The sequence below is a fragment of the Strix uralensis genome, chromosome 8, assembly GCF_047716275.1.
Source record: "Strix uralensis isolate ZFMK-TIS-50842 chromosome 8, bStrUra1, whole genome shotgun sequence".
NCBI lineage: Eukaryota > Metazoa > Chordata > Aves > Strigiformes > Strigidae > Strix > Strix uralensis.
Window position 1 is genome coordinate 20,496,831 of NC_133979.1, and position 72,089 is coordinate 20,568,919.

At 37.1% G+C, this 72,089-nt stretch overlaps 1 protein-coding gene across 6 annotated transcripts; it reads left to right on the top strand.

Moving 5' to 3' along the window:
* Positions 1 to 930: 930 nt before the first annotated feature.
* PTBP2 (polypyrimidine tract binding protein 2) lies at positions 931 to 54,207 on the top strand. 6 transcript variants are annotated; one of them, XM_074876571.1, is made up of 15 exons: positions 1,012 to 1,096; positions 2,757 to 2,787; positions 14,572 to 14,667; positions 15,543 to 15,618; positions 28,174 to 28,346; positions 28,800 to 28,943; positions 32,580 to 32,744; positions 32,821 to 32,931; positions 41,974 to 42,169; positions 49,528 to 49,682; positions 51,138 to 51,171; positions 51,601 to 51,693; positions 52,078 to 52,294; positions 52,397 to 52,474; positions 52,623 to 54,207. In XM_074876571.1, exons 4-15 carry the CDS (start codon positions 15,597 to 15,599, stop codon positions 52,753 to 52,755), a joined length of 1,521 nt encoding a protein of 506 aa, XP_074732672.1. In that variant the 5' UTR covers positions 1,012 to 1,096; positions 2,757 to 2,787; positions 14,572 to 14,667; positions 15,543 to 15,596; the 3' UTR covers positions 52,756 to 54,207. The 6 variants fall into 6 exon arrangements, with proteins under 6 accessions (XP_074732668.1, XP_074732669.1, XP_074732670.1 ...); XM_074876567.1 differs by lacking the exon at positions 14,572 to 14,667 and having other exon boundaries at positions 931 to 1,096; positions 49,543 to 49,682; XM_074876568.1 differs by lacking the exon at positions 14,572 to 14,667 and having other exon boundaries at positions 965 to 1,096.
* Positions 54,208 to 72,089: the final 17,882 nt, after the last annotated feature.

The window sequence follows — 72,089 nt, forward strand, 5'->3', positions numbered from 1 at the left end:
TAGAACATTTGGATCACATTTTCAAGTTTTCCTTCATAGGTATAAAATCTCTAGTTTGACTTTGAATGCAATCCAGGATTGTCCCATGAACAGCACTTTCTCGAAACTCTGTATCAAACATTGTGAGATTTGTGATGAAATCTCAAATCCAGGCAAGGACAATGGGGAAAAAAGCCTATTTCCTAACTGCCATGTAAAGCAAATGGTTTGTATCCTGATATGGTAGTTTACAGAGAATCTCAGCTACGTCAATTTCTGTGAAGAAACAACTCACTGCAATAGTTAATTTGTACATTCATCTTAATTATTTTTGTAAATAGTATTAGTGGTCAGCTATACAGTCAACAGGTTGCTTCTTTATAAATGACTGTATCCGAAGGCACCGAGTGATGAGGACAGGGCTCCCTGTGCGGGCTGGGCCCTCTGAGGGGACGGGCTGCGCGGGGGTGCCTGGGCCTGGCGCGGCCTCTCTGAACGTCTTCCATGACGAGCAGGGACAGGCTCCCGGCACTGGGAAGGGCTGGCGCCAAGTGCGGGAAGCCTCTCCATGCAACAAGTGCGGTGCGGCGGGTCAGCTGCGGCCCCGGGCGGTGCGGCAGCGGCCGCCGATGGACTGAGGAGCCCGCGGAGCGGGCCCGTCCCCACCGGCCTCGGGCGCTCTCCTCGGGCGCGACCGGCAGCCGACCTCTCTCCCTCGCACACACGCAAACGCCCCTACGGCGGTGCGCGGGCGAAGCAGAAGCAGGAGCCCCCGCCCCTCCCCGCGCCGCGTCCGGGGTGCGGGGTGAAGAACCCGCGGCCGCACCCGGCCGCGCCCCGCTGCCGGCCCCAGGCGGGGCAGGCTCGCGCCGCCTCACGAGCCGACTCGGCCCGGGCAGATAATGGCAAAAGCTTCAGCGGCGCCGAGGGCGCATGCCCGGGCGGTTGGCGCATGCTCTGTAGCGGCGGGGGACGAGGAGCGGAATCCGGCGCTCGGCAACGTTCGGCGGTTTTCGTGCAGGCCAGGCCGCCATTTTCTCACAGCCTCCTCGTACGCGTTGCCTGCGCGGCTGTCTGTCCCGCTTGTCCGCGCTTTGTCCTGCTCGGCGATGGACGGGTGAGTAACGGCAGTGGGAGCGAAGGCAGTGCCGCCGTTCTGCCGCCGGCCGGTGGTGGGACGTGTCCCAGTGCTGGGGGCTCGCTCCCTGCCGCGGCTGGCTGTCGGCGGGCGGGCGGCTCCAAGGGTGTGGGGAGCGGCCGCTGCCCTGGCGGCGGTGGGGACAGGCGGGCTTCCCGCTGCGGGACAGCTGAAGCCCGAGGCCCGGTGCGGGGTTGGGGGGGGGGAAGAGGGGGCTCAGCCTCTCCCTACGCGGGCCCCTCGGTAGGGTCTTCTGTTTAAATTGTCGAGGGCTTTGAAGGCCGCCCCCTACTTAGTGGTGTGCCCGAGACGCTGGATCTCCTGTGAAGAGGGAGCGCGATCTACCCCCATCTGTCCCCTCCAGAGCCTCTTGTTCTCGCCTTCTCTCCCGCCTTTGCCTTCTCTGCTTCCCCGCTTCCCCCCCCCCCCCGCCCCTCGCCCCGAGCTGTGGGGTTAGGAGGGGCGCTCTGTAGGGCTCGGGTTTGTTTTGGAGCTGGCTGGAGAGGAGGAGCAATACCAGCAAGAGCCAGATGTCGAGCTCTTTTGTTTTCAGAAACTGCCTAATAAGCCCTCTGGCTTTCCCTCCTCCCCAGGTAGAAAGACGCCTTTGTGTATGCCGGAGACTGGCTGTAAAAGCCAAAGAAGGGCAGGTTTTGAAGGAGTCAGCCATACGGGATGGCAAGGGCCCTCGGTCCTGGCAGGGAGCTGGGGTGGGCAGTCGCTGTACACAAGGCCTTCTTACTGTTGGACCTGGAAAATGAAGCTGGTGGTTGTAGCCTTCGTCAGTGTAAATACAACATCTTCCACCTTCCAAATTTCCTATTAAGTTGTTTACTCTGCTTCAAATAGAGAAGCAATCTCTTTGGTATGCTTTAAGCATATAACCTCTCAACTGTAAGAGTTTTTAAAGGCCTTTTATGGTTAGTGGAGTTTATAATGTTGCGAGTTCCAAATCCTCTTTGAGAAGTCTTGTCAATAATGAGTATTGTGGAATGCTTTCACATATTAATGTTTTGCCTTTTTGGGGTTTTTTTGGTATGGACTTAGGTTTCTTTTGGGATTGTGTTGCACACTGTGAATTATGATGTCATAACCTCTAAGAAAAAGATGTACCTTGACATAACTGTTGCAGAGTTTTGTATAGGTGTATCTGATCAAATGTCATTAAATTCAAATAGGTGTACCTGCCAGTGTGTTCTTTTTTTCAAGCTAATTTAAAAAGATTTCTGCTGTAAGAAGGTCTGTAGGGTAAGCTATGTTGCTGAACTAGCTGTGTAGTTAGTAGGGGTGTGTGAGAAAAGTTCTTGCTTACTTTTTAATTCTTTTATTTTCACCCTATGATCTCATGTAGTCCAGAAACCCAAGTTTCCTAAATACATTTCCTGGCAGTGCTGCTTGGAGTAATGTTTAGTTGAAACTTTGGACTCTCTTGGAGAAGCTGGGGGAGCTCAATGGCTATTGTAGGTTTCTTCTGTACTTCCCCTCAGTCCTGCTGTGTTCTTTGAACATAATTTCTCGATTGGGGAAGTTCTTGGCTATTTTGATTCCTTATTATGTTGGCATTGCAGTACATTGAAACGTTGGTTTTATGAGGATAAATTGATTGACTTGTGTTCTTGTTTTTTTTCTTTTTTTACAGCATTGTCACTGATGTTGCAGTTGGTGTGAAGGTAGGATGTACACTTAGCAAATAAGGGGGCAAATTGTTGATACAGAATGAACTACTTTGAACATCAGTAATTGCAAGTTGTAAGATTTTAACTAGTCATTGTCAGCTGATACTTAGTCAGCAGTACATGCTTTATTAACCAAAAATCCCTAGAGGTAAACTGGAACCCTTACACAAAAGACTTTTCTAGGCACTGAACTGTAAACAGTGGTTCTAGATTAATGTAGTGGTATCAGCTTCTTATTTTAAAGCTGAATTTTGCAGATCTTTTTTTCAAAACACCACTTTCTCATTGTTGCATGGTGACTGTAAAAGACATGTTTTCTTCTTCCCCACCCCCCATCTTTTTTTCAAAACAGTTACCACTGAAGTTAATAAAGAAAGAAGTGACTGTCTGTAATAGGACACAGAAATATTGGAGGTAGAATTTGTTACATAGACAGAGAAGTGGACATGTGCTTTGCTTTACTTTTTATTAAGTTCAGTTATGAATTTATCATATTTGTTAGATCAAGGAAAGAGCTTCCACGTGGTTGTTAATTTAGTGTTTATTTCACTTTTATATTCAAATCTGGTTCAGGAATTATATCAGTACTTTGTAGAAGCAGACTGAGACATGAGAATACAAAGATATATGGGACAATGGAATTTTATTATGTTAATGAATGCATGCAAGCAATCCTGTTTCAGTGGTAGAAACAAGTTTTGTAGTGCATACAGCTAAGTCTCTGCATTTGTCCAGGGACTTTGTAGCTGTACCACGTAGCTGCCTTTTCACGTGAAGCTGATCTGTGTTAACTGCATGGTAAGCCAGGTTTTGTCTAGTAGAGCTCTTTGGCTCAGATTCAGTATTGGTCTCACGCTGGATGTCGACTAGTTCTTAGGTAATACAGCTAGTCTGTAGATACAGTAGCTATTCTGTCAGATGTACCTGTATTATGTTTCTGAGCAAGCTTGCTTCTAGGAGTAGCTGTAAGAAGTCACAGATTCTGGACCCATCTGGCTCCACATGTTGTGCAGTATTGGAGACAAGCTTAAAATCACTCTCTGAATCAAGAGGAAAGTGTAGTTATTAAAGTATTTCTGTGGGAGCTAATCCCAATCAGAAATACGAACTGGCATGGTTGTATCTCTGTTGCCTGGGAGGACAAAGTGTTAACTGATTAAAATTTTGGGAATGTATTTAATAATTTGGAGGAATACCTAAGGAAGGTCAAGTCTTTCAGAAGTAACTGTCCCATGTGAATAGCTTTGGGGCAAAACAATTTATAAATTGCCCTCAATCATGTCTAATGAAGGAGCAATTTCAGGTAGACCATGTATTGCTGGAACCGTAAATTCTGACATTCTCACTTCAGGAGAGGTAAATGGATTCAGTATCCTTTCATTCTTAACTGTGACTTAAAATCTTACGGTAACTTGAGAGTTCATGAAATATGTTGTAAGCTTGTAGTGTGACTTTTGGAACCATATTCTCAGGTGCTAGACAGACAATGAATTAAAGACACTTTAGATGACATAACTGCTTCTTTTTGTTGACTGTAGAAGTTATATTATGAATATAATTTAAGAAAGAAGGCAAAACAGGTGTATCAGAGGTAGTGATTAAAATAAACACAAGGAAAGGCACAAAAGTGTCAAAAAGGTGTGCTCTTTGCCTTGTAAAAAGGGACTTACCTGGATTTTAAAAGGACGAAATCCATTTGTGCGTGGAATTAGTGGAAAGAAAAAGAATAATGGTTTTCTGAAGAAAGCTGTTAAATATGGGAGGAGTAAACTGGATAGTATTTTGAAACCTCTGTAATTATCTTAAGATACTAATAAGAATGGAAAATGGAATTTCTCACTAATTGAATATGCAGTTTGGGTAGCAGTCTAATGCTAGCTTCACTCATGTTTTGTGGAAGACCATGTGAAACATTTGTCCTTTTATGTTCTCCAGTGGCTGTTCATTGCTCTTGATGAGCTGATGTTTTAAAGTTGAGGAATACTTTACCTATAGCTGGTATATAAACAACTGGGAACATGCATTTGGCTTTTCCTTGGCTGTTATCTGTGCTTTGGGAATGTGTAGGGAGGAAGTTCTGAGTCCAAGGAGTTGCATTAGCAGTCTTAATGCTCTTTTGACACTGCTTTTATTGTGACTGGATAGCTGTTGGAAGTGGACAGTGATTTACCTGTGTGAAATCAGCTTGCCCAGGATATTTGTTTGACCTGATGCTTTCTGGCAATTTTTTGCCTACTGTATATATGCTGATCAGTTATACAGCATGTTTGTGATATATTGAATTACAGTTGGAGAAAGGGATTGTGATGTATGACCCATCTGTTTGGAAAACTTGCTTTATTTTATCATCAGTCATGTCAATACAAATTTGAAAATTTTATTAATTATTGTCTGGCTGGTTTGTCTCTTCAACAGAAAAGTGAATATGTAAGTTACCTTTTTAAACTCATTCATAAAATAGTAATAGTAGAAGTTAACTACTGCAGTTTGGGAATTGTCTTTGAATTAAAAAATGGCTTTTGAGCTTTGGGGACTGTATGTGGGCAAGGCAAGTATAAAGTAAAAGAAATACTTGTTTACAATGTTTTATTAGCGGTTTTATATTCCGAGTTACCTGCTGATGAGGCTGCTGAATTTGAAGCTATTGCCACTTGTTCTGTACACTTTCATTTGATTTAAAACATTTTTGTTTGTCAAACCGTCGAATGTTCAATCTTGATTTTGTGTTAAGTTGCCAGAAATTAAAGCTGAGGAAAACCTAAAACTCAGAATGGAGGTGGAAAAAAATGACAAATACTATTTGAGAACTTGGCTTACATAGAGTAAATATGGGGATTTGTGCAACTGGAAATACAAAGTGGGAGCATGCTTCCCAGCTAAAATCTGTCAGAGGAGCAGTGTGCTTTATTTTCTGAAAGCGTTAGAACATGTACAAACCTAATCATCTTGTAAGTACATATGAAATAGTTCATATTTGATTTGGTCTGTAATGTCTTGTTTTGCTTACCTAGAATTCATGGAGGCAGGGAAATGTCACTCTGCACACAGTTCACCCCTTATGTTACAATTTACAAAATAGTGCAAAAAGAATGAGTTCAGCACTGTCTCTAATGTTATGTTGTGAACTCTCTATATAAGCAGTTTGTGTAAAGTATTTTTGACTAGCACAGAGCTAAAGATTCCAGTAATGGTAGTATATTATATAGTTCATAGATGTTTTTAAAATTTTGCGTTTCTTGAAGAAATTCTATACATCCTAAATTTACGGATTTCTTCATGCATAGTTTTAAAAATTGCCATATTATATAAAATGTTTGCTTTTTTATTTTAAAGAGGTAAACAGTTGCTCTGTTTATTACATGAGGTCCTTAGTCACTAAAAATGAAATGGCCTGCTAGTTTTAGCTTCTAGCCTCAGACTTCTCATTGCTTACTCTATATGGGTTTGAGTATCAGAATCTAATAACTGTAGTTTGATTTGCTGTCTTGTGTTTTCTTTACAGTTACGGTGCTTTAATCTGGATAAGTAAACTGATTTGGCACTTGGAGTGATAGAGCCTTTTTCAACTTGAAGTAAATGTATGAAGTATATAGTGTATCTTTTCTCGAGAGTAATTAAAAGACTCTTTGGAGAGGTATAAAAAGTGATGTAAAGAATTTACATTGCACAGGTGCAGGGAGTAACTTAGGTGTATATTGAAGATGATAGTTCTCTTTTACTGTATTTCAGTGTGTGCAACTTCAGTCTAATGCATCATTCTCCTGGATGGCGTGCGTAGCTGTGCAGTAAATGGGGCCTGAACAATTGAGTGACTCATCCTGTGTACGTGCATTGCACATTTTAGAATGGCTGAGGTATATTTCTACCTGACAGGAGAAAAGCAGTCATTCCTTCATGGATGCAGTATTTGGTACATAGCATTTGGGAATTTGTGACGTTGACACTGCTTTGGGCTACACTGGCCAAAAACTGAGCTTCAGCTGCCAAGTGTGGACAGTCCCAGTTGTACCTAGGGAGGAAAACTCGTATATTCCTGTAAACATAGTTTTGTAATGTTTAAAGTTGTGGGAATAGCCTTTTTCCTCAAAAGTCAGGGCATCAGCCTTTGCAGTATGCTTAAGAAAAGAGGGAATTCTTGGTGTCTGTGTAGTTGGTTGTGTTAGGGTTGGGTAGAAGATGCTGAGAAGCACTGTCCTAGTACTTTCTAGTAGTTTTCCAAACAGCAATGTGTCACAAAGTTCACCTTTTTCCCTGGTTGCTGAAATTTGACATGGGGGAATACAGTAGTATGGGGGAAGGGCAGTAGGTAAAACCAGAAGAGAGAAGCTCATGGAGAAAAGAAAGGGACCATAAAGAAGCAGTGTCTGTAAGTACTTTTGAAGCATTGTCCACTTTTTTTTAACTCAAGTTCTGAGGGGTAATCTCTTCTCTTACAAAATTATAGAACGCTGACGCTTCTTTGCTACTGAGAGTCTCCTTGTGGTGGAAACAAATATTGTGCATATATTGTGACTTTTTATTTGAACTGTACACTGTATAATGAAAATGTATAGAAAAATGTCAGTTAGAAATTCGAGCAAGTTGTCAGAAGATAAGTTTAGACTAAACTGAAGAAATGAGAAAATGTATTTAAATAGCTTTTTCCTTACAGTTTCTTCTTTTTCTGAAATCTATTTTGCCTTCACTGTTGTCGTTCTGGATACCTAAATAAAAGGGAGTAGTAGGATAAGAAACTTTGACTCATTCATACAGACAAATGCCATTTGATGATCTGTTTTATTGTATTTACAATATTAGAATGATAGTTTTGAGCGGTCCTTGTGTGTCCGATATAATTGCTAGTAGATTAGACAGAGTCTGCTGAGGGCAGTGATTTGAGAAAAAGGGGTTGTTTCTGAATTGGAGGAGCTTTTAATTTTGTGTTAGCTAGGATAATGTTTTACAATCCACTTTTGTGTTCAATACTTAGTCGTAGCAACAGTAGACAGCAAAAAATGTGGAACATTCTAGTAGTGAAGAAAGAATGAAGTGTGACCATGTTCAGAAGTTCAGAACTGGCATCTGGATTTGTCTGTTCAGCAGTGGTATGGGGAGCATGTCCTTGGTGACAAAAAATAACTTCTTACAATGAAAGACGTCTGCTCTCTTTTTAACAGTAACTTCTGTAAATTGACCCTGTTTGAAATGACTTTCATATTTATTCCCAGAACAGTCTACTCCAATTCTTTTTTCTTTGTAACTTGGTGGCTTTTTTTCACTTAGTGTTCGTTCTGCCACCATAATATATGTAGAAAAATAAGGAGAGCTGAAAATGGAGAGAAAGGAAAAATGTTGAAAATTAGTTTATGCTCTGTAGCAAGTATGCATCAGTGTAAGGAGGGCTTAGTATACCTACTTGATATGTTTTGATGTCTTTCACTAATTGGAAATCACTTTTCATTTGTAACAGAACACCTATATTTGCATCTTAATTGAGGGGGTTGTAGAAAGAGAAATGTGATCGCTTGCACCATCTGAAAAATATGAGCCAATACCAGCATGAAAATACCCTTCCCATTTCTTGGAGCTTTGGGCCGTGCTTTCATAAGCAAATCAAGCTGCATTCCAGTTTTCTCTGTCACTGTAATACTTGGGCAACAAATGTTTGGGTAGCCGCTTCACAAACCTCTCTTGGGAACTTAACCAGGATCAAGCTGAGATGACACAACAGTGAGTTACATCTTTTTAGTCAGATTTGTACCAAAGTGTGTGTGTGTGGTTGCATAAATGCTTGTAGCAGTATAGAACTGGGGAGGACAGAATAGGAACAAGTTGCTGGGGCCAGGGAGAGGGTAGGACTGTTGCTTTTGGTGGTAGATGGTTCAGCTGAGGTTGTGGTTTCACAAGCTGTTCATGGGACTGTGATGTTTGATTTAGGGGGTTGGGTGTTTTTTATAGCTGCAAGTACTTACAGCTGGTTTTAGCTTTTCATAAAATCAGTTTTTCTGTGAATGCATAACATGAGTATTGAGTTACAGACAAAATAGCACTAGTGCTTTTAATTTGTTATTTTGAAATAGCAGAGAATCAAGTGGAAAATACCTTTCTTGTGGATTGTATTTTGAGATGTAGAAACTGCTACTGAAGGACCAAATCTGTACATCTAGGTGCCATGATTCTCTAACCAGAAAGCCAAGAACACATCCAGGTGGTAGCTCTAGTGAGTTGTTCTCACCTGTTTTAATTTACTACCAGTTACGTATAGCTGCTTCAGAGTAACAGTTGCTTTCCTGGTAAAAGTGGAATAGAAAGTCTGACATGCTGAAATAAATCTTATTGTTTGTGTAATTCCGCCTGGTTGTTTGAAGCGTCAACTGATACTGGACTAGACTCTTGCCTGCAGTCTTTCATTACAATTGAAAGTGAGAAGGTTTCTGGATGAGGCTGGGTGGCATGGTTTAAGTGCAGATTTGATTCTTTACTCTGGTTTAATAGTCCATCTTGGTCTTGAGATGGAAGAGGATTTGAGAAATTTGGCTCCTTTTTCCACATAGTATTTTGAGAACCTGGAGGATTTTCAGAGGATTTGAGACTTGTCTCTTTTCAGTCTTAAAGACTTTTCAGATTCCTTTGATTGCTCTCCCTCCATTTCTGTAAATTTTGTATGTTTTCATGAATAAGGTACATGGCATATACTATGTGTATAGTTGCAAGAAAAAATAATAAAAGCTTAATTTTCCCCTAGATACTTCCTTACTGAAAAAAACCATGAGTGTAAAAATGGTGAAGTTAGTTGTTAAGATATATAAACAATGTATAGTTGGTTGAGGACAGCATGAAGAATTGAAGTGGGGAAAAAAGAATACAGAGAGTGAATGTGGAATGTATCCAGTTAACTCCATACTGAATTAGAAGCAAGTGATGTTATCAGTGAGTTATTAAGCACTCATGGAGTCCATGGCCTTATTTGATAAGATTTCATGCTAGTATAGTTAAATAGTATAGTCTTTAAAAAAAAAAAAGTAGACATACTCCTTGTATGTAAGGTTCTGATGAAGTGATAACAAGCTTATAGTTTAAACTGTATGCTTTGTAAAATACCTATGAACCTGCAGGGAATTGCTTTTGGATTATATATTTAGGCTTGGCTTGTCCTGTCCTGAATGAGTCCTCTGTGATCCTATATGTATGAGAGGTGTAACAGTCTATTCGTTAGGTAATTGGATTATGTGTTTTGATAGTAGTGCATATAGTCAGAGCATAAGGTGGATCAAGTATTTCTTCACTAAAGAGTATGTGAGGGTGTATTTATGCAGCGTTTAATTTAAAATGTATCCTGTTAAAAATGAAGCATTCATTAAATTCTGATCCATCACATGTAAGCTGAACAAAGTGTATAAATGCTGTGTTTGACGGTTTAAAGTGTGTTGTCGTGGTGTTTCCAACATCCAGTCCCCAAAGTTAATTCAGACATTGAATATTGAGGCAGTGTGTTTACAAGTGTGTATCTGTTAGAGGGGAATGTTTAATGTCTGGAATTCTCATATGCTTTTATTCCTCTCTCATGCCATCAGGTTTCTGGCTTTTTCTTTTACATTGTTCCCAGATGTTGTTAGAAATGAACTGTTTTACAATGCTGTTAGATTTCTTTAAATCATGAGATCTGTCTCCTGGCATGTCATACCCCTTGGGAAATTCATGCCTGTAGGCTGAGAATGACAGTAGTAAATGCACAGTGCAGCTAAAGTTCTCCTTTTTTCTTTCATCTGGGGGAGGAGGAGGGATGAGAAGGGGGGGGGGGGAGGGCAAAAGCATCCTGTTCTTGAGGGGTTTGTAAAATCAGCAAATTCGAATACCACAAATAAGAGGATTTATTAGAAAATGCATTTTTCGGTATCTTTAAGTCTACACTTTAATGGTATTTTAAGAAATTATTTTAGATGATACTGTTGACTTTTTAACAAAGTGTAGTTTTGTCACTTATTTACTGTTCCTAGTAGTATTGGTTTAGTGTTCTTGTAGTATTGTAGTGCATCTACACGTGCTTCTAATAAGCCTTCTGTAGTACACTCAGTTTGTTACGTTAGGTTCAGCCATAATGTCTGATAAGGAGTCTCCGTAGCACTGAACTATTGGGAAAAGAGCTGATAATCCTTCTCTTTCATAAACAGTTGTCAAAAAGTACTTTGATGATTAAAAGACTAAACCTCTTTGGTAACTCTCAAGCCAAAGTTGTTACTATTTGTTTTGGTTTTTTTACCTTGGATATAATAAAATCTGGGGAATGTTTGAAATATTTAAAGCCCTGTCTGGAAAGTGAGGAAAATAGTTGGCAAAGACTTCTAAATAGCATTTTTTTGATTAGCCTAGAAGGTTAGTCTGACTGTAATGACTTCCTGAAATTACATAGCTACTTAATATAACCTGTGATAGCATGAAGCTTTATAGTACGTCTGTTATGTGGGGGGAAAAATATCTGAAATCCTGCTATGTAAATCCGGTTTGTATAGTGAGGGATTTTGAGTTAACTATGACTGTTAAGGCAAGGAGCTAGGAGATTAATTTACTAACCTGGGGGCTTTTTCTTTCTCTATGTATAATTGATTTTGTAAATTGTAGAAGAGACAAAGTACATACAATAACTGTATTATCAGTTACAGAAATTAAGTGAAATATCAAAGTGGTATCATCAATTTACAGCATATAAAATCATTTTTGTATATATGATTTTTAAGTTTCTCTGAAATATGTATTCAAATTTTTATCTCTTTCTGAAAGTGATCCTACATGTCAGTTTTATGTAATTCCATTGGTTGAAGCCATACATTAATAAGCTGTTTTCTCACCATGGATGGAAATGCCTTAATGGGTGCAAGGGTGTGGTAACATGGGCTTCATTGAAAGGACACTGTTGATTCTACAACACATTTAAGGTTCACTCACTGCAAGAAGCTAGTTTGGCAATTCCCTTGTTTATTTTGTGTAATAGTATTTTGGTAGATGTGGGTTTAATGAAGAAGTGTTCTAGATACCTCTGATCTGAATAGTTAGTGGTTTAGCTTCTGTGGAGAATTAGTATAGATTAATGTACTCGACATTGGTAGGAATAGAAATACAGCATTTAAAACTTGTGCTGTTGAGGACTAGCTGTCAGAAGATGGCCTATTAATAGTATAATAGGAGTTTGTACTTCTTATTTTATACTTTATCATCTCTTTCCCTCATGCTAAAATGGGTATTTAATTAGTCTCTGCCATGTTGCTATTATAGAAACTTTCCTTTGCACTCTGTGATGAAATAGAATCATTGTGGTGTTTTTTTGTTCGTGTTTTATTTTAACTTAGATTTGGACATTTCTGTGATCTGTGTGTTTGTGATTTTCAGTCTTGCTATACAACCTCAAACTTGCTTTGATTCTTTAGAACATAGTAGTTTGCACAGATGAGGAAAAAAGTGAACGCTGCTCTTGGATCTTCCACTCTTCATCAAATCTGATTTGCAATGTTCTTCAAAGATCTGGGTTTAGTTTCCTTATCTCTGAAACACTTGATAAAATTCACCTGAATTAAAGGTTTTTTTGCTTTGCATGATTTGACTAGCAGAACTGGCATGCTTAAGAATAAAACTAACATGCTCAAGATGCTTGGAAAATGGGTCGTAATTCTGAAATTCGTGTGTGAGATAGCGGAGTGATGAGGAGCTTTGCCCTTTGAGCAAGATGCCAGTCCTTTTTGGTTTAGCATCCTCTAAAAGAAGATGCACATAAAACCAAAGCCAAGCACCCCAAACCGCAAACTGAATAAAAGTCTTATCTCTGCTGAATAAATGTAAGTAAAATAAGTATTTATGTCTGTGTTGTAATTCAGGAGGTGCTTGTGTCACATAGTAGTGCCAGTCTAAGAGTAACCATTGGCTTGCTTGAAATGCTTATGTTAAATTGCTTCACTAGATAACTGTCATCTTAAGATAACCCTTCTGAAGTAAATGACAATTACCAGACAGCTACTGCTTTTGATTTTGTAATTTAACCGTGCTGTGTCCAAGTACATCGTGTGTCTTTTGCTGCATAGGTGGTTTTAAAGTTACATACTGAATGAAGTGCAGAGGTGTCTAGGCTGCTTAAGAACTGATAAGGAAAAATAACCATGTATATCTAATAAGATGATTACTCACACAGTAAGAGACACCTTTGTCTTTTACCAAAAGCTTTGCAAATATGTATGGGAGTGAGTTAGCAGAGGTTTGCTATACGTCTGTGATTTCATGGTGAACTGAAAGAACGTTCCACATACAAACTTGTACATCTGTGAATTAGACTTGTGAACATTGATTTATGAGAATAAAACAAATGTAGAATTTATGATACATGCCAGTGTAAGGAATTCACATTTACTTGTTCTTCTGAAGCAAAACTGTTAAAAATTTTTCAAGTGTAATGACAAAATCTTGTGATTGACTCTGAATGTATTCATGAAATGCAAAATGATATGTTTCAAAATGAAGAGAAAACTCTTTTTAACTGTTCATGACACACAAATACAGTAACTGAATATCCACTCTATTGAGTAATTTGTGCTCCTTTTGGATTTTTCTGCTGTGGATTAAGAAATTAACAGCTTTTTGAAAGCCTGATTTACTAGGAACCAGAAGTTTATGTAATCACTCTTGTGTTCTGCTAGTCAGCAGTTGCTGATGTAAGTAACTTTTTGAAGCTGAAAACAGCTTAAATTTGAGATATTTCAGAATTGTAAAGTTCCTGCAGGTTTTGGGAAGAGCACTCATTTGGTACTGGGGATGCTTCAGCTGTTTACGTAGTAACTGCTACACCATTGCAAATTAATGCCTGGCATATTAAAGAAAAAAAAATCGCTACTGGATTATCTTAATATGCTTGACTGTTCAGTCTCTGCTGCTACTTCTTGCCTATTTAGTTGAGCTGTCCAGGTTACAGGCAAGGGCTTCCAAGCAAGGCTAAATGGGAAACAGAGCAGAAATAACTGCAGTTGTCACTGGGTGATCTAATACTGCTAGTAATCTTGAACTTTGCAGTGTTCTACCATGTAAATATTATGTTAGAAAAATAGAACATTAAAGAGAAAGAAGGGATGGTTATGTTTCAAATTATACCGAGTGCCTGGGTTGGTGTATTATATTTACAGTAAAAAGCAATGTAGTTTGAATAGCGGAGAGTTTCTGTAACTTCTCTAACTTGTTTCTCAGTTTTGTCCAGCTAAATTTTTCCTTAGTTATATCTGATCAGAGATCTGTCCCTACATTGAGAAGGACAAAATGTGGTCCTTCTCATGGTCCTACCTAATCTTGGTGTTAGGCATTACTCAGTTTTAAAGCAAATGTGTTGTTGATTTGATAGGCACAGCTTTGTTGATTGCTATGTATACCTAAGAGCTTAGAGTATTCAATAAACTGTATCAAGATTCTCCAGAGCTGATGTTGAAGACTAATTAAACTTTAATGGCGCTCTGTGCATACACATACATACTATTTTCAAGAGCTTCTGGATTTCTGGATTAAACAAACTTTAACATACAGTTCTGTGTATGGACACACATACAGTGCACTACGATAAAATGGTAAAGGTTTGATTTTATGCATCTTGCAACCATGCTGCCTAAAAAGGTGATATCCTCAGGTTAATTTAGTATGCAGTGTTGAGGTGCCCTGTAAAACATATTGACTAACTATTCCTGAGATTCTATTGTAGTGTCCACAACAGAATTTAAAACTTTTATTTTTCTAAATATTGGTAGTAACGGTTTTCTTTCTTCGTTTTCATTTTAGCAGTGACCTGGATTAGTGTTACGGGTGCTGGGGAAACACTTTTGAAGTGGGAAAAGAACCAATAAGAAATTAAAGATAATCTTCAAAGGATGTCAGGTTTATTCCCTTTTAAAATTTTTTTAAATGAAAGATCACCTAAATATTTTGGGGGCTTTTTGAGACATGAGGTCTTGAAGGATGGAGGAGGTTGAGGGGTAAAAGAAAAAAAAGAAGGCGTGAAAAGAAGCAGAAGCCTCTTCAACTATGTCAAATGCCCATCTTGCAAATAATTTGAGAGGAAAAGATTATCCTGTATGTTTTCACTATAAAACCTCCTCTGACTTTTGCAGTCCACTTTTGAGTAATTTTCAAAAAGACCACTTAATTGATATTTGTCATCTTTTAAGAATTGCAATGAAGATGTAATTCCCTGCCCTAAATTGTGTTTTGCAGGACAAATGGATGACCCCAAAATGAAAATTGATCATTTCCTATGAAGACAATTTTTTTTTTTAAATAGGGGTGTTAGAATTGAGCTAAACTTCATGTTTCTATTTCTGTAGATTTCCCTTGTAGTTTCAGCAAGATATAATAAATTTAATATGTATATTAAAATATTAAAACAATAAGTTAATTTAAATGTTATTGAAATAGACTAAATATACTTAATAATTAATTTGAAATGCTGGACAAAATTATTGTTCAGCAGTTCTCATTGTGTCTGAAGGTGGCTTCATTTCAGTGGTGGGTGAAACAACTGTGCTTAAGCTGCTCTCATTTCAAAGATTGCCATGTAAATATACTGCTTTACTTAGATTTCAAGTTGTTGCACTTATCTGAAAAGAGGAAGTCTGCCAAATCTGAATAGGTTTGGTTATGCTTGCTTAAGTTCTTCTAAAGGTTTTCCCTGTCAAACTGACATTTTTAATATCATCTTTAAAAATCACAAAATATAGGAAAAAAAAAATCTCTTACTGTCTCTTTCTTTTTAGAGAGGATCTGACGAACTTCTTTCAGGCAGTGTACTCAATAGCCCGAACTCTAACATGAGCAGCATGGTAGTTACTGGTAAGTGACGCCCTTTCAAAGGAGAAATCTATCATTTATACTTGGACTCATTTCCTGTTTACAAGGGGAGAACACTGAAACAAGAATCCGTTGTGCTATAGAGGGATAAACTGTTGGCATGCATTAGACTGTAGTGACCTTGTATATACTCACAAACCTTGGTACCTGAGAAGAATGATCCCTTAAAACAAGAGGCAACTTTCAGATGTCTGTACAGTAAATTGTTGTTGGGTAATGGGATGAAAAATTACACTTGTCTTGTACAGCTGCCTTCAAAGTAAGGAATCACAACTACCGAGCAAAGGTAAACAGCTTAACAACTCCTATATGACATCAGCTTTTTCACACACAGACATCTGTGAGTCTGGGCATTACAGGGATGAACACTGTGCCAGTTTCATAATCCAGTATGGATTCAGGAAAACAGAGTTTTGCTCTGTTCTGGTTTAGACTGCTACAGCAGGAAACTTCACTTTGCTACTTCAGTCTGAGATCACAGCAGTAGAATCTCAGAATGTCAGTGTAAAGTGAGTGTGGTTTTCTTTAGTCAAATTTCTGGTCATGCTAGATGGAAAGGCTTCTCATGAATTGGCACATACTAAAATGCCTTCTATTGCAGTTAACGCTTCTGTATGTTGAACATGCATTGAGTTCTCTTGGAAGGCTTACTTCAGAGAAGGTCTTGATTTTTTTATTTTTTTTTTCCCCCCTCATGCATGTGTTCTGTTTTTTTCTCCCTTGCCTTAGAGATGTGGAGGAATTGGTTCATGGCATCAGTGTTGCTGGGCTTTCCAAATACTTGACTGGTTCACTGCTTTTAATATGCCTGATCAATTTTTCTCTATTTGTGCTGAGCAGTATAGTCACTAATATTAGTAGCAGACTCTTTCCTTTTAATCTAGTAGTAAAAGATTGGGATTCAGAGTGCAGTTTCATGTTATGTTTCGGGTGCTGTGGTGGCAGCTGTTGCCGGAATGAGTAGTTCTGCACCTTCTCATCCTACATCCTTAGCACAAGCAGAAGAAAACCCCCAACTCCACATGTTTCTGCTCCACTCTCTATGCTGGAGTGCTCATACAATTGCAGGATGAGCTAATCCAGCGTTAAACTGTACTGCCAAAAAGTATTGTTTTCCTTAAGCAATTTACTGATCAGTCATGTGGCTGTACAGTTGCTAGATTCAGCGCAATGTGAAGTGGAGGAGTGGCAGCAGAAGAGAGGAGAGCCACTTCCACTGGAAGTTCTGTAACCAAAGGTGAAGAGATGTTACTTCTTTGGAACAGACCAAAAATGCAGTGTAGTGTATTCATAGCCATTTCAGAACCCTAGAACACTTGTTTATCTCCCGTGCTTTTTCTTAATTCCTTCTGGTTCTGAAAGAGGTCACTCTTCTTGTTTTCATCTTCTTGATGTCCTCTGCAGTCCTGGATATTAGTGCTTCGGCAGTTTGCTTTACTTAAATGAGAAACTAGAATGAAAAGGAGTTTGGGTTGTGTGGATGAGGGTTTGGATTTGGGCAATGAGAGGGGGAGTGAGAGCACCGTAACCAGGACAAAGTCCGGAGTGTTACCAGTTTTCCATGAATTTTCAGAGAAGCTTTTCCCTTAGTTCAGGGAAACTAAATGCAAGTTAATTTGTCAAAGGGAAAAAAAAAAAGCTGAAGGGCAAAAAATTGAAATAAGAATTATTGTAATTTTGAGTTTTCATAAGAAAAAAATTACAGAAGCTTGTCTAAGAAGTCTCAAACTTTCAAGAAGAAAAGAATTTCTATTTAAAAGTTCTTAAAATGAAAAAGAGTGCTTTGATTCCATTATGTGGACTTGGGAGTCTGATGTATTTAACAAATACAGGTTTTCTTCCCCACCTTGTTTTTGGTTCCCCCCTTTTTAAGCTGATTTAGCCTTTGCGTTTTGTGGTGATGTTTTGTTTGTTTGTTTTGTTGTTTGTTTGTGTTTACCAAATGATAAGAATTTGTGAGAGAGTTTTCAAATGAATTGATTCTTTACATTGTATACAAGGAGGACCTCTTGACATGTCTCTAGGCATCCAGAACCATAAATGACTTCTCATCAACAAACAAGAGTGGTCTGAGTGGTGGCCTGCTTCCTGTAGTATCAGTTGCCTGTTATAAAAGTTTTCATATTAATTGTGTAATATATAAAGGAAATTGGTGGAAAAATAATCCCCCCCCCAAAATACCCAATCTGTATCCAGTATCATAATTCAAACCATTATTTATAGATGTCAGTGGAAAGGGGGCTAGTTTGGTTTGGGGGTTTTGTTTGTTTTTAAGCAGTTTCTTGGGACTGTGTTCAAATTTGTCTTCTGTCTGCCTTTGTTAAAGAGCATACCCCCCCCCCCCCCCCTCCCCGGTAGAGTGGGCTAAATCTACAGTTCAGTGTTATTTTTAAATATATCCTTCCATAGCTGTCTTGTTTATTGTGAGACTGGAAGTGCTTTTTCCAGACTTACACAGTTTACAATTTCAGGTTGTAGACTAAGAAGTAATCAGATCTGAAATGTTAATTTTTCTGTACCCATCTCCTGAAGCCAGATGAGTTCAGGTATTCTTTATGTCCGAATGAATCGCCTCCTTTTGCTTCAGTTCTGTTGTTAATTTCCTCTTCAGAAGAATTTAAAACTTCTGTGAACAGTTTTTTTTTCCGTGGCCAAGGCATGGTAGTGATGAATCTTCCTCAGATTTTCTAGGGCTTAAGAGAATCTGTAATCATTGATTAAATTCATTGTAAAGGAGACAGGCCTACTCTATAACTCTTGAAACTAATACTTGGTTTTGCCCTTTCATTCTTAGAGTTTGGAATTGTCATGATTTTATGAGACCCGGTCACTGCTTTCTGAAGTACAGAGAAACCTGTTCTGGTTTTTGACCTTATTTTCCACATCTGATCACGTGATATTTTTCCAAACAGACACCTAGATAACAGAAGAAAGACACAGTTTGTCTTTGTAACTCTCTGAGCCTTATTGGTAAAAGTATGCACAATCAAAAAAACAGTTGTCACTAACAGTGCCCTAGCAGGCCTAAACTTAGAGCAAAAACTTGTGAACCACAGCCTCATTTCTTTCTAAATCTCTGCTATAGAAATAGTAACCTAAAACAAATTGCACAAGTTGTCAAAAAAAATGACCTTTTCATGGAAGTGGGTGTTTTTTGTAGAACTGGGGGCTGTCTCTCTAGGGCTGAGACTGGAGATGAGGTTTTAAAACGATCGTCCTACCCTTCTATTGTGGTAACAGTTCCATTAGGTCTTTCTGGTATTCAGCTGCCATTCAGTTAGAATACTGTAGTACTTTACAGCTTTTATGAGTACTCTAATTCTCTTTCTTAGTCAAAGAAAGGCATGGAATATGCATGCTTTCTGTGTCCTATAGGGAGTCTTACATATGAATCCCTCCCTGGTTTTTTGTGGAAGAAACTTGCAAAATTGTTGGACAAATGTTTGGTTTGCATTCTTATTGGTTATTTGAACCACTGGTAATTTGATAAACAATACATGATTAAGGAAGGTGCTAGTGTGTTGGACTGTTGTCCAAAAGAGCATTGCTCAAAACACGAGGCCTGATCCTTGAGCATTTTCTAAACAGCTTTGTCATCGGTGTCCATCTTCAAGACTGTATAGATGAAAGGAGATTGATAGTATGTTATGTTAACATTCGTTACAAGTCAAGTTACTGTCTTAAGTCCTTTGTGTGTCTCTTGTAAAAGAACAACCTTAAAAGGAATGTAGACTTGGATTATTGAGGATGACTTCCATGTGAGTTCTTTTACCGCTTAATTCTGAACCCTTGTATCTACTATTTTGGACATAATTTGATTACTGTCCTTATTGTTGTGGAATTTCATTTCTGTTAAGCATTTATATTAGTACAAGAAGTATTTTTTTTTTCTGAATTAGTTTGAGCAGTATGGCAGAACATCATTCTGTAAACATGGAGGGAAGAATCCTGTCTACTAGATCAGAATTTGTTGCAAGGGAGGACAGCTTGTAAGTTGCAGCAAATATCTAAGCTTTTCCAAGAAGTTCTCTTTCTAATGTCGGATGTTTTAAGTTTCAGAGCTTTTTAGCACCAGCTGACATTGATATGTTGAAGTTGTATTGTCAGAACCACAGAATCTACTACTACTGCTTGAACTGCTACTAGTGTTTTCCTTCAGCTTTTCTGAAAGTACTGTCAAAGTCTCTTATTATTTTCTGTCATAATCTTGCTTGGTTCCAGTCTCTTTGGAGAGCATATCCTTCTCTTAAAAATCTATGAATTCATTTTTTTTGTGTTGGTGCACAGCAGACAATGACTAGAAAGGCAGGTTAGGTAAACTAAAATATGGTTTGGTAGCAGGATTCGGAGAAGCCAGAGCTGAAGCCAGGATACTTTAAGAATATTTTTGACTCTGGATGTTTTTAAAGACATTTGTTATGCATATTGTAAATGATGGCACATAAATAACTTTTTTCACCTTTCAGTGCTGTATGTTCAGTAAATACATAATGGCAGTTGCTTCTTCTGCAGCTTTTAAATCTAAGAAAAAAGTCTTTTTAAGAATAGAAAAGGTGTTTGTGATGGGTTACTTTTATGCCAAACTTCTTGTGAGGCGGTGTTTTTAGTTTCAGATGGAGGACTGTTTAATGGAAGTTTTAGGAACAGTTATATGTATGAAGATGCTTGTGCCATGAACTGTATTGCTGAAATCTACACAAAAAAAAGTAAAATTTTTAAGGGATGTAGATAAAAGGTGAAAGATGTTGATGAAAGTTTTATGAGAACTGGCTTGTCAAAGACAAGGGATTGAAGTGGAAGGATTGGCAGTTTTTTTTACTATAGATGCCACCAGTTTCATTGTTCACATTTGTGTTTTAAGTTCAATCAGTAAAAACAGTTCAAAAATAATTTTACAACTGAGCTCACCAAACTCGTGGAGCTTTAAATGATACTATTAATCTTGATCTTGTTTTTACTTCGTTAGCAGGTAATGTTAGCAGTGACTTTGGTAGGTAATTCATTGTATTAACAGAATACTTAGCACTGAGGCATAGAAGCTAATAATACTTCAAGTGCTATGTTTAACTGGGGGAATAAACATAGATGTTCTGTTTTTGATGGCACATTAAGTAAAATTGGTTATTAGTTAACATTAATGATGCCTAAACATAGGTGATTTACTTCTGAAGTTTGCAAATTGATTATAATTAATAGTAATTGGAAAGATTTGAAGAAGTACAGTACATGTGATTGGAAAGTATAATAATTTAATAATAGACTATAATTTACATTTTTCTACAGATATACATGGGCATATGCATGTGGATGAGCTAAATTTTAATGCTCTCAATGCCTGAACAATACATCTTTTTGTAAGTTAAGAACCTGTAAAAAAAACCCACCAAAATGCCAAACCCCTCAAAAGACCGCAGGATGGGAGAAATAAAATGTGACTATTACTAATTTAGTTAATTTCTATCTGCATCACTATGCCATGATAATTCTTTTTGTGCCACTTCAGCTGCATTTCACTCTAGCTGTAGTATTTTTACATATTTTAAAGGGCCAAAGGGAAGTGCGTTAGTTTTAGACTGTGCAATACTGAACAGCCACTATACCATATTGTGAGTGTCTTAGCATAGTTGCTTAGAAAACTTAAGTGCTCAGTGGGTTTCGAAACAGGTGCAGCCTATGTGCAGATGTGCCAGTTAAAAGCTGTGCAGTTAATTTTTTTAACTGCATGACCATGTTTTTTTCCTTAGCTCAAATTCCTGATAGGCAATATTCTTTATAGTATGAGAGTTTTATAATTGGTTGGTCAAGATTTTCCTTTGCACATGGCCCAGGTCCATGGTAAAAATCCACCTATTACTATTGGTTAATGCTTTAGTTCAAGTGGTAAGACTTCCACAACGTAGTAGTGGCCTAGCGAGGCAAGGATAATGGGATATAAAGTACTCTGAAGTACAAAGTCTTGCAGAACATACTCCCACCACCAGGCCCCAAAACAACAACAAAAAACCCCCACCAACCAAACAAGCATAATCATATATAACCTTTAATTTTATGGTTAACAAATGGAGACTTCAGAAAACTTCACATTCGTCATGTTTTTATCTTATTTTTTAGTATCTCCTTTTTTGTTCTTTCCAACATTTTAAATTGCAGATCTTGCCTTTAGCTTGAACTTCTGAAGATGCCTGTACTAAAACAAAGGTCCTGTTTTTGTTTTGGGAACCCGTTGTCACTTGTGGAAAAGTGTCACTGGATCAGACCAAAGGTCTCCTTACTATATTCTATCTGTGACATCAGGCAAGGTGTATATGTATATCTTTATAGAAGGAAAGAGGAAGGAGGAAAGAAGCTCGGAAACGAAACCACAACTGTCTGCCCTCCTGTTTTGTGGTTGTTTGCAGTTCTTTTAGCTGTTTTTTTAATGGAGATGATTGTGTTCAGTAGCTACTGCAATATTTAATCTTTCTGTCTGGTCATAATCCACAACTGTAGACTAGGTATCTTCATAATTCCATTGCCTTTCTCTTGGTCTGATATTTCCTGTGTGGATGGATATGTGTCCTATGTTCTTGTTGATAACATTAAATTTCATATATTTAGCTAATGTGAAACAAGAAGTACTTTCTACATTAGCAACAGCAATGCATAATACTGTTAGTAATCTTCTTGTCTTTAATGTATAAACTGATTGTATTGGAGGATGAAATAAATGTTTCAAGTAAATACTTAGGCTTTCCTCCTCCCCCCCCTCCCCGCGCTGCCCTGAATTTGGCTGTTGGTGTATACCGACAGTTGTGAAACAGAGATTGACTCCTACAGAAAGGATGTTTATTTATCAATTATTTCACTACTGCAGATACACAGGGATTTATAATCAGCGACTTGTGATGAATTTTTAACATTTCTTCCCCTTCTTTCCAGGTAATTATAGGTGAAAGCAACTTTTTATTGTAATCTTTGCCCATAGCCACAGTTACATTTTTATATTAGGAGATTGTGTGAATATGCAAGAAGGCTATTGTAAAGGAAAATTACACATTTAAAATAAAGGCTTCTTATATTTTCAAGGTAAATTATGTATTTTTGGCCTTAGAACACTTTAGGTCGTATTTATGTATTTCTTAAAATTAAAAAAAAAATGTGTGCAGAGAAAAACTTGAGGATGAAATCTTACTAAAACATGCTTTCAAAAATAGTTATCAGCAAGAAGTAAGTTATTCACTGTTTGCTAGGAGTTATGCTGAACTTTAAGATCAATTTTTTCTGCAAAAACTACTTGGGAGCATTGAGCCTTCAGAGCTTGAACAACTGAATGCCAGGGATTTAAAGTATGTCTTGCATACATTGCACTTCATTCTGTTGCTTCTATATATAGGTTTCTATTTCTGTGTTTAAAATAGGAGTTTCTAACTAAAATGACAGGAACCCAGGTTGTTTAGATAATGGCCATTTGTAGGCTTTGTCAACTCTTAAGCATTCAATTTCAACAACTTGATTTATACTAAGTTGAAGGAAATCTGTGCAACAGGGATGTAGCTTATGTATCAGTTACGTTTAGACTGTAGTATCCTATTTAGATGGGAGAATAATGCTTTGAATGCCATTTGTAGGGATGAGATTTTGTTTACAAATAGACAACTGATGTCATATGGAAACTGGATTTTTCTTCTTGGTGGAGAGCCAAAGAGGGCTTACATCGGTGCAATGGCTGTTACAGAAAGGATTTTTTTGGTAGTCTGCATTGAATATAACAAACATTCACAGTTAGATTTCTGTTTTTTGGGGTTTTTTAGGTATTTTTTTTAAAACTATATGTTTAAGGCTGTAACTTGATAAGTAAATGAACTAATACTGATACCGTGTTTTAGTCATGCTATTCTCATGGTGATTTTTTTTGTTTTCCCCCAACACAGATATTGTAGCATTATGCTCTTCAGTGCATCCTTATATTTGTTAAAGCTTTAACGGCAAGAGTTTGAATTGGATCAGGCATTTCAAGTCTGGTGAAGGCCAAACTACCTGATGAGATAACTACTTGCCAATAAGCTTCCAGTTTAATAGTTCCTCAGCAGTAGTTACTAGTTGGCTTGTGAGGTTCCTCCCTCCTCCATCCCCTTTCCCCCCCAGTTTTCTTCAGTTTTGTCTTTCTCCTGCTGTATAGAGAAGGATCTTTTGGATTGCTTGTTTATCTCCATAGGCTCCATTTCTACTGCAAGACAATGTTACTCTTCTAGTACCTTGCTCTTCTTGACTTACCTTTTAACCTTTATGGACACTGAATATGCTGATACAGTTTGTTAGAGAATGAAATTGTTGTTTTAACAGTAGTTGCATTCACCTTTCAGTGGCTCTGAACAAGTTGTGTTCCCATGTTTTAAACATTGTGTTTTTCTATTCCCAAGTGCAGTTTAATGATACGTCACCAGCTGAGAAGTACCATTTAAAATGGCAAATAAGAGACTAAAGTTGGGGAGGAAGGTTTCATACAGTACCAAATTGTTCGTAGTTGTTAGTAATTGTTCTAAAAGCTAAATTTCATTTGTCCCTCAAATGTTTTGAAAAATTCACTTCTATATGTGCATGTATATTTAGTATGAGACACACACACTTTATTACTGCCATTACTGAAATTAGCGTTAGGCTATGCTGGCTGGATAATCGGAAGTAGAAGCAGTACATGTTCTCTTGGCTTTCAAGAAAAGCAGTAATAACTGATATGTTAATTTCTTCCATCATCTTAAAAATCCAGTGTTAAATGTTTGGGGGTAAATTAGTTTACTTTAAGAAGGTGAACTTCATTTTTTTTGTGAATGTTACCAGTTCAGCTTTCATTGTGAAAGGTATGCTTCTACCAGTAAGTAATAAACAGCTTTTGTCATGGTGGCTTGCCCTACTGCTGAAAAGTTTTTGGGCATTTACATAACATTGAGAATGCTTGTTGTCAGTCCACCCATCCTGTCACCCCTCTGCCCCATTTTGCTGATTGCTATATGTTTAGTGCATGATTCTGTATCTTTTTGTGTATATTATTTTAATATATTTATGTATCTACTTTTTCACTTAAATTTTTTAGCGCAAGCGCTTGCCTATATATCTGTTTTACAATAAGGAAAAAAAGTTTGAAGAATAGTTTAGTAGATGTTTAGTTTAAGATAGTTTAAAAAAATTGTGTAAGACACATACATGAGTTAAGTTAAAGCTATTAACTGCTCTTCAGGAAAAAAATATATTACAACAAAATATTTTAAACTTGTTCTTTAAATCTACTACAGCAAAAGTTGAAAAACTAAAATGCAAATATTAGATAGCAATGCTAACAGATGGAAAAACAATTTATTCAGGTAACACAATAATTATTAGAGGAACATTTCTTTGCAAATACATATATGTGAGTGATTATATGCTGACAGTGGTACTTTTACTAGTAACAGTGGGATTACCTAAAGCCTAACCCAAATACAAGCTTTAGTTTAAAAAAAAAAAAATTCTTGGACATTATGTTGTGGAAAAGTTAATATGTCAAAATTATGTGTTGATAGTCACGCAACAGACAAAACAGTTGTGTAAGTACTAATCTTAGCAGTCATGATATATAGTTTTCTGGTGATGTAATAAAACCAGAGGTTTCTTATCAGTTTCAGAAAATCTTTTAGTTTAAAAACTTTATTTTCACTTTTTCACTTCTTATTAATATTTCATATTTAGTTTTTGAAACTTGTAAGGAATTCAAGTTATTTAGAAAGTTTAAATATGAAAGGCTTTGGAAATCTAGTTTTAATGTTACCGTAATTCTTTTATTCTTTGCGAGTTTGTAATGTGTTGTTTGTAATACATTAAGCCTGTCACACTTTACAGTGTTTTCTTCTAGTTCTTTGTAGAGATATAAATTGAGAACTAGGAAAGAGTGTTGTGTAATGAGCTTCCGATGAAAAATAAAACTACTTTTTCATAAACTTTGGTTGTCTGTCGCTTTGAAGATAAAATGCTGTGTTGTGCAATTTGAACACGTGAAATCCAGCTACCTGGAAGCCCAGTCTTGCCATGTTTTCCAGAATAATATAGGTTAGAGCCTTGTGTAGACTAGGGATGGACTTCAGGTTCTCGTTCAGTGTGTATTTTTAGAATTTTGCTCTTCTGTGTTTCATCAAAATTTGTCCTTCTGTGCAGCAGACCAAAATAAAATACATACTATTACATGGATTTGACCCCTTCTAACAATGTCAGTTCGAGATACTCCAAGCTGAATTTTTACCAGTTCCAATGCCATTAGTTTTTTGTTGTTTTGTCTGCTGTAGTAAGCTGGAAGAGACTTAGAATGTGTTCCACAGTGTAAGTACCTTTTAAAAAGCTCAGTCCTGGAATTTCTTTTGGGGGGGGGGGGGGGGTGGAGGGATTGGGGGCAGTGAGTTAAGGGGTGACCTGCCTCTGAGGCATACTATTTTTAACTAAGAGAGTATCTTGAATTGTAAATTTAGCTAAATCCAAATATAGATAGCTGAAGTGGAAGGTCAATTCCTTCAATTTAGATTGAAGAGGTTTAGCTGTTAGAAGAAGATAGAAGGGAGTGATGGAAACAGTTCTACTGTATACATTTATGCTTTTTCCATCAGTTCCTTTAATGGAAGTATGAAGAATGACATTATTCTTGGAAAAAGTAAAAAGTGTGTTCACAGGTTTGGTCAGAGACCCCTGAGTTTGCCAGTTTTCCTGATAGCATCGAAAAGGTACTTGAATGTCATACCTGGTTTGGTGTTTCAAATCCAGATCTGGAGTGTGGATGTTCTTGACTTGTAAAAATAAGGGTCTGTTTCATTCTGTGTTTTTAATCTTGAATAAGTTGGTTTGGTTTAGGCAAACTGAGTTAAGAACTTGAATTCTTGGTTATGATTTAGGTATACCCTTAGCAAAACTTTCTGTGCTCAAGTCAGTCATAAGTTAATGCAATACTGTTATGCAGGGAATCAGATTAGGTGTCAATGACTTTCCTGGCACAAATTCAGAATTAGATTCTGTAGTTACAGCTGAGTGATAATTGAGGACTTCTTTATTCTTTCGTCTGGAAATCACAGCTGTCAACTTTCTTACAAAGATGGGGCTTTTGGAGGATTTAACATATATATAAATACTTCTTACTGATCATTCCCTGCCTCAATTTATTGTTTCTACTTTTATAGTCAGTAAATAAAAGTAGTCTTGTTCATAATTTTCTTTTTTTTTAAATCCTATTTGGTATAAACCCTCAACGCATGAATTTGAACCCTAACAATTACAATTATTTTTTCATCTAGTCACAATTTGTGTGCTTTTTGGAAATACAGATAGCTATTGAACTGCTCTTCTAACATGAAATTGGAGGTTGAATAGCCACACAGACCTGTACATTTTATAGCCAGAAGTAGAAAAAAGGAAGTCTTAACGCTTGCTTCTCTCATATCTAAATGCATTCTGATTTCTAGCATTGATTGATTCATTAATACCCATATATCTTATGACAATGTTGTTCTTTAGCTCTTGACTCTCTCTCATGTTTACTCCACTGATATATTTGTAGGCAGTAGTTGTACTACCTTTTAACCACAGTAAATAATTATTTTCTGGCCTTCTTTCCAAAGCAAGACTTCTTCCATCCAACTGGCTTGCTCTTTATTGCATATGTTCAAGAAAAATAACTTGAGCTGAAATTTTGCTGGAATTCTGTACAAGAATTCTAGACAATATTTCAAATAGTATCTTCCTGGTGCTTTGTACAATGATGTTCATGCTTCCCTTTTTCTGATAGGAAAATCTTGTCTGGTGCTTTTTTATTATTTTTTCTTTTCCTTCTTCCTCCTATCCATGTTGGCTGCATCATGTTTATTACTTGGTTTTTCCTTTTCTGTGGGTGAGCTCGTAGTTCATAATGGACATTTTTGTACTTGGTCCTTAAATTCTGAGGCTGTGGATTTCATCAGACTTCTGTGGTGTCAGTCCTCTGGGTCATCCCCTTTCTCCAGTGTGATCCTTCTCAGCATTAGTAATGCTTCCTCTCTTGCTTTGGTACTTTTCTACTTTTTGTGTCTGGTTCCTTAGTGCAAACAATCATTAAAACTTTCTTTTAGGAGCTCTGCTAGTTCACCACCATTTTTCTCCTTTCACCACCATTTTTCTCCTTTCAAAAAAATTCTGGGTAACCTCTAATTGGTTTTTTTTACATACTTTAGAGTTCTTATGCAAGCTCATCTGAGTCATAATTATTACATGGTATTATATGGGATACTTCACTGAAAGTGAGATGAAAAGGATTTGCTGTGGTTTTTGTCTTGTTTAGAAAATGAGTTATCACAAAGGCCTATTGAGTTGGTCTTGAACAGTCCACCTTTCATGAAACTATGTAACATTCGTCTCTTCGGAATTTGTTCTGAACCCTTGAATTTTATTTAGATCAAACTAATAGATGGCTTACTTATAAATTATCTCATAATTATAATGAAAGGCATTTTTTAAATAAAGCACTAATGATATCAGTAAACTTTTCAAATAGAGTCTGAATATGTCTTTCAGCCAATGGTAATGACAACAAGAAATTCAAAGGTGACGATAAAATGGATGGGGCTCCTTCTCGTGTTCTTCATATCAGGAAATTGCCTGGGGAAGTGACAGAAACAGAAGTTATTGCTTTAGGTTTACCTTTTGGTAAGGTAACCAACATCCTGATGCTGAAAGGGAAAAATCAGGTAATTTGCTGCTTTTGATTTTTTTTTTTTTTTTTTAGTATGCTTACTGTCCAATTTTAAAATATGCTGTTAAAATGCTATTGAAATAAGCCATGTAAAAGTAAGTATTAAAAAAAATAAAAGTGCCTTTGTTCCTTTAATTTTTTTTATGAAGGTATGCTGTCTTTTAGTGAATTGGGGGGGGGTGGGGGGAACAGGGAATGTTTGGCAGCTACATAAAGCAGAAAGTTATCTGTAAGAGAAATATTTAGTCCTGCATCTTCACAGATGAATTTTTGGAGATGAAGTAGCTTAGCAAATAAAATTGGTATGTAGACAATGACATCTTCTGAAGACTGGCACTTGTTAAAATGTGTCATCAAATCCTTTAAGTGTTTGGGTTTTTTTTTAATATGCTGCTAATACAAAGATTATCTACTTTGTAAATAGTAAAAATTGACTGTTTCATTACAGGCATTTTTGGAACTTGCTACAGAAGAAGCAGCTATCACTATGGTTAATTACTACTCTGCTGTGACGCCTCATCTTCGTAACCAACCTATCTATATCCAGTATTCCAATCATAAAGAACTAAAGACTGATAACACGCTTAACCAGGTATATTTCCTGTTATGTCATATTACAAATGCGCACAGTAGAAAATGAGGCATGGCCTGTGTTCTTGGCTCATGTGGCATATGTTTAAATCATTTGGTTTTGTCAACATTTTAACACTACTGTAGTCTTACCTATGATCATTCCATTTTGTGACAGTGAGGGGGATTTGCTTTCTGTGTGATCTTTCCGTTACAATGAATTTTCTTAATGTTTCCTTAATGTAAAGAGATTCTGAAGTGTCTTTTAACTTTAATTTTTTTTTTTTCACAAAATAAGTTTTCATCTTAGTTTAGAGACTGTAGGATGAACAAAGTAACTTTCTTATTCTGACACCTGAGATTCTAATGCCAATTTGAATTTCCCTAGTGATAATGACTAATGCCAATGCCTACATTTCAGTGCTTTGAATGATCATTCTGGTAGCACTGGTAACCTCAGCTTATGTGGTCTGCTGTTCTGGAGAAGAATACCTTAATGATCACTGTAGAGACAAATATACATAATAAAAAAAAAATTGTTTTGCTCTTGCCTCTGCAGAACCTATTTCACAATAAATATAGATACGTCTGGTTTTAGTAGAACAGGAAAATTAGCAAAAGTAATGCGGTGATCATTTCATACAAATTACAGGGGGAGAAACGAGACATCAATTTACCACAAGTCAGATGATTATTTTAAAGTTCATTTCTTATGTTTTCTTTTTGATGTTATAAAAGGCAGTGTAAGTACCAAGTTATAGTTTCTGTTGCTTGTGTCCTGTCTTAAGTAAGGTATGGAAATACTAAAATTATATCTGTTACCTTTTAAAAACAGTTTCAGGATGGTCTCTTGAAAGACATCTTGGTTCAGATCAAGCATAGTGTTGATTTTCCTGTTGCTCTTTCTAAACATTCCAGTTCCTTAGAATCTTTTGATATTTGTCTGCTAAAGGTACTTCTTAAAATTTGAGATCCCCCCTCCCCCATCCCCAAAAATGTCAGTTATAAAGAAAAATAAATACCTTCATTTACTTCTGAAAAAAGAGAATAGAGGATGAATTCTTCTGCACATGTAGTGAATGGACATACTCCCTTAAGCTTTCTCTTACGTTGTCCTCTGGCTTCTGTGGTGATTCTGTTTTTGCACTTCACACGTCCACCTTTTCGACATACAGGATGTGCTGACTTTTCAGCAGCTTTTATGCCACTGTGTGCATTTATACCCAAGTTTAACATAGTCCCAGTCTTTCAGGCCTCTATTTCTTTAATGTAGAATGAAATAATTTAAATGGGTTCTTGGCAGTAAGTATTCTGTAACTAGTATGAGGCATTCTATAAAACACAGGATGGTTGGATATTCTTTTTTCTGTAAGGAAAAATAAAGGTGGTGCAGATATTGCCTGTAGTCTGCCCTTTTTTTTTCCTTTGATACTGAAAACTTAAATTTTTAATCTGTATTTGAAAGCTTTCTCATTCAGCCAAATTAATTTTGACATTGTCTTTTTCTGAATGTTCAAGCAGGAAGATGTGAGGAAGTCAGGATGCTAGTACATGTAACTGGAAAGATAGGATAAAAAATTGGAGAAAGGTGCAGGTATCTTAGTTATAAAGAAGATAGCAAAAAATGTATTTAACCAAGGGGTTCTTTAAACAGCCAGGCCTTTAGAAATAATGAAAGTAGGAAAAGTTCCATTAAGCTATGCTATTCTGAATTTCTCAATAATAGTAGCTTCCAAGGTTATTTTTAGTTATGTACTCAGAATGAGTTGGCTCTGAATAAACATTCAAAAGGGGCCATTTAAGTTTTCATCTTAGTTTTATAATTCTGTGAAAATCCTTTTCCTGTGAGACATCAAAACACTGAGAGGAGCATTTAAACTCAGATTTTAAACAAACATCTCTTACCTTGTTTCACACAGTATCTAGACTCAGAAGAATTGAGAATAGAATGACCTCTGTAACTGTAATTCTCTTTAATCATTAGCCTGTCATAAATGCATGGGTTTAGTCTCTGCACAGACACTGCAGCATTTATAAATGTTACACTTTCTGAATGGTGTAGATGATCTTTTAAAATTAATTTCAATTTTGCAAAAATAAGAAAAAAGCTTTACATACTACTCATGTCTTCAAAAGTGTCTATTTGATTATGATACTAAATGTTATTTTGAACTTGCTCGACAAAATACTCACTGTCATAATTTACAGATTTTATCCTTATTTGCCAATGTTAAGTCCTGTGTTCCTTTATGTATTCACATTAACTTTAGTGGAATGGAATATGATCTATAAGCGTAGCTGGATAGTGCTAACAAGGGTCATATGATAAAATTGACTTCACAAGTTTTGGTTCTTCAAGTAATGCAATCTAAACTTTTCCTGTCACTTTAAGGAGTGAGTTTTAATTGCTATGTGCTTCTGTGCTTGCAGAAGGAGTAGGAAGTAATTATGCAACTCAGCCAAATATCTGGCCAGCTTGAAAGTTGTGTATTTCATACATTAGGGGAAAAAAAATAATGTGTTGTTATCAAAAGATGTTTTTACAGAGTTACAGTAATTAATGTTAAATGTAGAGGTAAATTTCGTTTTCCCAACTAGTGTTCACCAGGTCTTTTCTTTTTCCCCCACATTCTTTACTCATTGATTCGTTTCAGTATGAGGAGTATCATGTAAGTTGTGAGACATGAAATTGTGTAGTGGCTCTAATACCTTTAAAATATGCAGTATGCGTTAATATGGTGGTGGTTATTTTTACCTGGCATGCTCACTTGTCTCTGTTTTGTATTGTTTTGCTTCATAAGGCTACTGTAATGAAAGTATTAAATGGAACCCCTTTTTTCTGCACTTTTTCTCAGAAAAAGGCATCTAATCTTTCTGATACTGTCTGTTTTGGCAGTGGAAGTAGTTACATAGATGTGTGTTCTTGTGATGTCATCATGTGGTTACCTTTGAATTTCTAAAACCCTGCTTGTGTTTAAAAACCAAAGAAGTCCCCACACATGGAGAGGATTTTGTTTTTGTGAAAGAGGGTGTATAACAGACACCAGTTTGTTTACCCCCCTCTGTGGATAGTACACTCTGACACTTGTCAGTCAGTCTTGTGTATTATTTCATTGTGTTAAAGCTAAGAAGCGTAGAAGTGTTAGTTTAGCATTATCCCTTCCTGTCAGAGCCTTCTGCATAATTCAAATAGCAGTGAAATGTTAACTATAATATACTCTCTTGAAAAACAGGATAAATACTTCTGGTTTCTGTACGCTTGGTTTTTTTTTGTTGGTTGATTTTTTTTTTGTTTTTTTTTTTTTTTATTAAAGGAAAGGAAAAAAGTCTGTAAGAGTTTTGAAACCTACAAAATCCTTACTTTCTTTATCCTTACTAGTAGAACAATAAGCTTGCTACTAGGAAGATTGATAATGGTGCCTTTGAAGCCCCTCCTTACTGTGACATGAGGATTAATTGATGTGTTCATTTTTATTGTCTCCTCTCACAGAGTCGGACTGCATTGCACTTAACGTTGTGTTATGTCTATAGTTCTGAGTTTTAAATAAGTGGACTACTTTATGTTTCTAAATTTAATTATATTAATACTGCTAATTAATTTCTAGCTATCTTGAAATATTAAAAAACATGTCTTCTATTTTTTTTTTCTTTTTTTAAGCGGGCCCAAGCTGTTCTTCAGGCAGTGACGGCTGTGCAGGCAACAAACGCTCCCATTAGCGGGACCACTGTTAGTGAGAGTGCAGTGACTCCAGCTCAGAGTCCGGTACTTAGAATAATTATTGACAATATGTACTATCCGGTAACCCTGGATGTTCTTCATCAGGTAGGCCAAATTTCATTTTACCTTGAGGTATGATTTGGAGGAACTCATGTGTAAAACTTTACAATGTTTTTGGCAGATATTCTCTAAGTTTGGTGCTGTATTGAAGATAATCACATTCACAAAGAATAATCAGTTTCAAGCTTTACTGCAGTATGGTGATCCAGTAAACGCACAGCAAGCAAAACTAGTAAGTACAGCTCTTTTTTAAGGCTGGAGACCTTCCTGTACTCTAAACATTTGTAAAATGTTAATATAAATAATGTGTCATACTCCTCCACCACTTGTGTGAATTTTTGAGATTAAAAAATAACTTGGAGTTATTATATAATGTTGTTAAATTGCATAAAATCAGTGTTTAAAGATACTTTGTTTAAGGAGACTATGTCTAAAGAATTGTATACATCTACAAATATGAGCAAACATTGTAATAAGACTGCACAGAGATTAAATAATATGCAAGACTGCAATAGTGAAAATGTCAACCAGAAGTAAAAACGTAGGATGTAATGTTGATGCATAATTAATTCACTGTAAGCAGCAAATTTAGTAAGCCCATTGGATTATTGTCAGTAGATGCTTTCTAAGCATCAAAACAAAGATGTGATTTGTGGATTGGATATAGGTTTTGTGAAAGTACTTAATTATAGTATCTTAAGAAAAAAATCTAGACTTCATTATAACCATAAATGCCCATAAGAGAGAGTGCAGCCTTACTTAAGGGACCAGACTGTGAAGAAGCTTTGCATCAGTGACAGATGTGAGCAGAATCCTACTTTTGTTTTGTTGGAAACTCTCCTATCCTGAGTAGGAGAAGCAAGAACAAGTAACTGGTTTTATTCATTATAGCAGGAGAGAGCCTATGGATTAATTATGACAAAGAACAACAACATGTCATCAAACCAGATGTTTTGAATTAATTGAATGGGATATGTTCACATCTGTGGCAATAGGAAAGTTGAACCAAAGGGGAAGGCTAGATTTTTTTTTTAATTATTTTTTTCAAGAGATAAATGGAATTAATTTATATTTTCAAACCTTCACATGCAGTCTGGGTTTGTGGAAGGCTGATTAAAATCGATGTGCTGGTTAAGTGTTGCTTGGCAGCACAGAAAGTGCTTGTTGGCCATGGATGACAGAATAGCTGAGAACTTCAGGAAAAAGTGAAAAGCTTGCACCTCAGACTAAGTTGGCAATGAATATCTCTTAGTAGAGGAAGGAAAATATAGGCTTGGTTTTATGTTGTAAATAATGATTGCTGTATTGAAATAGAGACCTTCATAAAGAGTGGAGGATGGTCACTTTTGTTCTCATCACCAAATTAAATACTGGGTATTGTTTAAAAAACTGTGAGATGGTCGAGACAGGAAATCACAAAAAATAAGAAACATGTTTTCAAAAAGTAGGGTGTTAAGTTTTCATGCTATTGAGAAAAATAAAGTTAGCCAGAGAAAAGAAGATTTGCTACTTGATTTATGGTGATCTATTTTAAGATAATAACCTCCTGAAAAACAGTCTGGAAATACTTGTAGATTTGGAGTACAATTTCAATTAGGGATATCTTTTTCAGAGATTAATAGTACCAAATATTAGATCGTGTCTCAGAGTAGAGGGAGATGCAGATACGTCACTGTAACATGTAAAAATTTGCTTGGATGGGATACGCCTTTCAGGTTTTAAGTAGGTTTAAAATAGTAATTCAGAAACTAGATCTTTAACCTACAGTTGCTGCAGAAATTGACTATAGTCATTTAGATTCATGTTTGAAATATTTCATAAACAATTGGATGCCAGTGTGTTTGCACAGTGTTGTAATTCAGTCTTGATTTGTGTTTGGAAAGTTATTTTTCAGTGATAGATGTTAATGCTGCCTTTAAAGTGCATTTTTGAAGCATAATATGACATCAAGTGATAAATCTTTTGACTTCGTTTTTTGAGTCTTACATATATTATCAGAAGATTTAATGGAAAGATGACGTCTGTGAAATGGACTGTAGTGATTTGAAAATTATCAGTGTAATTCTAGGAATATATTATAAAGAAGTGACAAAAAACCAAAAGGATGAGGTATGTAAAAGTATGAAAGGAACCTAAGAATCTCTTGCTGTTGTTGACTTTTGACAAACTGATACTAGCTCGTGGGACTCTGGTTGTAATTTAAAAAAAAAAAAAAAAAGGCAGCATGTATTTGTTTCTCCAGTTGCATGTTTTGATGAGGGTAGCTGTTCACTAGTGGTAGCTCATGTGTGAATGACTAAACTTCATTGAATAACAGCGACGCCTGCATGTACGGTAATTGTCAGAGTGATTTTGGAGCCTCTTAGTGACAAACTGAAACGGTCTTAGGTTTATAATTCCATATTTTAACCAATCTATACATAAATAGACAAAACGCTAAGAAGAATACCAACTGCAAGTATTGAAGAATGCTAAATTTGAAGGAAGGTTTGATTTCGCTGCTACCCTCCCAAGCTAAATAGAGTAAAATAAGTACAGTTCTTATGGTTGAGCTACTGTGGTAAAACACGAAGTGCCACCAAAACAAAAATACCTAAGGGAAAGAAACAGATGATAGGGGAAAAAACCTTCCAGTTTAAATGCAATGGGAAGTACAGTGGAAGCAAGAGGATGTGGTGGCTACACTTAAGTTGCATGGAGATCAAAATTAAAAGCATGGTAAAAGAACAAAGAAGTTTTCAATGTTTTCCATCAGTTGTTAACTATAGAAGATAATGGGGAAATGTAATTTTCCACTGGCACTCTTCACAGGAAATCAGAATGTGGCCTTAATAGAAATTGAAGACTTATTAAGGAAGTTAAAGAGCAATTTGAAAAACTCAAGTGATGTAAGTACCGAGGAGAGATGCTATTCATTTGAAGGTTCTGAGAAAATAGTGACACTGACAAGCATGTACAATGCGAAGCCTCTAGCCCTGTGGGACCACTTTTGCTATTTGAATGAGCAAGTAGTGAAAAATTGCATTACTGCTCCACTTGCTTTGTGAGAAACTCATTTCCTGTAAAAGTAGATTATGGCTACACTGATTCATGTTTCATCTCCACCCTCAGATTGGATCATTATAGTTCGTTATACCGGCAAGTAAAGGTAAAGATGACGAACTTCAGGTTCTGTGCCATGCAGCAGTCTGGCTGTGGGTTAGAGAAAGTACTGAGAATGTGCAACAGTAGAGCACATCGAACTACTGCGCTTCTTCTAATGAAACAGAAGGCGATGTCCTGGAGATATCTGTATGCATGAGGAGATATTCAAAGCATCAAAAATAGCTCATTATCATAGTAAATGATCAGTGCCCTCAGCATAAGCTGCAAATTTAAATATTTGAATACCGGTAATCTGGTATACTATAGAAAGATTAGAGTGCCAGTGTTTCTGTCTGAACAGCTGACTAATCCCAAGTGTTGTCTTTGTGTAAAAACACCAGAAGTACTCCTGCCAAATCTTGGATATTGACAGTTATTAATGCCTCGTCTGTGGAGGATTAACTGTAGTGCATGACAGTCATCTTGACCCAACATGGATTAAAAATATTACAGGTCTGATTGAGAGTTTCTATTGTAGTTGGCCAGTTGGTCCTTACTTGACCCGTAGGTGATTCAGAGCACCTCTACAGAGATTCTTTTGAGGTTTGACTCTACATTCCAGGTATCTTCTTTTGAGTTGTTTTGAGTGACGGCTTCAGGGTGGCTCTGCACTGGTAGCAGTCTGCAAAACGGGCTATATTGCCCTAAAATCTGTAATGGGAACTTGAGGTGCTTGTTGCCATAATGGAAAACAAGGAGATCTCCAGATAAGATATTTAGCTTCAGGGCAATTATCCATGATTATTGCATTAAGGATTTTCAGGCCTCTTGAATCCTAAAGAGCACAACTTGTGCTCAGAAATGGTAAGTAGTGTTCACGTAAACAGAAGAATGCTGGATTGTGTCCATTGTATCAGAAAGCCCAGGAAGTGCAGCAACAGAGTTTGTGTCCTGGATTTTCCAATTTTGTAGAAAAGAATAAGGTATGCAACTTTTCCTTCAGTCAAGGAACTGCACGTAATAAAAAAATAAGATCTTCGTTTTGGAGAATGGAATGTGTTTTACATACACTTTTTAGCTACAGAAACTTCTCATATCCCAGACACTTGGCTCAAAAGAAATTTATTTAATTCAAATGCATATCTGTAGGATGCACTTGGGACGCATCTCTCCCAAGAGGTATTTACCATATGACCTTCAGTTACTTTGAGGTACTTATTTGAGCTGGAGTATGTTTTGTAAGGATTACTTCATTTTTTAATGCCTTAAACTGTTAAGCCCTTCTAAAGATCTTGTTTCTAGTTTCTCCTTCTTCGTGTGCTTTGAAAAGAGAGTAGGGACGAAATTTCTTTCTTTTTTTTTTTCTTTGAGATTGGGGAGAAAACAGTGGTTTTGTTGTGTTGTTCCTCTCTGCCGCTTTTTCTCACCACTCTAATTTGATTTTTCTTTATTGGACCTTGGTAAATGCTTTCAAGCTGTCCTCATCCTGCAAGAGATCTATTTCCTGTCTTGGATCATCATCTTAGGTGCCTACAGTGCTTGACAAAGAGGGGGGCATATACACTATTTGTTGTGGCTTGAAGCCATGTGTCTCCAGAAATATCTGCTAGATATATCTCTGGGCTCTTTTTCTGAACTGGGAAATGAGAGTAGCAAAATGTCAAATAATTTTCTGCATCACAAACTGTTTCCTTGTCTGTCTTCTAGGTACTGTATGTGAATTAGCTAAAGAATATTGTAAGTGGCATATCTCTTCCTGATTTTTAGAGGACTACCTTGACTGTTCTCTGTAGGGGGATTTCATTCCACAGATTCATGGTCTATATAGGCCTTAGGAGAAGCTCATCAAAGCATAGTACCTATGAATATAGCACTTTTCAAGGGACTTTTCTTTCACAAGGATGTTTAGGCATCTTGAACCCTGAAAGTAAAAAGAGCAGCATTGCATCAGAAAGCCCTTCATTCAGGTGAGGAAAGCCTAAGAGAAGAAATGATTGTGGGAATGTTCTTCCTTGGCTTCGGAGCCTGCCAGTAGATCTGACTCTTCTCTGACTGAAGCTGCATCAGAGAGCTGAATTGGTCATTCAGGATATTACAACATTTTGTAACTTTGTAGAGTACTTTTGCCATCTGAGATTGCCTTTGCTGTTATCACTTCTCTCAACATCCACAATCACAATGGGAAATGAGAGATCATAGTGTCATAAATCCATGTTGACTACGTAGAAATTCTTACTGTCCTTTTGCAGAAAAGCTTGTGTGTTGTTGATTACATTAGCAGCAGGAGAAAGTACTGTTTATTGAACTTTTTTTTTTTGGTCCCCTTTTTGGTTTTTTGTTGTGTTTTGTTTTTTTTTCCCCCCATTGGAACAGTCTTTTGTCTTGCTTCTTAATCTGTGGGATCTTTTCCCAGTCAGCAGTTTTCATCTCTTCATCCTCCTGGCTGCTATGAACAAAAAGAGAGGGTGGTTTGACGTTATTTTTAAGAAATGGGGAGAGTATTGTGTTTTGTGGTGCAGACCTCCATTTCATCAATATTCCCTGTCATTTTTACTGTCTGTGACAGTCATAGCTCTCTGTTCTGGATCCTTATGACTTCTGCTATTTTCTGTGTTGTTAGTCCTTGCTTGCTTATTCTTGCCTTCTGCAAAAAATGCTGCCTTGAGACACGAGCAGATTTTGGATTCTTTGTGAATATAACCCCGGTTGTTAACACCCTTTCTAAATATTTTGAATGTTTCTACTGTAGTAGTTGTCTAGAAATACTACTTTCTTTCCACCCACCTCCACTATTTTTGAATTTTCACTAGTATTAGGGTTTGTGATTTTCTTTATTTCTGATTTGGTCCCTTTCTTAACTGCTGTATCTGATGTAGAACCATGCAGCATACTTAGTGATTAGGAGTCATCTTTCTTTCTTTCTTTGTGAGGTTTTTGTTTGTTTTGTTGGCGATGGTTTTTTCCCCTCCCAAAACCAATCTAAGTGGCCATAGAGAAACCTGTACAGATGATAGTGTTTGCCCTGTTGTGTTGAGGTCATGCACTGGAGTACACTCTGGAGTTGGAGGTCATTGTGTCAGTTCAGGCACGTGCCTCTCTCCTTGGGTTACGTGTCAGTCTGAATTGAGAGAGGGATTTTTGTTTGTTCTTTACCACAGTTTTCTATTGGTCTTCTGCATGTTCTTACTAGCTGTCTTTGTGTGCTCCTAAATACCACAATGTGTTTTTCCAGGAATCTGTCTGCTGATAGGCTCTTGGCAGGAGGTGGGCCACTAATAAGTATAACTTTCCCCTTTGGCAAAGTCCAAGAGGAGGGTACTTTTTAGTAACAAGGTGGAGGGAGGAAAGGCAGAGGCCTGGAAACGATTCAGTATCATTACATTCTTAGTATTGCATGATGACATAAGTTTTGCTGCTTCCCTTGTTGAGGCTTGAGTAATAGGTTTACTGGCACAGGCAAGATAAATAATGATGCATTTTGCAGAAGGGGTCCCATGGTACTTGATCATCTTGGTTTGGAATGTGTGTGGTTTGGTACTGTCACATGTGAATATGTCTAGATAAATGCTTAAAGCAAGACAAGTTTATTAGCAGTAACTAGAGTTCTTTGAGATGATGTCTGTATGTGCATTCACTAATGGTTTAGCTACTGGCTTCTGATTTTTTTTTCAGGATGTCTGTTTGAGAGGAACAGGGTTTGAGGGTTTGTTGCACATTCTTTTATTGCCATATAGGAAGGAGCTCAGGACACATGCATACACAGTTGTGACTTTACATGTGAACAATTAACCTTGAAAAAAACCCTAGTTGCTGGTAATCTTTCTTGCATTGTTGTTGGAGGTGTATGATGTTGCTGGTAGAGGTGGGTGGGGTGAGGCATTTTTGGTTTTTATCTGTTCTGAGGAGCCTTTCCCAGAGTGTGAGTAAAGTGCTCGTTAAAAAGTGCGTCTCCTTCCTTTCCTGTTCGGGATGTTCTTTCAGGCTGCATCTCAACTACAAGGGATTTCTCTTGTGCAGTATTCTTTTGTATGTACTTTTGGTCACTTTGAATTTGTCAGAAAGAAGAGGAGTTTTTGCTGTTTCAGTATAAGTTTTAGTCAGGCGTGGCTCCCTTTAAACATTGACTACTCTGGAAAGTACAAACACAGGTATAGTTTTGTTTTGCTACTTTTTAAGACTAAAAGATTTAATCAACAGCCGTCTGCCAGCTGTAAATCAGTGTGTCTGCAGACTCCACACAGATGTATAATATGAATCTTGATTGCGTTTAAAGACTTAGAGCTTTGTGACTTGGACAAAGCTAAAAGATACTGCCTTTTGGTCTCATTCATCCCTAGTTTTCTTCATTATATGAGTGGATATTTCCTTGATGGTAATGGCATTGTCTTTGACAATAAGTAAGCTCTGGCTGTGTAAATTGTACCTACCTTTAATCCACATCTTAGTGGATTTTAGAAGGTAAGAAGTCTTCTAAGTGGTGACTGATTCTCAGTGTGTACTTTTTAACATATAAGTGTTCAAGTGAGATTCTTTTCCCAAATACCAGCATTAGGAGTCTTAGATTCTGGTTTGCCACTGTGTATAGCAAATCCTGTATTCTGTAATGGTGACACCCACCACCCCAACAATAAAGAATTAATCCTCAGCTTGTATTCTGTGAATTGGGACAGTAGGTTTTGCTTTGCCAGTATTGTAAGAAGCATTGTTTAAGCTGATTTTCAAGCACAGGAGTTTCTCTTTAATTGCTGAGTATGTCTAGATGATGTCTAGATTGTCAGGTTTCTATACTTTTTTAAAAAAATTATTTTCCCATTACTTAGAAGTTCTAAGAATACTGACTTATTCTTGTACGTTGACTGCTAATGGTGGTAATTCTTCTAAGTGATTTCATAAGCCCTGGAGATGTCAGCTGTGATAATACATTTTGTAGGAAGGGACAGCCTTGTTGTCCCAGACCTAGCAGAGGGCTGTCTGCAGGATGTTCAGTTTCCAGATGCATCACTGTATGAAAACAGTTATGTTGCTTCCATACCAAGCAGGCACACTAGGTTCGTGCAGTGCTTGGCTCAAAATAATAAGTTCTGCCAGAATTTGAATGTGTTAGAAAGTGCATTGCAGATGTAACCAAGCTAGCTGTGCAGGAGCTAGCTCAGGTCCAGAAGTGGTACATTGCAGTCCAGCATTAATCAAGAGAAACAAAAGATCTGATTATTGTATTTGACAGTGTGATTATTTTTTTTTTTCACCGTGTGTGTATATATATATATGTAAAGTAGTTTTATATTTAACATAATGACTTGATTGAATGGGTTAATTTTCAAGATGAGCTGTATCTTCACTTCCTAGCATTTCTTCAGAATATAAACCAACTTAGTTACAAAAGTTTCCATCTTTTTAAATCTCTCATATTTAGCTGTTAGCACTTCAAGCGAAAGGAGGGTATGCCCAAAATGTAAACAGAGTAAGATCCAAGTATATCAATTTGCCTGGTATATAATGAAGATGGACTAAACATGTATAATTAGGCCTTTTTAGAGAGTGTTTTCATAGAGTTCTAAGTGGTGGTACGTTAAGAGTTCACGTGAATTTCACTGTTAATAGGCATCCTTTCAGAAGTAGCAATTGTGAAAATAGGATTTTTTTATGAAGTGTTAGTAACATTAGGTTAGTAGATAAAGTTGCTTTTCTTTCAGTTTTGGCACTAATTACCTTTAAGGGGGAAGGAAAACATGCTGGAACGATGTAAATATTCTGCTTTAACAGATAGCTGTCTACCATGGTATTTAAGTCTAGATTTATTTTTTTTTTCTTCCTCAGGTCAACTGTCTGTGTACAAGAGTATTTGTGTGATTTTAATTTTTTTTTCTTTGAGAAATTTATTTGGCATTATGTCTGAATTAAAGCTGTACTATGGAATACAGGTTAATTATGTTCAACAGACTAACTTTTAAGTTTGCATTAAAATGTCTATTGCACTTTGGTGCATAAACAGTGTCTAGGTAAGAGAAGTAAACATCAAGCTTCCTGGAATCATGTTAAGAGAGGTTAATGCATTTTAATCTTAATTGGTTTTAAGCTAGACTAAGAAGGATAAATACCTATACACTGACCTTGTTTAAAAAAAAAAAAAAAAGTTGTGCAACCAACCTGTATTGTGTATTTTTAAAACTAAATTGACTCCCTTTTCCAGGCCTTAGATGGTCAAAATATTTATAATGCTTGCTGTACCCTACGGATTGATTTTTCCAAATTGGTGAATTTGAATGTCAAGTACAACAACGATAAAAGCAGGGACTACACTCGTCCTGATCTTCCATCTGGTGATGGACAGCCAGCGCTGGACCCAGCTATTGCTGCAGCATTTGCAAAGGAGACCTCTCTTCTAGGTATGATTCTTTTGTATTGCAAAGTCACTTTTGATGAAGATGTTTGTTAATTCTTCTAACAATTAAAGATCTTAAATTGTGATGGTGTCCAAGGGCCCATTCAGGGTTCAGTCTACATTGTGATCTGAATTGTAGTAATACAATTACGTTGTCTTAGAAGTCCTGCATAAATTAGAGAATGCATGACAAAATGAAAAATGCACAAACTATAAGGAAAAGTCAAGTTAGTCCTATTATTTCTGAATCTGTCCTCTGCTTTTATATGTTCCTGTCAGCTGCTCCTGCCCACCTTGCCCATCCTCCCACCCAAGTTTGTAAGAGAGATTTCACATGATTTTCATGTTTCATTCATGCTAATGCTTATTTGTAACATCAGATTATGAAAATAACACTTTGTTGGTTTCTTTCAATGAGGAAAGATTATGCTCTTTGCTTAAAAAAAAAAAAGCAAAGCTAGTCTGTGGTTTCTGTAAATAAAAGGAAAAAATCTGTAGTTGTACTTCTAGTGCTATGGGTACCTGAGTTCTAATATTCTGTCAGCTTTTGAGTTGTCAGGCTGTTGAGTTTTTGAGAAGTAGGTGAAATGCTCTGAGAAAGATACAAATAAATATATCTTCTTACTATTAGCAAAGTAATTCATGCATGCTTTGAGAGAAGTTTGTAATTTTTTAAATTTATCACAATTCATTGCATAAGTTTCACTCCTACTTCTGTCAAGTTGCTGTTCTTTGAGAACACCTTTCACTCTTCAAAATTTAATAGTACTCAGACATAATCTCACAACTTATAAAACCTTCCAACTTAGTCCTTTTTTTTCATCATTTCCCTTTTTTCTTCTAAAGAAAACAACATAGATTTCATGCCTTGTTTTTTGTACAGGATGGGCCAACTTGGCGTAAGTCAGAGTTAATGTAGTAAAGAGGGACCTCTGCTCTCTGTGTGTTACAGAAGTTAGAAGACACTTAGTGAATGATGCGAGCCCAGAAAAAGGGTGAATGTTGTAGTTAAGCCTACTGAATGCTGCGCTATATCTGCCCATTTCCAAAATCAGATTACTTGAAGGATGTATTTCGTATCTAGTTGGGAATTCCACATACACCCACCTCCCACAGATTTTGGAGTGCTTGACTTCATGTCCTCCAGTATGACTTGCAAAATGGTGTATCACCATTTAGGAGAGGGGAGAGTTAAAGATTCATGATTTATAAGACGATGCCAAATGCAGCGTTACTTACATAACTCTGATTCTGACATTTTCCTGAATCCCAAGAAGTTGTTTTTCAGTCTCAGGCTTACTAATGTATTTCTTTGTATATAATGTTTACAGTGTGCATCAAATTAACAGGTTTAATTTGCTTGGCATAGTGGAATCACACACTGAGGATGCTTGGATCATTGCATCACTTTGAATATGTTTAATAACTGGGGTTACTATACTTGTTTGAGTTATCCAAATGACTTTAGCTTTAGTGACCTTTACGTTCTGGTGTTTTAGGCTTTAAAGTCACTTAGATGCTTTTGTAATTTTTGTCTACAAATCTGTGTAAGTTTTTTCTAACCTTTTGATTTTCATGACATTCATTCTTTTGTGTATATTAAACATTTTTGCTAGTAAAGTTATGAAGATGACAGTCATATTAGCTAATTAAATATTTTAGTTCTCACTCTCTGAATGGACCTCTTTAAATGCAGTTTTTCCAAGGAGAGGAAAATAAAAGGTACACAACATCAGTAACTTTCGTTGCAACTGTGAAACATTTTCAGAGCATCAGTGAAGTCAGTCATGTTTAGTTGGAGTAGTGGAGATTATTTATCATGGTTGTTTTTTTCCTCTGAAAAAGCATTCATTGTTTTGAAAGAGACTTAAGGGAGCTGGATGTATTTTCTAACTCTACCCATGACCAGTTGGGTGAGCTTGGTATATTTTAACTGCCTCATCTGTCAAGTGGGGATGATGATACAATGATTTTGTTGTTGTTGTTTGGGTTTCATTTTTTTCCTAGTTACCTTTGTTTTTTTACAGAATTTGAGCTCTACAGCTGAAAAACCTTATAAAAAGGCTCCATATTACTGTTGGTGCCTTAGCCATTTAGATAGTTGTCAAAATGGGAATGGTGCTTGTTGGAATGGTGCTTGTTGGAATATGGAGGAACAGGGTTCTCATTCTGGGCTGTTTACTGTGCAAAAAGACACAAAATATAAGTGACATAAAAAATAAGGACAAAGGATAGAAAAAACTCAAGCCTAAGCAGACGCTTGTACATGCATTTATAGCTGCATTTTTATTCAGATACTCAAAAGGAGAAGGCTGAGAACATTTAAAAGTTCAGAGAGTTATAAGATGGAGGTTGGCAAACTACGTGTGAAATATGGCAGAATGATAACAGTGACCTTCCTCCTTCTTGCTTTTATCTTAATATTTGATTTCCTTTTATTTGCTTTAGAATTTTGATTTCTATAATGTCGATAAAGATACCTTGAGAATGTACTCGGAGTGTCTGCCATGCCCTATTCACAGATGGTTCCCAAAGGGCATGTTTCTCCATGAAAGAGTGGAGCTCCATTTTGAGCTTAATGTGATGCTCTTCAGGTTCTTTTGCGTGCTCGGAAAGAATACCATAAGTTGAACCTGTGGCATTCTTGTTAAAATTCTTGCTGTAGCTGTTCTATTATATGTATATAATGAGATCACTAACAGAAAATGTTGTAAGGACTCAGTTCTGACTTTTGCCTATGTTATGCTATTATATGCTGGATAGTTGTACAACTTGGGTGCCTTTTTGTTGTTGGCTTTTTAACAGTATACTGTAATTTATATGTCAGAAGCAAGGCTTAGGTTCAACATAATTTTGTGAGTTGAGTTTTAGTGACAAGATGTGAGTCTTGTTAGTCTTGGTGTTTAAATCTGCATTAATACTAAACCATTACATATCTCAATTCCATTCTGGATAGAATTAACCCTCCTCTTCAGTAAATGTAACTTTATGATGTAGTGTAGTAACACTTGCAGTGTTACTACTCAGCTGTTATGCAGAGATTTGAAAAGAACCTGCTATCTCCCCCAAACCCTTTCAGGCTAAGTATAAGAAGCAGACCAGTAACAAGTACAAAAAGATGGTAGTTATTTGACATAAAGCCACGAAAAAGGTTCATAAAAGGACTAGGGACTAAATTCAGTTCTCAGTTGCAGTTATGCATATACCTGCATTAAGATGACTGCTCCTACTGTCTATGGTTTTCACACATAAGTTCACCATATATTTTTAGTACTGCTTTAATTTTCCTCTTTAAAAATGGCATTACTAATTTGCATTTCAGAAGTCATGCAAAAAGATGCACTGAGGGGGGATAAATAATGTGACGTGCTGCGTTTAAACCCCATTGAGGAAAACAATTTCAAAAGACTAGGAAAAAGGTGTATAACTGTATATTTTCATTAATATCCATAAGAAGCAAAAATTTGTTACCTACAGTTGTTGGAAACTAAAATAAAGCTAGTGACAAAGCTTTCTAATACCAGTTGATCATGTTGACAAAGTAGCTTACATTTCTAAATAGTTTCAGATAAGTCCTCACATCTTAAACAGCGTGTTGCGTGGTAAGTAACAATCATAATACAAGTTGTTCTTATTTTTATTAAAAATTTTTGACTTGTTTAAACCAGAATGGCAAATCAGAGTGCAGTGGAGACCTACAGAACAAGAATTGTTTTCTTTGGGTTTGTAATTTGTCTGACCTTTCCAGGAAATGAGGTCTCTGTGTGCTATGTAATCGGTTAGAAACGTATCAAATAGATGATCCTAGCCCACATGCATCATTACTCATTTGTCTACTGCCTCCTCAGCTGTGATGAAATAAGGTGTCAGAAATCTTTGAGACTGTAAATTGGACATCTTTTCAATGAGTCTTGTTATCTTTTGAAAGAAGGAGAAAATCACTAATGGACAGAATGGGCTGGCTTCAAATGAATTATCAGAAGCAGATGGTTGATCTTTTTTCTTTTTTTTCACCTCCCATATGAAAAGATATACACATCCTCCCTCCCCTCCCCACCCCAAAAAAGTTACAGGAGATTTTAGAGGAAAAAAACCTTTGCATAAACAGCAGCTGTATTGTACTGAACCACAGCAAACAAAATGTTTTAAATAAGAAGTACTTAGTTGCAAATACTAATATGTAACAATACTTGTAACTCCAGTTCAGATATTTGTTTAATATTACAGCTGGAAATATGTTGTTGTGGTTAGGGCTTCCACAGCTTTATCCCTTGCTGTCATTGCTGGCTGTCTTTATTAGTCCTTTCCACTAATGCCCCTTCTTAAGATTCTTGTTAAATTAATCTATTTCAAAGGATAGCAATTGAAAATATTTTTGTATGAATGGTGTTGAATTAATCTTTGTTTTTAACTTCTTCAGTGGGACCAAAGAATGTCCTGGAGAGAGTCTGATGCTATGAAGAATTTTCCCTTTTAAAGTATGAATTACTTGGCTATACTCTGCCAAACTATGGGAAGAGCCATAAAAACTTCACTAGTCATCTAGATTCCTTTAATCCTAAAAATGCTGGACTGACTTAAAGCTTCTAAGGTTAGGGAGAGGTGCCTAGACGTGCTAGAAGATTTGAAATGCTTTAGTGTCTTGGCATTTTCTAATACCTAAATGATTGCAAGTGACCTAATATAGAAAAAGTTGTTTCCCTTCCGGTGGACATCTGTCACACCTTACTGTCATTCTTCACGTTATGTTTCTGTCTGTATGACCTCTACAGTAGCTGAGTGTAAATAAACATGATGTTCAGCATATGCAATACAAAGCACTCAAAAGAATGTTTCCAAAATGATTTTTTAGAACAGAACCGGATTTTTTTAAAGTTGTTTGAGGAGTTTAATATTGACAGGTTTCCCTGTGTATTACAGTCTGATTTTTGGGAATAAACTATTTCTTCCACAGGGTTACTTTCTTTAACTGCATCCTTTATTAATTGTTTTTTCTTGTAAGTAAAGCTATTTCTTCAGCTTTAACCCAAGAGCAAAACATGCATCATATTTATGTTAGATTTTTGCCTTGCTATTAATATATGTAAGTATATAGTACTACACTTTCCTTTCACACACACTGGATTTCGAGAAACAAAGTTGCCATGCTTGGACTAGCAGTGGTCCATCTAATTTCACGTCCTTTCTCTGACAGCTAGTGTTACTTCTGTGTTCTCTGATGGAAGCCCAAGCGCAGCCCTCATAAAGGGTGATCAGACAGTAGCATAGCTGGGGGGAGTGCTTTCATAACCCCCAGCTAGCTAGTGCTTGTCTTACGTGATGAAGCGTATTACACATCACTTTATTGCCTATATAATGTAGCTGGCGGCTGTTTCCATACACACCGTCTAATACAGTCTCAAATCTGTTAGACAAGGTAGGGTTTTTCCTTCTTTTTATGTATTACAGTCAGTCCCACAAATACCACATATAATGCAATAAAAGATCATATTTGTTGCCTTTTGATTCAAGTAGATTTTTCTTTTATCTTGTGGCATGAGAGATGACTAGAATTGTCATTACTCAGAACTTTCTATTCCTCTGGTTTGACCCCTGACTACTAACATTTTTAATCTTTTCAACTTTATTGGAAAGCATTCCATATCTTTAATTTCCTTTCTTAGAACACTTACTGGTTTTTTTTCTGCATGTGCTTTGACAGGAAATGACCAGAAAATATTTTTCAATGCTTGATCAGTAATACTGTTAAGCACTTTCACAAAGCAGTGATGAATGTCCTGTTCCCTTTGAGGGGTCATTTGTCCAGCCCAACAAAATCTCTCTCTCTCTCTTTTTTTTTTTTAAATTACTTGTTTTTCACAAATTTGTGTAACAAAACATAAGTAAAGACTTAGAATGAAGATAGAAATATTTGCTAGGAATTTAAAAAAAAAATAAATTGTAACCTTGCTTACTTCCCCCTTCTGTCCCCCTGTATGTTCACTTTTGATACTAAACCTGGGATTAATCTCTTTAAAAAGAATGGTTGAATATATTTACTGTTATCTGCTTAGTATTTGGGCATTGACTGAAACTGAAGAATTTATTTTCTCTTATGACTTTGTTTAAAGTAAAACTTTATGTGGGAGGGAAAGTAGTCTTGGGTGCATAGTGTAAACATATTTAGACTGTCTACCTGGCAAACTGGAAGATTAGTTGTGTTGTGTTAGCTTAGTGTATGCTAATATATTTTGCATGATCTTTAATTTAATATCATTCACATAGCTTTGAGGGTTTATCAGAAATTATTCTTTTCAAAATTCACTATTCAAAATCTTTTATCTCCTTTATTCATTTGTGAGAGTGGTGAGTTTGAATGAGTGGTCTTGTTGTCTGAATGTTCCATTGACATGTCAAAATATATTAACATACAAACATTAGAAATTTTGCCAAAATACTGAAATCTTAGAACCCAATTGCAGTAAAAGAACATAAAATACTGAAGTTACATTTCTTTATTGTTTTTTACACATTTTGCTACGTCGGTGTCCGTTTACTGAACTCTGAAAAATGTGCAATTTTTTGATGAAATATGATAAAGCTGTTCCTGTATAAACTATGTATAGTGCATACGTATCACAGGAACCTTTCACAGATCCTGGGAGTAGCACACTCGCCTAGTAACCCAGTGACTTGACCAGGCAAAACCAGCAGGTCTCTACAGGATCTGAGTTTCCTTGTAAGAGAAAAAATAAACACAGGTGAAGGTTTAGCTAATGGTAACATGCGTCTTCAGGGAATTGGATTACAAAAGTCTCAGAGTATAATCAGTGGTGCTACTTTGAATCTTGCATTTAGAAGGTTGCTGCCTCATGTCATTTAAGCTAAGGCTCTGAGAGATATGTAGGCCTTTTCACATGACCAACTCCAGTGTTGCATATTTAGTCTGAAGCATCAAGTTGAAGTAAGGAATGCCTCTCAAAGGGTGATGGGAAATAAGGATGTAATGATGCAGAGAGCACAATTAGTGTTTATTCTTACAGATTTGATCAACATCTACTTCAGACCATTTTGATAAACTAGACACTAAGCATTTTGGGAGTACAGTGGAAACAGTTTTGGTGTGCAGGACTGCTTATTTGAAAAGAAAGAACTTTTTACATCTCATCACTTCTTTGAAGACTTGATCTGAATCAAAAAAAAAAATTCGCATTTCTCTTCCTTATGTTAATTTAACAACCTGTTTCACAACCCTTTGGATGAATTGAGCAGTGGAATGGTCTGCTTTGTAGAGTGTTGTATGCAACACCTGTACTGATGTAGGTACTTTATTATTAAACGACTTGTGTGTGTTTCGTAAAATATGCTTTATTTTAAAATTAGGGCTTCCTGTTGCAGCTGTTCCAGGAGCTCTGAGTCCTTTGGCTATTCCAAATGCTGCTGCTGCAGCTGCAGCTGCTGCTGCTGGCCGTGTGGGAATGCCTGGAGTTTCAGCTGGTGGCAATACAGTCCTCCTGGTTAGCAATTTAAACGAAGAGGTCAGTAAAACAATTCTACTTTTTTTTGTTTCCCTCTTTAGTCATACTTCATTTGTCAGTATTTTATAATTTCTTTGCATTTGGCCTCTTACATTTGGATTTTAAGCTCAAAGTATTTTTGCTGTTCTTTTTAATAATCCCCCAAAGTTAATTTTAAAGACATTATTGTTGAATACTTTTGTTTTCTCAGGTAGCTAACAATTTAAAATGCCCTTTGATAGTCGGCTACCTATTTTTTCTAAGAAAAATGTGGTAACTACTGCATGTTTGACATTTGAATTGAAAGCTTTATTTTTACAAAATAGCAACTATGCTTTCTTTTGCAATTATAATCATGTAAACTAGAATTTCTGTTTTGTTTCTTCTAATTGTTTGCTATTTCATTTCATGCTTGTATCTCACATTTTAAGGTCTTAATTTATGTGAACTACTCTAACACATTTTTCTTTGAAGGTTCTCCCAAAGATCTTGACGAGGCAGTCTTCCAGTCTCTCTTAGTAATTTTTTTCTTTGCAGTTATTCATTTGTCTTTAAAAAATAATAATAGAAAAATGGTGGCAAAGCATTTTCACCTTAACTGTATCTTTCTTGCTAACTCTGAAATCTAAAGGGGTTTATTTAGTTTTGCATTTTTACTGTCCTTTATGTTTATTTTGATGGCTGTGAAAGCTGGTATGAAATGTGGGAAGTTTGTATCAGTCTAGCTGTTCCATTTTTAACTGGCCTCTGTCACTGTAAATCATTAAGCTTTTTTTATCATCTGGTACTATTTTGTCATCCACAGTCTTGCATGTTAAAATGTTTTAGATCAGAGTGCCATTTTGAGAGATTTTTTGCCTGCATTTCATAACCAGCCATGCTTACGCAGTTAAAGTTCAAAGTTTAAAATTTCTATTGCATGCTTTTTTTAATTTATTTTCATGTTGAGATGAAATGCTGTAGTTTACTCTTGATATGAATGTACTTTACCCATATTTGTCTTGGGTGACTACATTTTACTCAGTTTTTCTTGTACAGTACATAAACCAACCATTTTCTGACCAAATTCCTGCATTTCCTATGTACTGACCTATATTTTATTTTTTTTTTGTTCCCCACTTCCTTATTTTTTTCTTCTGCATTGCTGTATTCCCTTCCCCATTTCATCCTTTTCCCTTTGTGTTCAACTTCCCTTTCCTTGTCTTTACCCAAATTCCCATGCCCTTCCCTGTCTTACCCTTCTCCTCGTCTTTGTCTATGTTCCCTGTCTTCATTCCCTATGTTCATGCTTCTGTGCTTGAACAAAATGTTCCTCGGACCAACTTGCCCCAATTAACCGCCTTGAAACCATGATCCATGACCACCTCACCATTCTGCGGGAACCACCCTTCGTTATGGATGATCTGTTCATCTCCGCTCTTCCTCGACTCTTCTCTCTTCTTGTCTTACGCTGCTTGCTCTTCTCTCCTTCTAAAGATGGTTACGCCCCAAAGTCTGTTTACCCTCTTCGGTATGTTATTGTTAGCACTATACTTTTATTATTGATTTGATTTTGTTTTGGTTTTTGTTTTTTTGTTTCACCTTAATTCTTATTTGTAGCTAGCACTTTGGCTTAAAGTTGAATAGTAAATCTTTTGCTATTTTTCTTTTGCTGTTTAAAACTCCTCATAGACACAGATTTTCTTTTAATGCATGCTAATATATTTTGCATGATCTTTAATTTAATATCATTCACATAGCTTTGAGGGTTTATCAGAAATTATTCTTTTCAAAATTCACTATTCAAAATCTTTTATCTCCTTTATTCATTTGTGAGAGTGGTGAGTTTGAATGAGTGGTCTTGTTGTCTGAATGTTCCATTGATATGTCAAAATATATTACTTAGGTGACTGGCTTTAAAATGAACTTTTTCTTTTGGGTTACCTTTGACTTTGAAAAGGTGTTTATGGTGATGTGCAGCGTGTGAAGATTTTATACAATAAGAAAGACAGTGCTCTTATACAGATGGCTGATGGGAACCAGTCACAGCTGGGTAAGATTAGTTTTCTGTTTATATTCCCATTAGTGTAGGTACTTGAAATTATGCTGTGTAAAATCAGGTGAACTAAGCATGCTTACATTTGTCATTTTGTCTTGTATTCTGGTTACCCACAAAATCCAAAATCTTATTTGCATGCACTTGTGTTCCAGAAGGTCTGCACAATATCCTAAATGAATTGAACAGCTGAATTGCATGTGATGGTCTTTATGCAAATTTAAATACCGATGCAGATTCTGCAGACCTAGTTCTTGATGCTAGTCTTTTAGCACATTGACCCTTTGATTTGCTCGAGTATTTTTCTTGTTTGCTTGTGTGATGTACCACAAGCTATTGAAAAGCAACACTGAATTGGGTAAACTTCTTTGTCTTTTTCAGCCATGAGCCATCTTAATGGACAAAAAATGTATGGAAAGATTATTCGGGTTACTCTTTCTAAGCATCAGACAGTACAACTACCTCGAGAGGGACTTGATGACCAAGGGCTGACTAAAGATTTTGGTAATTCACCTCTGCATCGCTTCAAGAAACCTGGTTCAAAAAACTTTCAAAATATATTCCCTCCTTCTGCAACACTTCATCTATCCAATATTCCGTAAGTGTTGGCTGTCAATAAGCCAGTAGTATTAATGTGGATCACAACACACTGAATTGACTAATAATTTCTTGCTTATGCTTATTTTCTTCCTGTGTGTAGACCATCAGTAGCAGAAGAGGATCTACGCACATTGTTTGCTAACACTGGAGGCACTGTGAAAGCGTTTAAATTTTTCCAGTAAGTAACTTTTCTGTGCATAGCTCTAACAAAAGACTGCCTAAGTACGTTTTTGCAACATGTCTTAAGGGAAAGCGCATAGAGGATAGCAAATGTTAGGAACAACCCCTGCAGTGTTCGAGTTCCTAATGCCATTATTTTGTTTCAGAAGAGATCACAAGATGGCACTTCTTCAGATGTCAACAGTAGAAGAAGCTATTCAGGCTTTGATTGATCTTCACAATTACAATCTGGGAGAAAATCACCATCTGAGAGTTTCTTTCTCTAAGTCAACTATTTAAAAAGGCAGATTGAAAATGAGGGTGCATTGCATTGTTTGGTGTTGTCACCTATTGACTGTTCAGGAAAGTGGGGACCAGAGTTTGTCTTCTGTTGTGGTTTTTTAATTTTTTTTCATGCTGTTATCATTCCTTGGTTGTTTTAAAAAATAATAATTAAAAAAGCAGTGATGCTAACTGCTGTTGTTCAACTGATGTTTAGACAAACCATCATTTTGTTTAAAAGATTTCAAGTTAATACCACAGTTTTTCAACTTAGTTGACGTACGTGCCTTAAAAAGGAAAACTAGTACTGCTGGAATTGCATAACTAGTAAAAAGCAAATTTGGTTGTCTGGGGCACATTGTTACATGATAATTTAAATATGTTTAGGCAGGGGTGTGTAAAAAGGTTAAGCTTTTCTTTCTCCTGCTTGATAGATTTCTTTATCTGCTGGCTTGTCACTTACTTTTCTTTTTAATTGGATAAGATGCATTACGCTGAAAGAGTAAAATGACATTATTTGATTTCTGCTACTTTTTGCTTTGTGCTTTTTTAAAAAAAGGCCTTTTATATTTCATGGTTCTGGTCTAGATTCAGTTATGAATGTAGGCATTAGTTAAAATTAACAAGGTACAGAATATTAATTTCTTAAAGGACAAAAAGTGACTTCTGTGACTTTGAGCCCTACGTGAAAAGCATTGTGGAATCTTAACCTTTTTGTACACACTCTTGTGGGATGTATCATATAAATGTCGGCACTAAGTAATGTCTTGTTTGTGGCTGAATATTTTTCGTAGATGTTTTTGAAGTTGACATGACTTATGTGCATTTCAATATATATTGCCATCTTTAGTTTGTAATTAAGATATGGAATATGGTCGTGGATTTCTGAGCATGTACAGACTGGTCAAGCTAGTTCAGGAAATGGTGCATGTATTTTTCAATGATGAAGGAAGTTTGCTGCAAAGGCTTGCAGGAAATTTTGTGGCAGTTTTCTAAAACTGACAACCAGGTGGGACCAAAGTTTATGTGCCTTTAGTCTTAATTTACCTTGCATTGTAATATTCAGTTTTAATAAATCTCTTCAAAATATTTTGTATTTAGAAACTGATCTGACTTTACTATAAACATGGCTCAGAATCTACAGATCCAGTTAATTTGAAAGCAGTTCTCTGTCAGTCTGAACTGTTACCTTGATTCTGTTTAAATGACCAATACTTTTTGAAATTGATGTACTTAGTTTCAAGATTCATAGATTCTGTTATCTATGTAGAAAAAAAATGGTCATGTATATTTTCTATTAGTTGAGTTTTTACATCTTTAGAATTGTAAAATTCAGTATAGTTTGAAAGTGGCACAATTAAAAATTAATTTTCTAACAAAGTTGGGAGGTTTGACGGTTGTTTAATTTCATTTTGTGTGTACTCTGCTTACCTCTGTAGCATGCTCAATAAACACTTCTGTAGCTCTGTATTCACCTTTTCTGTCTTTCTCTGCTGCTTTCTCTCTCTCCTCTTCTTTGTTTTTCACTTCTACTGTGCTTCTAAATTCATGTTTATTCTCTGCCAGGGTGGGAAAAGCATAATATTAAAAAATACAGTTTATGGCTTTTTACCATAAATTGATGCTGTGAAAAATACCAGCTCTATTTTCAGAAAGATAGTGACCCCTTTGCAGGCATATGTGCATATTAAACATTTCCCACCCTGTTATAACTTACTGCTTTAAAGACATAACTTTTATTGTAGTTTGTTAGCTCTCTCTTTCTATCTTTTTAGTTTTTAAGCAGATTTATGCACTAATAGATCTCTCAGGTTTGCCATGCTCTCTTGCTGCAGTTTCATCTTTCATTTTTTTTTGTGTCTGCTAAAGATTTTTCTACTAATCATACAGTATACTTATGGGTTAAAGTAACAAAGTTTTTAACATTAGATTAGTGGACAATACATATTCCAGACCAGGATATTTCACCTTTTCAGAGGTAGGGGTTCAAATGAATGTAAAACCAGTTTGGGCACTTTAATAGTGTTTCTTCATACTTCTTTGAACTGATTGTTGTGGGGTTTTTCCCCTCTATTAGAAATAGGATTAAAACTTTTACATAGTCCCCTTTTAAGTGTAACTGTATGATCATGAAGCATTACATTGGTAGAAGCTGTCAGTGTTGAATTTGAAGCATTTTTCTGTCGCTTCTCCAGTACAACTACTGTAGATTTATTGATGTCAGATTACTTTGTGACCTGATGTCTGATCTCTGGGTTGGCTTTCGAATCAATAAATAGCTATCAGCTTTTTAAAGGTCATGGTATAACATAGGGGGTTTGCATTAGTCTTTACTACATTAAAAAAAAAATGCATTAGGTTCTTACCTGTTTTATCTTAAGTTATACTCCAGGTAGCACAGTGATCACCCAGTCTGAAATGCTAGTAGGATCAGATTCATCCATACATGAAATTTGTGAATCAACATCTTTTTACAACTCAGGCACCCAAGCGCATTGATAGGACCATCTCCCTATTAACTTGAACAGTACTTACAAGGTCTGACTGAGCTGATCTTTTAAATTTTTCATCTATATAGTATGATGTCCTATATTTTTAAAAGTAAAAATGTCAGATTTCCTTCTCCATATCAGAATGTGCTTGCATGTTTCAAATAGAAATGTGAATTTAAATTTACCATTCCATGGGTTCAGCTTGTGCTGAACTCTTTCCACTCTAAAACATCTGTATCAGATAGCATACAGTGATTGCCATGTGTATAATTCTGAAATAACTTTAAACATCTGCAGTGCTTGAGTGTTTACAAATACAGGGTTTTTGTAAAACTGTAACTTAACTCATCTCTTGCCAGGCTTATTTCCTTAAAAAGAAGTTTCTATACTTCTTTTCTCATTTTGAAAAGTTCTGTGGCAAAAACCTCCAGGGAAAGAATATATATTGAATTTGATTTGTTATAAATTCAGTAACTTTTATTATGAGGTTATATTTGTATCAGACAAAAGTAAAAGTAATGATAGTGATAATTGTCATGGAAACTTTTTTTAATTAACTCAGTGAAGAAAATCACTGTTCAGTTATTGATACTTAGTCTTTAAAGTGGTATCGCTTCAGAAAATACAGGTTTAATGTCGTAACTGCTAGAACTTTCAAAAACTTGTTTTTCTTGAGATGGTACTGCATTTTGTATAGTAATTTGTACATTTTTGTTGTTATAAAATGTAAATAAGTTTTTGTTGTATTTTTAGCTCTTTAAATGTGAAAATGCAAAGCATCATTTTTATTAAAATTTTACTAAAAAGAAGGTTTATGAATAACTTCTTACACTCTATGGAATGTGAGTTTTCAGATTATGTTAGTAGAACTGTACCATAGGCATGCTGACGATGACCAAACTCAATTTCAGATTTTAAAAATAATTCTAGTATTTTGACAGAAGGTGGTTGCTGATTTTTTTTTTTTTTTGTGAATTGTTAGATTTTTCTCTAATGGAGCAATGAAATTGGTTGGAGAAGTCTAAAAATGATTCTTTGATCAGGTAATGTCTACTGGCAAATGTAATACGTAAATGAAACAAAACAAAACCTGGTAGCATTCTGACTAAAAATTGTGGCAAAACTTCAGAGTTTAAGTGAAAGCACTTGGAAATATTTCTGCATATTGTGATTTAACATGTTATTAAAAGGCACCTTTCCCCTGCAGGAATAACAGTTCATGTGACTATTTGTAGACTGCCATTTTTCATGTTTTACATTACTTTTCAGTTCTATAAGCCATCTTACAAAAAAATCTCTTCATTGTAAGTTTCCTTATGTTTATAATAGTATGTTACAGCAGGAGAACCCAGTCAGATGTTTATCTGCAGTATTTAAGGTACTGCAGTTTCATACCCTAGTTTACTCCAGATAATTTGTCTAATTCTGTGCTTAGATAATAAGTAGTTGTTGAAACACTAAAGATAAGAATGTCTTTCTCTGCAAACAGGTATATAAATCCACTAGTCCATCTCAAGAAATGGTTTTCCCAGTATTAAATGTTTTACAGTGAGCAAGGCTTCTTAAAAAGGTTTGTGTTAGGTAGGGATGAGGCTGAAGTCTGTATCTGTTAGACCTTACTCCATTTCAGAGACTGAGACAACCTAAAGTTCAGAGTTTTGCTGAGGTGAACAATTTTTTTAAAAAATAATTTGGCAAAATGTCCCATCTCCTGTAATACTGGGCTGTGTAAAAAGGGCTGTGTAAGTTGTGAAGGTGGTCAAGATTGTATTTGAAGATAGGTTTTCCCAGGTGTTGGTCATGCAACATCTGCAATATCTCTTACCTTCCTGGTCTCTTGGGGAGCAGCTTCAGCCTGCTAGTGTGGTTCTCATCCACAAAGAGGATAAGGAGAGAGACTGATTTTTCAGAAACAGTGGGATTTGGCCTACTATTTTCTACTTAATGGGCCTTGGTAAAGGTAATCTGTGGACTGCAGTAATCTAACTGTAGAAAATGACAATCTATTATAAATTATTCTGTTAGTCCACAGTTAGCTTGCTAGAACCAGTAACAAGCTTCCTGCTTTGCTGAGGAATTACATGCCACCTTAATGAAGCTTTAGAGAATTTATTTAACTTATTTTTTTCTTTTAATGTAAGAATTTATTTAGAATTACCTAATCTGAGTCTCTTGAGCTTTGAAAATCTCTACGGTGCATCTACACGCATGCACGTGCGTTTGGTCTCTTCAGGATGCTTAACAAAAGGAGATTGGTGAGTTCTTGCTTCACCTTAAAACATGTCATTTTTTCTGCATGACGTACCTTTGCTGTAATTTTCTGAGCTTACTGAACTTTCCCCTGATGAACAAATTGAATTTGGAAGAGGATTGTGCTGCTTTTTTTTTTTCCCACTTCAAAGTTTACCGCATGTAATGTTTAAAATCTATATTCTTTCTTGATTAATTCTGCACGCAGGCAGCAAAGGAAAAGCAAAGAACTTTCCTTCATCAGGAAAATGTGAATTAAATGCGGATTGGCTTAAATGTCTCAAAAAATTAGCTCAAAATAGCACTCCTATTATTGAAGAGTTCTGCATGTTTTATGAGTTATAGCCATTTCATAAGGAAATGAGACATGCATAATTGTAGTGTCTCCATGTGAATGTCCTGTTCCCTAGATAACCCCTGTCTCCTCTCTGTCATTCCTGTGCCCTTTGGCTGGTTTTCTGTCAGAGGGGATGGAGGTCTCACGTACTAAGGTGTTACTATTTCTATGGTCATGATTAGTGGGCTTGCTAGGGCAAAGTCCTTACTTTCAGTGCTATGGGAAAGGGAAGGGAAAAATCTCTTGTTTGGCAGGAAGTATTGAATGGGCATGCATGTGGTTCTCTCTTTCTCTAACACAGGTGGCAGCTTGTGAGGTAGCAAATGTGAGTGATGGGGCCTGGGGCTACTGGGTGGACCACATGAGAAATTGGAGGGAAGGGGTGTTTTGCAGCAGGAGCGGTGTTGGATAGCGGAGCATTGAGGGAGTTTCAGTATGTTTCTTTATGCATATGTATATTCAGTATGTTTTCATGCATAAATAGCCCTTAAAAATTGTTGGTAAGGGGAGAGTTGCTGGTTGAATTATTTTGAGGGTTTATTTTACAAACAAGTCTGGTCAAAATCAGTACAGCTTGTGAGGTAAATGTGATATATTTTCACTTCTGCTCAAGAGGTACGGAGATGTCAGAGCTTAGCAATTGCATGCAGACTGCTGTGGAAGCTGGTTTTCCCAGGATAAGTACTGATCGTCCCTGGAAGCCAGCGAGGCTGAAAGCCTGAAGCCTCTAGCCCTAGGATAGGCTACATGTCAGGGTAGTTTAGGATGATTGACACTGATGGCTTGCCAAAGAGCTAGATAAAGCGAGGTAGCGGGATCTAGTAAGAGATTTGTTAGAGGTGTCATCAAAAGTGACACATGTTGGAACTGGTGTTGTTTGATGAAAAAATGCCTACTGTAAAATTTCTGACTATCTGTATTCCATGGAACGGTGCTTCAGTATTGTCTGGGCTGACCCTATCCCCTTTAGTTCCTTAATGCCCTGGGCTTACCTCTTGCAGCGTCAGCATCCTTTGAAGATTTCAGTTGTGCGGCCGAAATCACGCTGGACTAGTCTGCTCTTTTCTGAAGCAAGAGAGGTTTCTTGGCAGCTGCACCTGACAAACACCAGCGATTTGCTGCATGTGGTGGGACACCAACCTTGCTGCTGCTTTAAAGCATTGACAGTCCTCAGCTAGTAAATAGCCACAGTGCTGTGCCAACAAAATACTCTCTTCAGTGTGCTCTGCTTTGTTGTCTGAACATTAACCCTCAGGTATTGACTTCAAGTTAATTTGGGTACATTTTTTGTCAACAAGGGTTGTGTTTCAAAGTGTGGGGGCTTTTCCTTTCTTTTTCTGCTCTCTTTTTAGAGAGAGACACACAGATTTTCCTGTTGATGTTCATTTCCCAGTTCTCAAGGAAATTCTGGTACTGAGACATCTCTAACCTGTTCTTTAAACTCTGAAGGCAGAAATTGCACGACTTCTCTAATCAGCCTGCATCACTGCTTTGCTCTGCTTACTGTTAGGCTTTCAGGAAAAAAAAAAAATAGATCTTGCTGCAATTTAAGTCCACTTTGGTTTTTAGAAAGTGATTATTTTCGAATTACTGTTATGTGTAGCTAAACCTCATCTTCTTTGGAGTGTAGTTATGTCAGAATATATGGTTAATTGTAGATGACCTCTTTCTCATAGGTGGCTCTTCACTCATGATATTTCTTAAAAACGAAGGTGTTTGTGGTGCCATCTTGTTACACAGAGGTGGGTGTTCTTTGAATGAATTGCTCTTTTGATTACAAAAGGAGAATGAGAGTGGTAACACCAAATACTTCTGCATTGCTGTGGATGAACTCTAAGTAGCTTTTTTTCCTTCAGGTGGTATACCTTGTTTTAGTAAGTTTGCAGCACGTTTTGGTCCACCAAGGGATGTGTTCTCAGCTGTGGCAAAGGAAGAATTGCCAAATTACCATCTGTTGTCACTAGAAAGTGACTGGAGTTACTCAGTAAAATTGAAGTCTGTAGAATACAAATATTCTTACTAACAGATCGATATTGACATTTATTTGCAGTTTTCTTATGGATACCTGGAAATGGTTAAATTAGTTCCCTTTTCAAAGCAAACAAAGGTATCAAAACATTTTTTTTTTTCCCCACAGGAATGTAGTCTGTTTGTATAGGCTATATGATCTGTAAGCTTCACTTAGGTCTTCTGAATAGGTTGTCCTGAGGAAATGAAGTTCACATTTTGTTTCCGATTCCAGCTTTTGCAAGTTTTGAGCCAGTTGAAAACTTGCATTTTTGCTGATCTGAAAGAATACACCCCTTAACTGCTTCCTTTTTAAGTCCACAGCAGATTCCTAGTTTTCCAAAGAAAGGAAATCTGTAAATTAGAGCTTTTTTCAAGGTGATTTGGAACAAGCATGCATAACATATTCCTCCATAGCTAAAGAAAGGTACAGAGATTTTCTTCCGATGTAGGTAGTAGCTCTCCAGCTGCCTTGTGCACTTAGAGCTGCTTGGTAAGCTTCCAGACAGATTCACTGGAAAGTAAATACATTGTGCTTGGTGTACTTGCACAGTATTATGAATTCTGAACTTTCCTCAGTGAGACATCACACTTGAAGCAAAACCTGATTATCTACAGCTGCTACTAGGTTTCTAGGGATCCAGGACTTGCAGATTCAGTGGCTTCTAGGACTTCTCCAGCATTTTTGAGATACTTCTGTGACCATAGCAAGCTGCATCCATGATTTCAGAACTTTTAGGGTATGTGCTGTAGAGTGAAATTAGGCCTGTATGTACTTCATGCCGTTGGATTAAGACACTGAGTAGCCCTAGAAAAATCTGAGAACCCTTCAGTTTGTTTTGAGACAGTCCCCTCATTGGAAATACTTGGGTCTTGCTAGTCAGATTAATTTCAGCTTCACTTATTATTTAGCATCTGCTAGAATCCTGAGTAACCAACATACTCGTATTAAGACAGAAGCTCTTCAGATGCTTCACGTTTTTTGAAATGTTTTAGAATTAAACAATGTTACACTCTGAATCATTCTTTTATACTAAAAAAAAAATCCCAATCCTATGTTATACTTGTCAGTCCCCTACTTTGTAATTTTTTCAGTATATCTGTCAGTAAATGCTACTTACATTTATGTTAGTAGAACTCAGTTAATGTAGAACTCGATGATCTTGCAGTAGGATTAGCTCTTGGAACAATAGACATTAATTTTCTGTGCTGGAAAAACTGAGTCTAGACTTCTGCCATTTAGGAGGTTGTATCTAGGCAACTGCTACTGAATGCTCAGATTTTCTCTTGCAGACATCTGCTCTGCCTTGCCAAAACCATGTTTCTAGGGAAAAGAAAAAGTTCATCCAGATGTAGTGACCAACTATGCAAAGGGAAAGGAAGCTGAGAGAAAAATGAAGTAAATACTGAATTGCTGTACAAGGACTTAAACTCTCCAGGGATAAGACAGTAGCTGAGAGCTTCTTCTGCACATATCAGGTGAAAGGTGGTCTTAGAGTGTACGCTTTCTCAGCCAGTTTCACCTTATGTCCCTGCACCCCTTTTTATAAGAACTATTCTTGCTTTTTCAATTTCAAAAATGAATTTGCAGTTTTTTAAATTGCAATGTTTTAAGTATTTTAATTTTTAAGTGGCTCACACCTGGCCTCGCAATGATACACAGCTCGTCACCACAATGCAGCTTGACAAAAAAAATCTAAGACACTGTGAATTTACCAGAGACTTTCACAGACTGTTGATTTTATTAAAATCTTTTACAGATTTATAATTGTCACAAATACAACTCTGATTTTCGGGCTGCTGTGATCTTTAGTACAAAATCTCAACATATTTTTGTAAATCCATTGAGTGGGTACTTGTACATCAAGTTGCTTTTCTCTGTCAGGTAACAGCATGCCTCTTTATTACTTTTCTACTGTTCAGAGATGCTAACAACTCCTTCCACTGATAAAGAACTTATGTTTTAAATGGCTGGATTTATGAGTTACCATGTTTGTTACTGAGTTTCTTATTGCTCCCCCGTGTTTGGCAATTTTAGAAGTGTCAAAATGTCTTACACTTGTTAACATTTAACCTTTTGCAATCATTTCGAGCAGTAAGGAAGATGGAACAGTTACAAGATTCAAATGTTTTGGATGTCAGCTTTGCTCCAAATTTGATTTTTGCTGCCTGCGCTTAGAAGATAATCCCTAACATTGCCTCACTACTATAATGAATTTCTTTCTACTGGACACATAATAATCAAACTTAGCAACAACGTACGGTGATAATAAAATCTCTAAGAAATGTCTAACATTTCCAATATTTCCAATACATAAGTAGTTTAACATTAATTAGGAAGTCTTGCAGTTTTACATCCACATCCCGAGTATTTGGAAGCTGGTGTTAGGTTATCAGTAACTAAAACCTTTGTGGCTGCTCTTGCATGTATGCAGTATGATATGCCTGATCTTTAGGAAGACTGGTGAAGCAGTACTTGTCTTCTCCATTAGTTACCCACGTGAAGGTGACACAGACTGCTATCATCTGAAACTTTTTAACATTATTTTCATAAATGCTAATTCAGTGATGCTGAAAAATGGCCAGTTTGTGCACCTTGTTCTAATGAAACTGCAGGGATTATAGGAACTAATAAGAGGAAGGCAGAAGAAACATGCTTAATGCTTGTAAAATTGTAACTGGATTTTTAGTCTCTTAATATATAACTGCCTGATTCCTTGAACAAAATGCAATGTTATATGAAAGATTTAGCTATGCACAATAGACATATCACTTTAAATATATTGATACTAACAACACAACTTATTTTTCCTATCCCTCTGTTAATGTGGCTGTCAAGAACAGGAAGGTGTTTCAGATGCTCTTCCTGCACTTCAAGAAGTAGCCAGGAATCGTTCAGGAGGTGCTTTTATTTTACGTTGGCCTGTTCTTAGGGCTTGCTGCTGTTGAAGGGATTAGTCCTGCTCCTCTCATTCTTGGCTAAGTGATGATCTGCCAGCTCTGATGTGTGTCTTGTTCTTGTCCTTCACCTGGATGATTCAACTTGCTAAACTGACAGCCTCCCTACCAAAAAAGTAAAACTTCTCCCTTCTCCCTCTCCACTGTTTGATATTAGTTTTTGCCCTTTAGTGGATGGAATGTGGTCACTGAATGGTTAGAGAATGACAAAGTAGATGGAGCGTACTCCTGGGAGGAGGGGGAAGACAACACTGCCTGCTTCAACAGAGTCAAATATCAGCTAAAATGTAATGAAATCTCAGCTTTAAAACACTTTATACTGATATAATTGTTGCAGCCCTAAAGGCTACAGTGGTGTGGATTTTAGATGTATGTGGAAATACTGAGTAGCTCTAGGACTTAGGCTAATACACACAGTGACGTTCATTGACTTAAGTGCCCATATGAACCTCTTTAGTTTCTAAATACTAATAATTACTAAAATAATGTGCATTATACAGAGATATAATATAAATTAACATATTAAACACATCACTTTACAACAGCATCTTATGAAATGGTTTGCCACATGCTGACGAAATAGTGGATTACATCAGCTTCACAGGCTATGCTGAATGTTTTGCTTAAGTAAAGTTATTTAAATTGTTAATGTGTTTTTTCTTCAGTGAGGCAGGAAAAAGTATTTGTAATCATGGATTAATGATGATGGTCTCTGGGATGCTGATTATTCTGCATGGGATTTTGGGGGATTTTGCAGGCTTTTCCCCTACCTCTAGCCTATCTTGCCACTTTTGTTGTGTTTCTGCCATTCCTGCTCTAGGTCCAAGGAGGATTCTGCAGGCACAACTTTTTTTAGTCGCCGATTGTCATCTCAGTGGGATTTTCCTGTTCTTCTGTTTCCAGAAATGCTTTTTTGAAACAAAATGTTAGTTCCTTGTTAATCATGATGAGAATGATGCTTGCTTTTACCTGATGGAGTTGGGCTAACATTTGTACCTTAAGTTTCTTGAAGTAAAGGCTCTCTTTTACTTTGAGATGTCAGTCATGTTGTAAAGACCATAATAATTCTCAAAGAAACGTTTCTGATTTTTGCCCCTCACTGTAGTGTAAGAGGAGAAAGACATGAAAACAGTGCTTCGTGAGCCAGGCTTTTACTGTTTTATGGTGACAGATAATAGTAATATTTACTACTTATGAGCCATACACAGAAATCTACATATTTATGTAGTAATGAATAAAGTAAAATATTGTGGCATTTCTAGTTAGAACATAATTGCCATGTATATTAACACAGATCTGGGATCTGGATGTCGAAGAAAGTGAGCCAAAAATAAAGCTGTTTTACCAAATTGATTCAGTACTATGAGAGTATTTTAAGAAGCTGTAATAAGGGAGTTTCTCAAGGAATAGACTAAAATATTTCTGTTTATAGTTAATGACAAAGTAAAGGTGATAAGCATTGTCATACTTACAGCTGATTACATGCTGTAAAGTTAACCATAGACTAGTTCCTGTACTAAATTTCTGAAGTGTATTAATAGCTCTGTTCTTTAGAGTTGAAGCGGACAGAACATTAAATTTAAAGAAAAAAGTTCTGCTAGGCTCAGTTTACATCTTGTCTGGAATTCTACACCTCTTTCCCCCTTACTCTTTCTCGTCTCCTTTCCCATTTCCCCATCTAGCTCAGGCTAGATACACCAAACCTTAAATAAAATGTTTTTCTTTTCCCTACCACAACACCTGCCTGTTGTCATGGCCGTCCCGTCCCCCCGTCCCCCCAACTTTAGAGCATTTACAGTTTCTGTTTGATTTTTGAAAGCTGTTCTCCTAATTGGTTCGGCATCCAGCGCTGCTTCCCTGTACCTTATTCCCCTGGTTTTGCTGCCTCCTTGTCCTCTGTGCACCATCTTTCCCCCAGGAATGATCCCCGTGCACTTGCTGTGGGCTCCCTGTGTTCATTGGAGAAGGTGTGATGGTCCTGTGGCAACCCTGGCTTCCAAATTCTGTTGTTGGCTGTCTGCAGGTGTAAGCACACTGGGAGCTGTTGGGTGAAGTTTCAGAAACTGCATGTCTTCCCCAGCCAGAACTGATCTGGGGAGGGCTGAACAGATCTAAAGCTGAACCTAGAGAGCGCTACCTTCTGATGTGCCGTCCTTGTCATTCACGTCCTGTGCATGGAGCACTGGCCCCAGGAGGCCTTATCTACAAGTACATCGGAGATTGTTCCACAGGAGACTTGAGCAAGACCTGTTGTGTGTGAGGAACATCACAAGATTTAGCAGTGAGGAGCCCAGGTAACGGGGATGGTCTTAATGCTGAAATAGGGGGTGGGAATGTTTGGGGTTATGCTATATATAGATGTATATACAGGATGAAAAAAGACTTTAAATTTTGAAGCAACACTTCAAAAAACACATTCCAAAGGTTTCTATTTTATTGAATGCAAAGCTAAATTACTTTTTGGCGAGTTTCTGACCCACCCTCCCCCCCCTCTTCCCCCACATCTGCCTGGGCCTTTTTCTTGGGCAAGGTACCAATTGGATGTGGCAGAATTGCTACTTTGGTTTTTTTAGATCACAAAAATCTACTTGGACACTACAGGAAAGGCTAGCAATAAGAAGGGATCAATTGACAGGAGAGAGAGTTGTTGCTAGTGTCAAGCAGGGAGGATGTACGTGCTGCTCCCAGGGTTTTCTGAAAACAGGTTCTTTCAACATGTTCACTAACAACCTTGGAGGTGAGGTTAATTTGATATTGATCAGATTAACAAATGTAAAATTGGTAAATAAAAGCAATTAATTAAAAAATAGTGAGGAGGACAGTAGTTTGCTGTTGGATGAAAGTGAGGGGAGCTTTAACATAAGGAAGAAAAACAAGTTGCTACAGAACTGCTAATGCTCCTGAAGTTACGGACTAAGTTGTGACTCCTTGTTACTTGCTAGAGGGCACTTCAGTTCTTCCTGGAGGGGCTCTTTCTGCTTCACATTTGATGCTGTTCACCCTACGCTAACCAGTGAAGCTTTGCAGAAAATAAGGTCTTGCCTCCCAGGATTTCTAGTTGGATTGCAGGTACGCACAATTTCCTTACAGGCTTATATTTAATTGAGGGAAGGTTGCTCTGGAGCTGTCATGTATCACACTTGCCAGACTTGCTTGAGATTTCCCTACCTACTAGAAAAGCATTATAGAGATGGATTGTAGCAAAATGAGGATGACGAAACTGGAAACATGGAACTCCAGAGACCACGCTGACATGTAACTGGCATCAAGGCTTGCTTGTACTTTCTCTGAGAAACCTCTGTGTCCTGGAAACAAAGGGCTCAGCTCCACAGCAGTTCTTGAGAGTGCTATCTTCTAGTCATGGCCTCTTTGAAACTTTGTTTAGTCCTGGAAGCCAAAAGGATACTTTACACCTGTGTTTTAAGTGAATGCACAGGTCTTAGTTCTAACATGGCCCAAGAAAGCAGAAGGGATTTTGATCTCACCGCATCCATGTTACATTAAAGTACTATAATATTGTGTCATATTCTAGGTTATTGAAAGAGGTAGAAAGGGGTTAGGATTTAACAGGTCTGTTTCTGAGCCTTGGCTGCAAACTTGGGAGTCAGACACATGAGTATCCCTGTTTAATGTTAGTGTTAGTCTTTCTTCTCTCTGGCCTTCCCAACAAATACTCTGCCTTCTTGCTGAAGATGCTCAATGTGAGGGCAGGATATGGGACACCTACATATTCTCATTTCCTTGACTTAGCAAATCCTGATTCATTCCTAATGAACACATCTCTCCAGAGATGCTGACAGCTCATGAGTGTAAACCTAGCAGCATGCCCAATGTGCTCCCAATGTCCTCTCAGTCCACGATCCTCTTCTCTTCCAAGGCAAACCTTGCAGTCTGGTCTTTAAAGCATGCCCTGTTCTGGCAGGTGCTGGGGTTTATAGGAAGTTTTACAATCCTAACAGGAGGAAGCTCCAGTTTGTGTTGTGCACTAACATCTGAGTGGAGGCTTTAGGCAAATGCGTTGCTCTTTTTTGTGTCCTTTACATATAAGGAAGAAGATGTGAGAAAATCAGCAGGTGAGCCCAGACTGTTAGATTTCATTCAGTGGGCAGAGAGAGAAAATGAAGTACTGTTAACTGCCTACCTCACAGTCTCCCTCACAGTCCATCCTCATCCCATGACTCCACTGAAAGGCCTTTCACTTTTCCATATTAGAAATAACATTAGCAGGGGAAAAAGCCCCCACACTGCACTTCATACATTCATCCTTTCCCAGGTGCCTGTTTTGTTTTTAAGAAAAATTATAATAGAAACACTAGTGGGGAAAGACAGAACGCAAGAAATTCCCACTCTTCCCTTTGAAGTGAGCAGTTCAAAAATGGGCTTATTTCGTTAGAATTCAGGGTAAGTGCTTTTCAATAGATGAGATATACTTTTGCTCAGTTCCAATGGACTCCACCAAATCAACCTCCCACTCAATTCAATTAATTCCCTCCCCCCTGTGTGTGAGGAGCAAGGTTTGGATATAAAAACACTGAATGTAAGATTAAAATGTCTACAGAGATGATCAGAAGGGAGTCTATTTTAATAACACTCTCAGATTGCTGTGCATGAGATGTGTAAGTAGGAGGTTTAATCTCAGTGCAGTGCCTTTACAATTATAATCAGAATTGAGCAGAGTATTGGTCAATAGGAAATGTGCTCCTCAGGGTAGGGAGAGTACTGTAACAAGAATTAAGTCTCGGGATGTTAGTGAAGGAAGCCATCTGAAAAGAATAATCAGCTGCAGTGGTATGGATCTCAGGTTCCCAGAAAGAATTACTCAAAACTAAACAAAAACCCATAGCAAGGAACAGAAGAAAATTCACAGAGACATAGATCATCGTTGTGCAAGCAGGAAAGAAACAGCGGTTCCAAGTGCATCATGCTTTCCTTTGGTGAATTTTTGCTTTGAGATATTTACACCTGGTGCCAAGGTAAAAGGAAGAAGTTATTCCTCTATCTTTCTTTATGGCCAAGATTGGTTCCTATAAATCAGTGCAGGGTGTGTGAAAGGCTGTCATTAATTTCAGGCAGGTCATGAGTTGTGGAAACATATAAGGTGCTAATTGAAAATATAATTCTGCAGACCTTTTTACTTCTTAATCTCCCAGGCGAAAAGTTTGCTGAGTTTTTCCTCTTTTGTCATATGATGCATGTCTGGTGTCTTTTATATTAATTTGGGGCTACCGGTGGCTGAGTTATTACATAGAAGCCAAGTTTAAGACCCATTATACAGTTTTTGATTGTTTGCCCTTTTTTCCTGTTTACATCTATTATGTGCATTATTTGGAACAGGAGATTAAATGTGATTAGCATGAGTTCACTACCCCTGCTTAATATAGCTGTGCTTTTTGATGAGAATCTTACAGTATCTTAAAACTCTTGAAGAGGTAAGGTATAACTTTCTAAGTTGCTATAATTCTCTGCTCTATGGATGTCACTGGCTTAAGACACACTCTCACAAATTCAAATTGAATTATAATTTCTGAAGTCATTGGAGAGAACTGGAAAATTCAGCAGTGGAAAAGGAGTATTTACACGTTTATATCTTTTATTTAAATGTGAAAGATTAAAACAGACACCAAACATTAAGGAATATAACCTCTGTGTACTCTTAACCTGATAATGAAGGAGTATAGACTCTGCAGGTACAATCTAGTGGGGTCCTTGAACATCCTAAATATCTGATTAAGGGTATATGTATACACGGTGTGAAAAAGAGAGGAAAATTGTGGGTGCCCATCTCTTTATTTGCAAGCTCCTGTTAAGATGTGAATTCCACTTCTTTTATCTTTTGCTACCCTCTCAGCAGGGTCTATACTCAAAGGAAAGATGTAAATGATACAGTTACAAGCTTTGACAAAAGGCACTTGGATTTATTCTTCATACTCAAAAGAGAGGAAATGATATTAGCAAAAGTCACTTGACAAAACAAAATTTCCTTGAATTATAGTAGCACATATTCATGAAAATACCTGCATTTTTTGCAGATTTTGACCATCTATAGTATTTAGCACTTCAAACTTTCACATCAATGTATAAATATTAACAATTCTGGATGTTATTCATGGCAAGACAATTTTCTGTGGGGGTAAGCTATTGCCTTAATGCCTTTCTAAAGTTGAAGGTTTTTTAATCTGTCACTAACAACAACTGTTAGTCCTTCATGATTTAAATTGTGCAGTACAGATGCCCATTTCTTATGCAGAAGAAGCAAATGTAGAGTGTGGAGTTAAGTCAGTGTTTCCTTAAGTCAAACCTTAGTCACATGATAAGATACTTAAAATTACCACTTCAATTAAAAAGAGAATCTTGTTTCAAAGAGCAGACAATTATAGTGTCTCTTACATCTGTATCTCTATCATATATCTATCATCTATCTATCTCACCCCTTCTGAATAATGAAATCACTCATTGGGCACAAGGAAGCAGGATCAGGCCTTGTCTTTGAAAGCTGTTTCTGCTGGGGAACAGTCTTGCAAGGTGAACAGCAACTAGGTAACCCTGTCAGTCATACCACATTAGGCTGGGATTGCCTAGGAAATTATGTTGGAAATACCAGACTGGGGCACAGAAACCAGCAAAACAGGCACCAGTGGGTGGAAAAGTCTTTAGAGGCAGGTTGTTTATTTTGTGGGAGGGTGGGACAGAGAAAATGGGGTCAAATAACAGGAAAAGGTATGATAAGGTATGCAAAACTCCTACATCTTACTGCAGACTACAAGGAGTCACCTCCAAATATAAGAGCTGCAAGATGTAGCCAAAAACTTGTGAAGCTGAACACAGTATGAATATTCTGGAGTGAAAGTAATCTAATTATTTGAGAGTTCAGATGTAGATGATACTAGTTTTGCTTAAAAATAGCGCTGATCCTCTGGAATTCTTGAACAAGCTATTAAGGAATTACCATATTATAGGGAACTTTTTTTTTAATGTGCTTTCACTGCAAAGGCGTATGGTGCCGCTATGTCTCAAGCAATAAATACGCAGATGTCAGCAATGTAGCCTGACTGTATTTGACGTTGCTTGAGCTCACTCTGCTTCCCCAGAGCCTGAAGCTGCAGAAAATATCACGGTGCCTACCAGAACCAAAGACCCAGCTTGAAATACCACTGAGAGACTCTGTGGAGTAGCAGGAGGGAAAAATGCCATGTCTCACTCACATGTCACCAGAGCTAATCTACCCTCTTGGTAATGAAGGTTTCCCTTCTTCAGACAAGAGAACAGACCTGGCCAGTGCTCCTGAGAGGCAGAAAGGGCCCAAGCTATACTTTCAGTCACTCTGACTATCCCAGGTGGATTATTTGGATGATTGCAGGATCATTTGGTGGCTCTCTCATAAGGCACCTTTGAACCCAGACTGCCTTAATCTAGTTGTGAATAGAAGTTAATTTAGAGCTATTCAGAAGCTAATTTAGAGAGATTTACTGAGCTCTCTTCAAAGGAGCAGTCTTTTAGGATTCCATTTCTAAATCATGATTTTTCTTTTTACTGTGATTTCCAGGCTCTGCTTCAGGGGAAGATGTCTTTGTTACTACTGTAGCACATCAGATGGTGGTTACTTGATATCTTTTGAGCAGTGCTCACTTCTGGAAACACTGATGCTACCTTTACACAACACAGGGGTGGTATGTGTGGCATATCTATGTGACTCTTGACTCCACTAGTACAGGCAAAGATACCAACAGTAGCTTGCAGTAGACTCCTGGATTGCAGCAAACATCTAATCCTGTATATTTTTCCCCATGAATCTCACAGTTGCCATTCTTCTTACATACATCCTACCAACTGTGTGTCATCTTGCCATCAAGCAAGCTCCTGAGGCCCAGTGATGCCATTCGGACGGACCCCTGGCCACCTTCCACCCAGGCCTGCAACTTTCTGATGAGCACATGGGTTATGAACAGCATATTCCTAGGAGGATAGCAGAAGAGGACTTACCTAGAGAGGGAACCACGTACTGTTTAAAACAACCCCAATATTTCCAATAACAACCCTAAGAGCAACTGGCACTGGGTTTTCTGGAATGCTTTTGATGCGTCTTAATTGCCAGGTCTCTGAGGACTTTGAATGAACCTCATTCAAAACTTCAGGCTGTTGTGTCATGAGGCTGTCAGATGCACCAGATGCTGAAGAACAAGCAGCAAACACATTCGAAGCCATGAAGGCACTACAGGATGGGCACCTGGTCTCTTAAATTGTCCCTCTGGCCTGTGAGAATAGGGCCTTTGGGCGAATTAATGTATTTTTGCTGAGTTCAGAACAAGGAGTATCTTGCTTGAGTTGTAGGGCAGCGTAGAAATAGGGAGAGATGATTATCCCCTGTATTGCTTCCTGGCTGCAAGGCAGGAAAGGTTACACAAATACCCTTTGGGGCATTGAGAGGACTACTGCTCTGGGGGATTAATGTATTTTCTTGCTGGTGCATCAGTGCTTTCTGACTGAAATGACTCTAAAATAATAATTCTTTATATGAATACAGGGTGAGAACAAAAAGGATGCAGTTGTGAACCTGGAGTGAATGAAAATCAGGGCTTCCACCCTGCAACCTGAAATGCAGCAACAAGATACCCAGGTAAGCACTCCCCAGAATACTTCAGTTGCAAGAGCAACATGCAGCTTAGTCCAGGGCAACTACGTTGCACAGAGCTCTAGTCTGCTGCAACTGAATTGCATCTCCCAGCTGCTCCCACCTGTTCAAATGTGGTATGATTTCTGCTGAACTTTTAACTAAGATACTTTAATTTGTATTTAGTATGAGGAAGAAGCAGGACCTTCATTGTTAATATGGCACACCTTGCTATGTCCATGTAACCCAGTCTAAGGTCTGACCCTGAATCCCAACTGAACAGGACATGTGCTCCAAGGCCAGCAAAAGAGGAGTACTTGCAGACTTGTCTCAGAGGCTCTTGCAGGAGAGTAGGAGGAAGCAAGCCCAAGAGACCACAGCAGTGCTTTCAGATACATCAGACTGATGGGTCTCCAGTTTGGGGAGCACTACGAAGGCTGTGGGGTGGCACATGTCTACTTGAGTTTGGGTAGAGGCTTAAACACTGAGTTTCTGACTGTGAAAAGTGTTTAACTGCACTTTATATGGGAGCATGCAGAAATAGAAGATTTAGGCCTTCTGTAGTGCCAGCAGGATATATGCATGGCTCTGGACTGGGAATTCCATTGGAAGGAAGAAAACTAAATGACTGATTCTCCCATAATATTTTTAACTCCTTCCTCACTTGCAGCAGTGTCCAGTTGATCTCAAATTTCATGTC

Coding starts and splice junctions, on each gene's coding strand:
- PTBP2 (XM_074876568.1), top strand. Junction 28,944..32,579: donor CTGATAACACGCTTAACCAG/GTATATTTCCTG, acceptor TCTTTTTTTAAG/CGGGCCCAAGCTGTTCTTCA. Junction 32,745..32,820: donor CCCTGGATGTTCTTCATCAG/GTAGGCCAAATT, acceptor TGTTTTTGGCAG/ATATTCTCTAAGTTTGGTGC.